This window comes from Dermacentor silvarum, chromosome 5 (assembly GCF_013339745.2).
Source record: "Dermacentor silvarum isolate Dsil-2018 chromosome 5, BIME_Dsil_1.4, whole genome shotgun sequence".
NCBI lineage: Eukaryota > Metazoa > Arthropoda > Arachnida > Ixodida > Ixodidae > Dermacentor > Dermacentor silvarum.
The window spans coordinates 173,005,604-173,077,692 of NC_051158.1; positions in this window are offsets into that span (position 1 = coordinate 173,005,604).

Here is a 72,089-nt window from a genome sequence, read left to right on the forward strand (position 1 = left end):
TCTTGGGCACGTAATTGCGTAGTGCGATGTGTTTTAGGCATAAGTAACTCGGCAATAGAGCAGCAGCAGCCACCATGAGGAAAATCCCGGAGGGATGGCAAAGAGAAAGCGTGAGTTGCCATGGCACTTGCTAGGTAAACAGTGATTACTTGCAATTCGACAGACTATTTTCAATGCAACGTGAACTGTTATTATGGCAGAATAATGCACGTGTAGCTCCAAGAAATACTGACAGTGAACAGTGACAATTCAGACACGATATCTTTAGGTATAGAAAAAAAACAAACGGAAGACTACACCTTAAACCGATTTAGATCCTTAATGGTCCGTAAGGGTGCCAACCAGCCTATAACTCCCACTCTTACACCCGTAAAGGGTGTAAAGGTGTGACATAGACATAAAGCACCCTTAAGGTTGCAAATCGGTTTACAGTGTACAAGCAAGTACTGTTGCCTACCACAAGATCAGATGTCGAAAGCAAGCACGGGCTGTGCGACCGATGGCGAACATATGTGGACAGGATTGCTGGTGCGTGCTTATCAATCCTATAGATGAGCGAACAAGGCTGCAGTTTGAAGCAAAATCTATACGAAGCTGTTGGCATCATGCGACACCGTTGCTTTTGATGTCTGCTGAAAAGAAGAATAAATAGGCTAGAAATCTGGGGTTCGATCTAATGATGGCTCAGAAGCCGAAACATTCGTGCGCCCTCACATGATTGGTCATAATCGCGCTCTTGATGACGAAAGCCTTGACCAATCACACGAAGGCAAGCGAACGGTTCGATTTCTGCACTGTTACAACATTGCACACCCTGCAAAGGCTGAAATAATACACCGCCATCAGCGCGTTCCTCCTATATGGCAGTTAGGTTACCATAAGTTAGATTATGTTAGCGGCAATGGCAGCGACTACATCTCAGTGCACCATCATGCGCCTTGGCTGTATTGTACCATGCGCCTTGTGTTGCAGTTAGGTGAAATAAGTGTAGGTTATTTTAGCGGTTATTATCACAAGTGTGGGTTCATTGCATCATGCACATTGTTACTCAATTATATGGACACTCTAGGCGCATTTCTGCCGCCGGCGTCGCCGTGAGGGTCCGTATAAAGTCCACGGGCAATAAAATCGTCACCGCGCGCCGTATGCTCTATATGCGAGTGAAAGCGTGCAAGTGAGCCGGCGATCGCGGCACCATCTTGCGCACGCAAGGGCTGGAAGCGGGAAGGAAGTGCGCCGTCTTCCAGTCGCACGCAGCGCGCCGGAAGGAGGGCAGAGAGTGGTGCCGCGACATCAAACCGGTTTTGCGCAAAAACCTGTTATCCGGTTATTCGATTCACCGGTTATTCGAATTTGAAAACCGCAAAACCGGAGTGATCGGTTATTCGGGTAATAGTATCCGAATATTCGGATAACCGGATATTTGTTCTTCTGTACTTGGGCCGAAATTACGTCTCTTTCTCTCTAGTATTCTTATATTTGTAGCTATTAAATGCGAAGCATTTTTTGGTAAACATTTGCAACTTTGAGAGTTATCTGTATAGCCGCCCACGTCTTTGTGCTCTCATGGTCGTTTCGTGAACTTTGTAGGTACCAAAATTGGCATACTATGACAAGAGTGTATGACGAACATAAATGATCGGTCATGACATGAATGCCATGACATGCGTGTCATGCAGGTCATATAACAGCCGCCCACGTGTTGGTGCTCTCATGGGTGAACAAAAAATACCCAAAGTGGCTACGGATCAAGAATTAATGATGGTAATGCGTGCAAGTACGGTTATGATGCAGCGATACTGATAGTAATATACAATAATCACTCACTAAATGACCTTGACTCGGCAAAAAATCCCAATGACTTAGGGAAAACATTAACATTTAAAAACTGCTGGAATGGGTTCGGATGTGGGCATTAAGTGAAGGAAAAACTAAACGATCATGGTAGAAGTCGTCATGACCATGACTCAGCAAAAATGACAATTACTCAGCGAAAAATGATTAACACTAAAGAACCTCTGACATGGATTCGGACACGGGTACTAAGTGAAGGAAACACTAAATGATGATGGTAGAAGTCATAGTCATTAGCATGACTCGACAAAAATGACAATGACTCAACAAAAAAAGATTAACACTCGAAAGTCACTGGAATGGGTTCGGGCACAAATGATAGGTCGAATGTCATGACATGCGTGCCATGTAGGACATGAAACAGCCGCCTATGTCTTGGTGCTTTGATAGTCGTTTCATTTTCTCACATTTTCAGTCGTTTCTCACATGGTCGTTTAACGGGAAAATTTATGCGAAGCAAGCTGACGATACGCCCGCCGTGCACATTCTGAATGAGCATGACATTGATAAGGTATTTTCGAGGCCGGCATCCGCAACCGCGCAGGCGCACGTGACGGCGTGAGCTGAGCCTTTCAGCATAATCTCGCAATGGATAACGGTTGCGTATACCTAAAGTTAGTGTCACCTTCCGCTATTAAATCCAGTTATTCGTCTTGCCAATCGGTTTTACATATTAACGCCCGCTCTGCAGTGAATAAAGAGGATGATATATCGCTTTATTTAGACCAATTCTCATTTAAATTGGATGTAATTATGTTATCTGAAACCTGGTATACAACTGGTAGCAGCAAGTTGGAGCTAGATGGATACGATAGTTTCTTTCTCAATAGGCCAGAAAAACGTGGAGGAGGTGTTGCGCTTTTTGTGACTAAACAGAAGAAATGTGTTTTGGTACATGAGTACTGCGTGTCAACAGAAGACTATGAATTTCTAACAATACTAAATAATAGTGAAGTATTTGCTGTCGTCTATCGCCCACCAGGTGGAAGCTGCAGGCGTTTCATTGAATTTTACGAATGTTTCTTGGATTTTATCTGCAAGAATAACTTTCACCTGACATGCGGTGGCGATTTTAATATCAATATTTTGGAAGACAGCAACGCCTCTAGGGAATTTGATACATTGTTGTCCTCGTCTGGTTTCAAAAATTTAATCACCACACCAACTCGCATTACATGTTCCACGTTGTCATGTTTCGACCTTCTGGTAACAAACGTCGAAACTAATATTTACACCGCTGGTACTACTGTTTCGGATCTGAGCGATCATTGTCCTGTTTATGCACTGTACAAATACGAAAAAGGCATTAGAAATGATGATATAGAAATTTTCACTGTTCAGTGTATTTCGGAGAGCGGGCTGGTAGCCTTTAAGAGTGAAATAATGGAGCAAGACTGGTCTTCTGTCTTAGAAAAAACAGACGTCGATGAGGCTTACAATGAATTTATTAAAACATTTTTAAAATTATATGAAAAGCATTTTCCTATGAAACAAATAAGACCGCCGAAAAAGGCAAGAAAGCCGTGGATAACGAAAGAACACTTGAAAATGATCAGACGTAAAAATTCCATGTATCATTCATTTTTAGAGTCACGTTCTACATTGCATTTAAAAGAATTTAAAATGTTTCGAAACCAATTAAATTCAGAACTTAGGCGTGCTAAACGGGCTTATTATGAGCAGCTTTTCTTAACTGCCACAAGGCAGCACCCTAATAAGACATGGAAAATTATCAATGACGTTCTTGGCCGTCGCACGAAAACAAGCGTTCCACCCAGTATACTTCATGACGGTACTGAATTGAGGGGTGAGGCCCTTGCCAATTACTTTAATCAACACTTCATTAACGCTGCCATTCCTTCTGCCCATTCACTCCTCGCAGCAACTTCTAGAACAAAAAATGCTAGTATTATAACCGATAGCATTTACTTTCAGCCTACCGACGAAAATGAAGTGTGTACCACATTTAAATCCTTAAATAACAGTAAGGCCTTAGACATCAATAACCTACAATTAGGTCCCATTAAGTATTGCATAACTTCCATTTCCCCTGTTCTTGCTCACATATTCAATCTAACGCTTCAATCAGGCGTCTTTGCCAAAGCAATGAAGTACGCTAAAGTTTCGGCAATTTTGAAAGGCGGTAGTCCTCATGATCCAAACAACTATAGGCCAATTTCGGTGTTGCCTGTATTTTCGAAGGGCCTCGAGAAAATCATTCACTCTCGTATGGTCAATTTCTTTGATAAATTTGGTGTTATAACTAATGCACAACATGGATTTAGGAAACACAGGTCAACAGAAACAGCCCTACTGTCAATAAAGGAAAACATAATAAAAAACATAGAAATGAATATCTATACGCTTGCTTTATTTATAGACTTTAGTAAGGCATTTGACTGCCTCAGCCATAGTATCTTATTAGAAAAACTAGAGCGTTACGGAATACGTGGAGTCTGTTTATCTCTATTTAAATCTTATCTAAGTGACCGATTCCAGGCTGTGTGCGCGAACGGTCACATGTCGTCTTTCCTAATGAACAGATTTGGCGTACCACAAGGAAGCGTACTAGGACCGCTTTTATTTAACGTCTACATCAATTACATTGTAAATATTTATACTAAAGCTCAATTCATTATATATGCTGATGACAGCACTGTCATGCTATCTGGAAATGACGTGCACAACTTAACAGTAGAATGTAATGCACTGCTAGAAAACCTATCTACCTGGTCTCAGTTAAACCAAATTAAAATTAATGCAACTAAAACTAAGATAATTATTTTTCGTTCCAAGAACAAATTACTGCAGTTAAACAATATTATCACTTTTGAAGGTCAAAAAATAGAAATAGTTGACAATCATAAAATTCTTGGCGTTTATTTCTCTTCAAACCTCTCTTGGGACATGCACGTCAATTATCTCTGTAAAAAGCTTTCTTCCGTGACAGGGGTTGTGTCACGATGCCGTAGTATACTTCCTATAAAAGCCAAAGTGCAGATTTACAATGCATTATTTAACTCACACTTATATTATTGCGCTTTAATATGGTGTACAACCACCAAAACTAACATAAATAAAGTTCTTTTGTTGGAGAAGAAGATAATTCGCTATGTTGGAAATATAGATTATTATTCAAGCACCAGAGAAGCGTTCCCTAAGTATAATGTTATTCGAATTGATAACCTATACACTTATCGTTTATTACATAGTGCACGATATTCATCAGAATTAGCTTGGAGCTACATAGAACAATTAGCCTCTTTAGAGCGACGCCCCATTAATGTGAACACAAGAAATCCTCAGATATGGTCCATTCCATACTTCAGAACACTCTATAAGCATCAGTCGTTAACACATAACCTGCCATTCATATTGAACAAGTACAAAAATATCGATAATTTCAGTAAGAAAGAACTCCGCTCTTACTTTGTACGCTTGTAATGTATCTGATGTAATTATTATTCTGCCTGTGTGTATGGTTCTGAGTATGTAATGTACAACTTGTTTCGTTTTTTTGTTGTTTTTTGTTTTTTAGCAAATGTTAACCTTGTGAATTCAGTCTCATGCTATGTTGTATAGCTGTTGTTTGATTGTTTTGTATAGCTTGTATTGCTAATGTAGTGTTGTTTTAAATGCATTTTCGTCCATGAGGAATTCCTGCGACAGTTGGAATTATGTGAATTATGTACATGTGCGCACACTGTTTGCTGTGATATTGCCTTGCTTGGTCTTTTGGGTCACGTCAAGCTACGTATGTAGCTTTTAACCCAAAATGACCGTCCAGAATGTAAACTGGAGAATAAATTGATTTGATTTGATTTGATTAATCTGGTAGGCACTGCTACGCTGCCACGTTGCTTTGCATAACACCGATTCCCCGCAGGGCCTGGGATCTGCCGGCTTTTTTTTTTTTGTAACTGCTCGTGCGAACCCAATATCTGCTCTGGTTAACCTCCTTACCTTTCCTTTCTTCATTTTATCTTTCGGAATTGCTACGCTCTGTAAAACTGCAAGATTTTTACACGTCACAAAAAATAAAAGTTGCCGGTTACAATTACAATTACTTCCTTCAAAAATGTAACTGTTTGCAGCTGCCAATTACACCCCGTCAATGTTTTTGACACGTTATTAAAAGATAGTATTTGATTTCCATGTTACGTTCGCCCCAATTTGTATTAACATTGCACGAATATAGTAAGTACACGAAGCTCACCTAGCTATTTCACTGCGTCCTCTGCGGCCCTGCACACCTTGTTATCGTCACTCTGCAAGTGCACTTGAACATTTCTGTCTGTCATTCTCACTCCACTTCTTTAAAGCATCAGCACTAATACTGAAAACTCTCTCCATGTGCACGCAAGAAGGAAGGGCGCTTTTTAACGTATACGTATTTCAGTAGCTCTGAAAAGACCTTTATGGGTAGCATTTCTAGATATTAAAGGAGCTTATGAAAACGTAGACAGGGAATTGTTGTGGGATATTCTTCAATACGAAGGCATAGATGACGATTTCGTGGAGCTGCTGAGGGAGATATATCGAGACAACCAAGTACAAGTGGCATGGGAAGGCCGAAAAGGAAATGAAATGGTGGGAATTCACCAAGGATTGAAGCAAGGATGCCCTCTGTCACCATTGTTGTTCACGCTTTACGTCAAGGGCATAGAAAGACGACTGGAAAACAGCGAATTAGGTTTTGATTTATCCTACATGCGTAATGGACAAATGGTGCAACAGAAGGTCCCTGGATTGATGTACGCAGACGACATTGTGCTACTAGCGGACAATAAAAAAGATTTACAGATACTTGCGAATATCTGTGGGAACGCAGCGACAAATCTAGGCCTTAAGTTTAGCACAGAGAAATCAGGGATTATGATCTTTAATGAACACACGAGTAACTTCGTGGTGTCAATTCAACAGCAAGTAATACCCATAGTGAAGCAATATAAGTACCTCGGCGTACACATAAACGAAGGAAAGAATTACTCAAGCAACCACTAAGATAATCTGAAAATAAAGGGGAAGCGGAATGCAGCATTAATGAAACACAGAGCACTGTGGGGCCACAATAAGTATGAGGTGGTGCGTGGAATCTGGAAAGGAGTAATGGTGCCAGCGCTAACATTCGCAAATGCCATTATATGCTTAAAATCGGATATATTGGCGGGTTTAGAAGTTAACCAAAGATCAGTAGGCCGGTTGGCTTTGGGAGCACACGGTAATACGACAAATGAGGCAGTGCATGGAGACATGGGTTGGGCCTCTTTTGAAGTCAGAGAAGCACAAAGCAAAATTAGTTTTGAAGAAAGGCTCAGGAACATGGATGAAAATAAATGGACGGCTAAAGTGCACAAGTATCTCTACATGAAAAGCGTGGACACAGAATGGAGGAAGAGGTCAAGGAAGTTGGCAACCAAGTACAGGATAATCGAAACTGTAAATAGACAACCAGGGGTCATCAGAAAGAAAGTGAGAGAAATAGAGACCGTGAATTGGATGCAAAGAATGGAAACGAAAAGGACAATGGAGATTTACAAGAATGAGAAGAAAGAAATTAGAAGGGAAAATCTGTACGATAACACAAAGGGCAGTGCCTTGCTATTTGAGGCTCGAGCCGGTTGCCTAAGGACGAAAACATATCGGAACAAATATTCGGAACTAGATGAGACATGTGTATGCTGCAGTAAAAATCCAGAGACCACTCAGCACATCCTAATGGAATGCGACGGGATCCACCCAGCGAGAACCGTAGGTAACGTGCAACTCCCAGAAGCGCTTGGGTTTAAAGTGGAAGGAAACATAAACAGATCAGCCGTAGAGATCAGCAAGAGACGATTAGAGTACTGGTGGAAAAAAAGCAAGGAAAAGATGGATACGACCTGATCTTTTAAAATCATAGGCAGCGGTACAAGCTAAATTTTTGAAAAAGGTATACAAAAATGCGAGATAAAGAACATGTGTAGTATACCTGATTAAATCAAGCAGGCTAGGTGACTATTTGTCGCCACCCCGTTTCAAAGGGGATGCCAATAAATCATCATCATCATCATCATCGAAACACCTTGGGCACGAGACGCTAGTTGCAGAACCGCGGGGCTTGTGTCTGCATCCTCTATGGAGCGCCGCTCTTTATAGTTTTTAGAACTTGGACTCCTTCGGAGTAGGTGCTCTCGGTAGAGCTAATGAAAAGGTGATGTAGTCACCTTTTACCTTTTAACGTCACTGATCAGAAGTATGCATGGTCCAAGTATAGTCATATTATACGAGCTGATTACTTTTAATTACGTGCATTACCGAACAGTGACCAAGGAGAAAGAATAACAGGAGGTGAAACTATGGGCCGGCACTAGCGCGAGCACTTGTCGTGATAATGTCACGCTGGGCGAGGAGGAGACGCGCAGCTTCAGACGTGCTAACGCGGGTGGCGAACGTTGGCGCCGCAAAGAAGTATAGACGTTTTCACGAGGGCTCTTCCGACGGTCTGGCGTGGAGAGTATGTGTCAGTGTTGCCTGTTCGGTCTGGACTGTGAGCTTGCCTTGCGCTTGCATTGCGGAGTGGTAGCTTTTCTTTGATGTTTCTGTTTATTTATTGTCACGAATGACTTACGCCCGTAAATAATGGCATATATACTCATCAATAGGCTACAGGCCAGCACTGTGCATTTTTTGGGTGCACAAACAACCAGCGGAAAATAACGATTTTTGGGACTAAGTGTGTCCACCACGCAGCACTCCGCGAGATGTTCACGCTTCGCCGGTTTCCTGTATCACCTGAGGACTTGGCATTTCAGTCTAATGTGAACCAATGCACACATCAGTAAAATAACGCATTTTGGTAAACTCCTTCCGGCACATTTCTCATATAGGTTGCGAGAATTGTAAGCTCTTCGATGCAATATTTTCTCGTATGTAGTGGCAGAGGCTACATTTGTTATTCTTTGAAACACTTCATTCCAGTGCCTAATACGAGGGTCACACCGCGCACTTTTGATCGTGATCGAGCCCGATATGGGTCGAATTTCTTGGTGCCGATTGGCTTCTTTGCTCAATCTGCGGAAGGGAGCCAATCGCGGTCAAACATTCCGACAGATCGGTCTCGATCGCTATCGAAAGTGGCCGGGTGCCACCGGTATGAGACAAATTGGAGCACTCTGCGAGAGAACTAGTCGGTAAATACACTTCGCAACAATCTGGAAAAATCGTGCCCTATGGAAGATGTATGCAGACCCTGTGTCCACCAAAACATTGTCTCTGCATGTGTTCACACGCACCCTGCGTGGCCTTGTCCATAAAGGTAATTAACTTCAACAGTGTGGTGCTGCATCGAGCTCACCCATCTTTGAGCGTTGTCTGTGTGCGTGGGCAGCAAGAGAATGCAAAAACGAACTTGTCAACCTCATCAACGCGGCCTAGCGCCAGTGCTAGAGTTCGGGAACCGTAATGCGCTAACTGTGCGTGGCGTAGAAACGCGCTAAATGAGCCCGCGCAAGTAAGAACGTAGAAAACGGTATTCGAATGGGTACGCGGATAATAGCATTATGCTTGCAAGAATAAGAGTAACGAATAAAAAATTATTCGCACAGTCGGTCAAGTGAAATACTTACGCGCGTGCAGTGACCGCTTCGCTGACCACTAAGCGCTTTTCACTCACGGTCAGTAGTGGTTTACCGTCAGATGCATATGCATTTATTCGACAATTATTAAGACTCGACATTACTTTATTATGAACATAGCACAGTGAGACGGTGTAAGGGAAACTAGAGAAAGAGCAGAGATGGGCATAAAGCTGAAATATTATAGGCTTATTTGGCTTCAGAGAGCGCACACGAACAATTCTTGCCGTACGCGATATATTCAATACAAACTTCGAGCACGATCTACATTAAGGTTCACCGTGAGCGAAGCTTGTTCCAAATTCAGACATTCGAAAGAAAAGCCATTCCAGGTAAACAAACGTAAAAAATAGGTAAACAAATATATCTTTACAACAAGTCCCGTTATAATCCCTATTGGGATTGACAGTATGTATAAATAAATAAATACCAAATATTAAAAAGAAAAATCTAGCCCCTGGGCTGAATCAGTTAGGCTGGTATCTGTGATCACTGTCGCGCGTCGGTTCACTGCAGGTACCGCGCTGCTCGATCGCCACGCTTATGCTTTGACATTTGGTTATAAGCACCCTGCACCGCACCAGATCCAATAAATTTTGCATGATTGAGCTGTTCCGTTGCGTCGGTGGCGAATGGAGTAACCACCGCATATCTACCAACCACTGACACGCGTCGTCGGGCCGCCGGCGCCTGGTTCTAAGCATTGTCCGACAGCTACGTACGCGCCTCCTTTCGCTAAACGAGGCAACATTCAACCGCGAAACGTAATGGTAATCAGATTCAATCGACGACTACAGTCAGATGTGCCCAGCAATAACAATGAAATATACCGCCGATTAGCACGCCAGGCCTCGACGAAGCAGACGCCGCCGCTACCGACGACGAAACACCACATCCACTGGCTGGGCTTGCTGTTGCCATAGTACACTACACTGAGCGCTCACGCGAGCACGTGAAACATGTAACAAGTCAAGCAGCCCAAGACAAGCGAAGCGGAAGAAAACAATCGAAATAATGCGCTGCGAAGATCACACAACCGAAGTGCGGCCGGCCTGCTCTCGCAAGGCTCACAGTCCAAAATGGCGGCATAACATGTTCTGACGCTAGACGTCACCCGTGTCCGCAATGGCGCTGCTCAAAACGTCGGTTTGTGAAAAGGTCTATAGTTGGGTACAACTTTAGAAGGCAGCGGAATTTGCCCCCTCAAAGGCGGATGCATACGAGCCTCCACCAATGGGCGCGCACTAAAGACTTGCGGCATGAGCCGGACGGCCGTTGTCCCCGCCGACGGAGAACATGGCAGCCCGCGCTTCAAGCCGGGGCGAGTTGCGTCATCGGGATTACTTTTTTAGTAGCGGAGGAAATCGGCTGCTGCGCTTCGGTCATCTGTGCGGGGCCTCTCCTGTCTTCTTAAGTTGTATCCGACTATACTTCCGTCGAGGTCGGAGCGGAGCGAGTGGAGCCGTGATCATGGACGGAAATAAAAAGCCCTTTTGGACGGCGTCCGGCGTCGTCTGCTACTGGCCGCTTGCGCTGGGTTGTCGGATGCCACAAAAAGTTTTGCGCCAGCGCGGTTTGCACTCAAGGAATAGAAGACCTGTAGACCGTTTCGGTATAAATATATATTTTTTTCAAGATTTCAATTCGGGATCACATGCTTTTTATGCGGCAATAAGAGCAAGAAACTAGCGCACTTGAAAGATCAGACGATCTGTGATCGTAGCCAGGTTCGTATCGAAAGAGCAGATGATCTGCAACCCTAACCATGCACCTATAAAAAACTGCACTTGGTGCTTTTCAAGTTTTCTGGCGTAACGAAAAACGAGAATTTGTTCTACTTTATTGTCATGCGCCATAAAATGAGCCGATCAGAGTATGCGATTCATTACTATTGTGCGGGGAAACAAAATTTCGTTACATTTCTGCGGCACGTTTGGGGAGACGTGGACAGACGGAACAGGGGAGTAGAGCAGAGTCTGCCGATCGCTTTGCGCATGCTGCAGAATAGTTGTGCAGTTCCTCCACTGGTCCTCTACGATGCAAGTCTAATAAATGTTTTTTCCTCCTCCTCGCTGTGGATGCGTTCACTGATTATCGAAAATGGGGCGCCGATGCTTCGTCCCAAACTAACAGTGGTATTGCGCGGAAAATGCACGGGCACATTTTTGAGCCGTCTGATAAACATCATATTACAAAAGATGAATGAATGATCTACGCATGTGGCATCGGGATACATGCAATAGAACTGGAAATTTGGATAAGCTATTACCGTCACCGGCTATCCGTCTCGAAAACTGGATAGCCGGTTTTCGAGACGGATTCACTTCCCTCCGGTTAAACCGGATAGCCGGTTTGACGGATATTTGCAAGCAGGGAGCGTTCTAAGCCGCGCCCGGACTGCTGAAGCCATCTGCGGCGGAGTACTTCCTCCCCGAGTTTTCGCGGCGTTGCTGCTGCCGCGCTTACAGCGTTTTGACAGCGAGTGAGATGCGTTCATGTTTGCTTGCGAGAGCGTGACACCATGCTTGTTAATTTAGTTAGTATGCCTATGTTTACAACTTTGTACGGCCAATAAAACTACTACCCTTACTTCGTATAGCTGCCAACTAATTTGCCATAGCAATCGATGCTTCGCCTTTTAAAATGTGGATTAATATTGAAAATGTTCACTCTCCTGTTGTCGCCCCATTTCACCCGTGGCGTAAGCCTCGTAAAACACACTCAGCAACGCTCCAGATAGGTGTTACTATAAGGGTGGCACATTTTTGCGAGTATGTACCACATCCTTAGTGAAACCTACATTGAACGCTGTGGACATCACGCTGTGGACGAACAGAGGTTCACTAGGGGATAAGGAATATACGCTCCAAAGCGCAGTATTAGTGGTGGAGAAATTTTCCAGATGGAGCGGCCTGAAGGGCGCGCCCGAAAAATCTGAGGTCATCCGGATACACGCGAAAGGCTACAAATCCAGGGGATCGATTAACATCGTAGTTGAGGGCCAATCAGTCCGAGAGGTACCCACGATGCGAGTCCTGGGTTTGTGGCTGCAGTGCGACGGGAGAGCAGTACAGACACTCAAAACCCTCAAATCCACAACCCACAACATAGCTCAAATGATACGTCGCGTGACTTATCGAAAAGTGGGAATGCGAGAAGACGATACCCTAAGGCTCGTACAGGCCTTAGTTGTTAGTCGAATCACGTATGGCTTACCGTACCAAATCCTGAACAGGGAGGAGGAAAGGCAGGCCAACACAATAATCCGAACCGCTTTCAACGCTGCTCTGGGCCTGCGTAAATGTACTTCCACGGAGCGCATGTTAGCTTTGGGAGTGCACAATACTTTCGACGAACTAAGGCAGGCCACTCTGATTCGACAGAGGGAACGCCTCGGCCTCACAAAAAAACTGGTAGGGCAATATTGGCTAGACTCAATATCCCAGCATACCGCATTTATCTCACCGAACAGGAAGTACCTCTCCTCCTTCGGTGAGATCCTAAATTACAGCAGCCCCAATTCCCAAGAACATGTATCCCGAGTACAACAAAGAAAGGCGCGAAGCACGCGCACAACACATTCAATCAACGTACTCTAATAACCATAGGTACGACACGTACTACACGGACGCAGCTGTGTATGCAGAGGCGACCGGGCAACGCTACCAAAGGAGGTACGCCCTGGCAGTGGTGAACGTGATCTGCCAGCAGCAAATAACCGCATCGGCCACGGCGGGATCCCCCACCTCGGCCGAAATATTAACAGTGGCGATCGCACTCGCTCACGCCGAGCGTTCGCAAAGGGACTCGGTCGTTGTGACTCCCAGGAGACATGTCGCATGTTTCATAAGGGGCACGTGACTGAGGCTAGCCTCGCGGTAATCCCCAAATCCTTCAATCACCGTCATCGCCTACTCTGGTGCCCGGGCCACGCGGGGGAACGAAAAGGCTAACTCGAGGGTTTACTAACCGAGCGACGGCGTCCTCTTCTAACCCCAACCACTCGCACTATCTCTCACAAAATTCCACCAATTTAAATGCCAAAGACATCCTTGCTCATCAGCGCGGAGTCCGCAGAAAATACCCGCCGCCTCAACCACAACTTAGCGGGGAAGAGGCCACAGATTGGCGTAAAATACAGACCGGGGTATTCTCCCATTTAAAATTGCTAAATGCCATGTATCCCACTCGTTATAGGGCCAACTGTCCTTGGTGCAGTGGCATACCTACCCTAATACATATAACCTGGGAGTGCGCTAAGCACCCTCATAGGCCAAATGCCAGTAACACAATGGAGCAGTGGGAGGCACAGCTCGCCCGCTCCGACCTGGCAAGACAAAAGTCCTTAATTAGCCAGGTCAGGCAGGCGGCAGAGGCCAGTGGGGCTCTGGACTGAGAGGCTCCGACCACCCCTCCTTAAAATCTTTTCTATTCCAATAAAGTTTCTATTACTATTATATTGAACGCGATATCTAATGACGTACGTATACTATAATAGCACAGCCAAGATGTTCCAAAGAACAAATTGCCGACGCTCAAGGATGTACAATCCACAGATCTCGGGAAACGGAAACCGCTTACACGAAATTACCTGTTGAACGAAACAACTTTCTCTATATTGGTTGGTTCCGTGTGAATAATTAAAAAAATAAAAAGGAACTCGCCGTTGGGAACCAAAACCTACGCTCTACGGTATGTTTTTCTTTTCGAGAAAAATTCAAAATTTGACTTTTAATCTGCCCCACCTATCTAAGCGGAAAGCAATATCGTTAAAAGCCATCGCAAAGACTCAAGCACGCAAAAATTTGACAGATATTTAATGAATGTAGCATGTGCAACTCGGACAGCTTGGCGACACCGCCACTCACCGCATGGACAAAATAAGAACAACTGAAATTTTGGACACTTGACAGCGCGTCGTTCGATACTTTGGACTCAACTAGGACAACCACCTGCTAATTCAGCCACTGATTCGAGCATCAAGAGCCATGTCCTTCCTTGCTTTGATACGTAGCCGGTTCCTCCTCGAAATCCAAGCTAGCGAAGCCTAGCCATTCCAGAAGTCGCCTACCGCGCTCAAGCCACGCGACAAACTACCTGTTACATTCATTTCGTTGTTCTTAATATGTACAACAGTGTTAAGAGGTTGTATGACATACAGTGCTGTACCTCTGCACATCCTTCTCAGTAAACAGAACTCGTGGTAATCGTAACATATTTCTCGGTCCCTTGAAGTTCAGTTTAACAAAATCCTGCTTACATAAGTTCTATTTAGTAAGTACAAAGTTCTTTTTTAAGTGTGTTCCACTTACTTGGTCAAACTTATGTGAACGTAGGATAACGGGTTGTGTCATTTCTTATTGTATATCGAATGACTGACCTTTCGGCCGACAGAATAGGAATGGCGATAGTGCAACGCGCGTCTGGCAAAGCTACAATTTTCTCTCACCGTTCTCCTTTAGATATCTAAAAACAAGTTTCTCGGCCTTTCCCCTACCAGGAACAGGGGGGCACGCGAAGCTCGTCGTACCCTCAAAATTGGGTGTCGCGTTCCCTGGCCTCGGGGTTCGCTGCCCTTGGCTGACGCTGGCCTTCGGCAAGACGGGCTTTTAACGTGGAATCCGCTGCCTGCCGCTGTAAACGAGTCTGGGCTGCCTTGAACGCAGGATCCGCACGGCGAGCTCAAGCTTGCCCCGGCAACGTTGACGGCGTTTCTCGTCGAAAGCGGCCTGTTCCGCCGCTGACCGAACAATGCGCGACCTTCCCATCCGTTTGCCGAGCGTGCACTGAAAAAGAGACCCGACGCAAAGCGCGAAAGGCCCTTTCCTTCCCTTGCCTATGGTGACTACCTTGCCCTTCCCCGGGCGCGCGACCGCCCCTGACTGGGTGCTCCAGTCACGTGTTACGGGCGCGCGCCTCAGGCGTTTCATCAGGGGTCTATTCTTAGCCTTTCCCGCTGTTTTCGTTCACTTGCGCGAGACTTGCGCTAGACGGAATTTTTGCGGTCACACCTTCAACGGCACCGACACTTGAGGCAATACAAGCTTCGCTTGAAAAGTCGCAACTTTCACTCTAATTGCTATAGCAAATTAGTAGACAGCTATACGAAGTAAGGATAGTAGTTTTATCGGCCGTATAGACTTATAAGCATAGACTTCCTAACCAAATTAACAAGAATGGTGTCATGCGCGCACAAGCAAACATGAGTACATCTCACTCGACCGTGGAAGCTCGCTGTCAAAACACTGGAGTGAGGAAGCGTGGCTGCAGCGGCAAGCGAATTGACCTTCGTGCTCCCTCTCGTCTCAACGTGATGTAATCGGCAAAATTACAGCGGAATCTGTCCTCGTCGCAGATCCCTTTTAAGATAAAAACCGCGCGGCCGCTGCGTCCTCCCCTTCACTTTCCTCCCCCCGGTGTCTTACGCGCGATGGAAGACGGCGCGCCTCTTTTCTCCCTTGCGTCCCAGATTGAGCCGCATCGTCGGCTCAACCTCGCACGCTTTCACTCGCACATAGAGCATACGGCGCGCGGTGATGATGTTATCGCCCTTAAACTTTATACGGAACGTCACGGCGAAGCCGGCGGCGACGGTATAAATGCGCCTGGAGTGTTCATATAATTGCTATCGCGATAAAAAAAAACGTTTCATCCGCCATTACTCAATCCTCCCATGTTTTACGTACTTGTCGCGTCGATGTCCACTCACGAACTCAGCAGCTAGCGCCACCAAGCAGGAGTTTCTACGGGCCGTGTCACGCACGGTGAACCACTCTCTTGGGACTCGGCTGTCGAAGTAGCCACTCAGGTAGATGCCGAGTAGGACGAACGTCTCCGCCACTCCCGCAGACAAAGCTCGAACGAAGGCGTCACTGTCCGCGCTTTCCTCAAAATCGATGTGCACCGTGTGGATGTTGCGGCTCGACTTGAGCACATTCGCCAGACTCTGGATCGCGTGTTCCGTAATATACCTGGGCTTTAACGCCAGCGTTGTCAAACTCGTATTCGCGGCGAGGGACTCGATGACGTCGCTCCACAAACCCGCTGCGTTGTCGGCGCCGCTTTCGAGGGAGAAGCAGGCGAGACAGAGTCTCTTCAGAGTGCGGTTCGTTCGCACGTAGGACGAGATTGCCGCGGACGTGGTTTCATTGAGAAGATCGGCGGATATTCGGAACTGCGCGCAGGTCACGTGACTGAGCGACGGCAGCTGCCGCAGAATCGCAGAGAACACGTCCTGAGTATTGTGGAACAACCAGGCGTGGCACTGAGACGGTTCATTCCACACCGTGTCGGAATTGCTCAGCGGGTTTAGGCGTTTGAAGCAAACCAAGCGTCCCACTCCCGGTGTTTCTTCGAGGACTCCGTATACCGTAGGCATGGAATGGTAGCCGTCTTGAGTGATTTCGATCGTGATTTTTCTCGTGACCCTTCTGGTCGGTAGCATACCGAAAAACCGCTTCCAGAGCCGTTGATTCCAGGCGCTCAGGGGAAGCGTGAATTCCTCCAGCGTTTCGTTATCGGTGAGCGCCGGCAGCCAGCTGTCAAAGAAGTCTTCCCGCCTAGCTTCGGAATCCGCTCTCATTTCTGACATGTTGAAGCAGCGTAGGACTCCATTTTCGGTGAGAATCCTGGTCACGACGGTCGCGCTGTCCTCGTCGACCACAATACGTTGCAGAGCGACATGCGTTAGCGTCCTGTTTTCCCGCAGACAGTCGAGAAGCCACTTGAATACGTCTTTACGCATTTCGATCAGATCCGAGACGCTTAACGCTGTTAACGAGCCAGTGTTGACCAGGTGCCTATGAAACTTGTGGCGGTGGTTGATCCAAGCTGAGGTCAGGTCGGAGCCGCGCATCGACAGCTTCTTCAGCGCCTTGTTCGTCACCAGCACCTCCAATAACGCCCCGGCCTCGTGGTTCCGCAGGGGTAGCTTAGGGATCTTGATCGAGGTTAGCGAGGAGGACGTCGTGTTCCTCAGCAGGATCGTCAGTGCGGAGAGAATTTGCGACGGCCAGTCGGGAAAGAGGCGGCACTCGAGCTCTTCGATGTTTTCGAGGCAGGAGGCGATGGCGCGAGGCTCCTGGTGATCGCTCCAATAAGTCCACAGGCCGAGCTTCAGGGCCTTGATGGACGGGTTATCTCGAAGTGCCGCGAAGACGAGCATGTAGTGCGCGCCGAGATTGCGCAGGTTGACGTCGACGCTGACGACGCAGCGGTGATTCTTGAGCAGCCAGTAGACGACCGTGGCGCACCGGTGTAGTTTTCGGTCTTCGGCGGCGGATGGGTAAGCCTGTTCGAGGGTCGCCAGAGAGAGCAACCCAACTCGGCTTGGCTCCTTGCGCAGTTCCAAGTACGCGTCCGAGAGAACGTCGTTCCAGGCGGACAGTTGGCAGACGATGCGACACGTCCGGTGCTCGCCCGCCGTACAGGGCGACCTGTAGTCGATGGTTGAGCCAGTGATGACGCCCCTCGCTCCTTCGAGGTCGGCCAGGCGAACGCCGCGCAAGTTGGGCCCTGCCCTGCTTGGTCGCAGTGCCTTTCTTGCCCCTCCATCGGTGTCCACCATCTTAACTACGTTGAGAAAAAGCGCCGAGCTTCGTCAATTTAGTGACAGCAAAATAAGCAAGTGGGTAGCATTTGTTATAGATGGTGGAAGTGATGTGGCCCGACATGTACTCATGGATGGCTAGCAGCAAAGCGTCGTTAATTGTTCGATCATAACTGGTTCTTCCTGGAGAGCGTCGCGTAAACATCACGTGACTGCAGTCACCCCACTGTGTAGTTTTGTTGATATCAGGGCCCAAAGGAAAAGACAAAGAGTGGAATTTATTGAAGGAAGGCACTGAGCTCAGCCTGGTACAGAGCGTTCCAGCCTGCTACCAGTATGCATGCTTGTATCCATGCCAGTCGAATGCTTAATCGATGGTAATCTGCACTTTTATACAACTCCCTTTCCTACTTTTGTGGAGCTGTTCTTATTGCAACGCCACCGGTAGTAAGCCAAGTTCACGCTAACGGGCTATATTGGTTGTAACATCCTTTACAGGCTCTGCTATTCTGGGAATGTCAAACCATTATTCTTCATGTTGCATTAAGAACGTAAGAGCGATACAGTGACTCTTACCTGCCTCAATACGAAAAAGGGTGTCGGTGATTTCAGATGCTTTCAAAGGCAGACCACACAGCTGCTAGGAAATATTCTTCTTCCTCGTCTTATTTTTCTTGGGGAGCCCTCTTGCTGAGTCGAGCAGGGTTCTGCCCTGTGATGAACTTTCACACTTGTGATTCAGAAAAGCGAGGAAAAAGAAGTGTTACATTTATATTGAGAGGAGCCTCCTCAAATCGCCAAACTTATTTACATGACACATTAGAGGCGGCGGCAGATTGGTCGGCCAGATGGGCGAACCTTGTTGCTCGTTTGGCCGACGACAAAGACGAAGTGAGCGATATTTGGTTCTAGGCATCATCATCATCATCATTGCTTCTATTTCTGTTGTGCCGGCGGTTTTCCGAGCAACAAATGCAATGTTTGGTTTTCGTAATCACGGACTGAATTTACGGAGTACTGTTCTCGTCGCTTCGCGCTGACATAATTCATGAAACCGGTGTTACTATCACAATTTCATTCCGGGGCGCTTCCCTTTGGGTTGGTAATTTACAGCGAATCGTGTCTGTATATGGAAAAAACTGTCACAGTGTTTGTCAAGGCTTTTACATTCTGTGCAGTTTTGGGCGAGAATGTGGCGGCCGCATTCTGAAGCAACAAATGCGCAACAAATGAAGCAACAAATTCGGCAGCCGCATTTTAGATGATGGTGAAAACGCTCGAGGCCCGTTTACTTAGATTTAGGTGCACGTTAAAGACCCCAGGTGGTTGAAATCTTCGGTATACATTTCCGCCGCTTCCCTTCAGGTGCCGGTTAGGCCGCGCTCGCGCAGGATCTTAGGCTACGTTCACACTTGGTCTCGAAGCTGTCGGAAGCGGCAAAATCTTGCAAAAATCCGCCCGCCTAGGCGGAAAAACAGGCAGAAACACAGGCTGCGAGCCAAATCGGTCTCGGGCCGATTTTTTCGCCATAGCGAAGCGAAACGCGGCGGAAAGTCGTTCTGCTTCACTGGAAGCTACACTAGCATGCAAACAACCGGTCGTAAAATTGAACATGGCACCAAAAGTGTAGGTTGTAATGCTGATTGACGCGATCAAGAACCAGCCCTTGCTCCACGACAAGAGCGGCACTAAAACGTACTGTCAGCAATACTCGCGATAGTATTCAACATCGCGCGACCGGAGGTGCGGCAATGAAGCCTTGGCGTGACCCAACTTCTCGCGCTTTTGCAAAGCCAGGCGAACCCACCACCGCCGTTTCCGATGTGTCCGAGACTTCCGTTTATTCATTGTCCATTTCTAGAAAACAAGTAGGTAGAAGTATAAAGGTCATCTCTTCGTCCACTTCCACGGAAGGTAATAGTTAGGCAGATTCGTCGTTGGCGCTCCATAATTCTCCTCGCTCGTGTACGGTATGTTGCAGAAGTCGCGGGGTGCTTTTCTCGTCGCGACGATAGATTGGGAGCGTAGGTCTCACGTAGGACGCGCAGGCTTTGGCGAGCCCCAACACAAGGGCCAGCCCGGGTTTTAGCTGTGGTGTTCCCGTTGCCCCTTTGGTGTCCTGGAGGCGCCGACAATACGAAATGATGAAATGTTGTTACAACTTGTATATAAAAGCTATTAAAGAAATATTATCACGCCTAGGCACCAATCTGTGACTCAGCGCTACCGCGCCCGTGTGAGGAGAATTACGGAACGCCAACGAGGAATTTACCGAAGGTCGCAGATGACACGCGAAGTTGCGTAAAATGATCACTTTTGTTGACGGTACGTCGGGTCAAAGAATGAACATACCGCTCGAAATAATGCGATAATGAGCGCCACCACGCCGACAAACGTACGCAGACGAGATGGATCTGGACGAAAACGGCAGCGGTGGCCGCGGCGGTAGCAAAACAAATGTGAACAACTTGGACAGGCGCGGAAAAAATTTTCCGGCCGCTTTGGCCTTTCCGCCCGCTTGCCGCTTCCCAAGTGTGAACGTAGGCTTAGTCTGCGCGAGAAACGTCTCTTGTTTGCGATTGCGCCCCTACGGAAGGCTGGTAATTACTGCTGTGTTGTTGAATCCTAAACCAGCAATTACGGAAGGCTGGTAGTTGCTGTTTTGTTGTGGAATCCCAAACCTGCAATGTGCACACGAAGGGGTTGATGACAGCAGTGAAATTCCACCGACTCGCAACAGAATGCACGAAACAGACAGCCGACAAGCATGAATTACTGCTATGTGCAGTACAGCGTAAGTAAACTCTTGTTGCAGGCGCTGACAGTTCTCGTCGGAGTTCACGCGTCCTGAGAAATCGATTATGTGCACTATGCACTGAACAAGACCGGAATTCATTCCTGCATCACTAGCACACCAATCAGTCGAGATTCTGTGAGGTACAAGGCCACTTCCTGTTTGCACCGGCGTAAGTGAAGCAGAAATGAGTTGCACGCACTACTTAAAATGCGTACACATGTCATATCTATGCTGTGCGGTGAAATATTCTGTACAATTCTGAATCTGTTGACGTAAAGGCAAATGACGGCTGCACGCTCGCACACAGCGGAAGACACAGCGGCCCATGCACTTGCCGCAGGAAATGCAACCCTCTCGTATGAGGGAGCAGGGCGACGAAAGCTTCGAAAAAAAAAATGCCTTACGCGTTTTTGCGCGTATTTAAGTTTTCTAGCGCAAAGACGCAGCGAACAAGCTATTGCTATGGGAGTAGGTATAGCCCGATGAGGACGACGCCATCTACGCTTAACGGAAATTAATAATTAATGATGTCTTCTCCGATCGCACGGGTCGTTTCAATGAAGGGCTTTCGAAGACTGGTCCATTCATTGGCGCGATGAGAGGCCATTGCTCCAAACGCCCACTGTACCTGTCGTACATACTGTATTTACTGAGCTTACTTTACTTTTATTGCGATAGCAATTATATGGACACTTAAACTGGATTTCTGCCGTCGGCGTCGGCGTCGCCGTCGCCGTGAGGTTCCGTATAGATAACATCATCGCCGCGCGCCGTATGCCCGAGCGGTAGCGTGCGGGGGACGCGCGCTATCACGGAGAGCGAACGCACGGCGGAAAGCAAACGCGACCGTCGCGCGTGGGGGTATGGGAGGGAGGGAGGGAGGCGGGGCGACGCTGCGCTCCGGCACCAAAGGCCTATCTTGCAACCGGGCGCAAGGGGAACTTCCCACTCAATCTCCCACGCGCAAGCAAGGAAACGGGACGGCAGCGCTGGAGGGAGCGGGGGGCGCACTTCTACTCTGCCAACAACCGCGCTTGTCGCTCGCCGGCCGCACTGTCTCTCATCTCCACACGGCTCTGACCTTTTCTATGCGCTGTGCATTCGCCGCTCAGTTTCCGTTGAAGCGATAGACCGCACGTACCTTGGCCCGCTGCGACGTATATGCGCTTGCTGCCAGCGTTTTGACAGTCGTTGTCTGCGGTCATTCAGTGTGATCTATTTATGTTTGCTTGTGCGCGCTCACACCACGCTTGTTCATTCAGTTAGTAATAGTCGGGCCACATTTTCCAACGCACGCTACACATGCAATGCTGCCCGGATCGGCAGTGCAGCGCTACATGTGTGTCCCTTCGCACGCGCTGCCTGCGGGAAGCGCTTCTCAACAACACCACCGTTTCACACGCGCCTTCTCGTGGTCATCGAGTCTCTCTTCACGTCGGTCTACTTACGCCGCAGCACACCTGCTTACTTAATCAGCTCATGTTTACTACAATTCATATTGCTACCAAAGCCGCTCACCTTACTTCGTATGACATTGCTGTGCTGCTGTCGCAATCATTGCTTCGCCCTTAGGGCGAAACTGTGACTTTTTTACTTAATTTCTTCAGAAGCACACGCACACGCGAGGGGGGGGGGGGGGCGGTCCCATGTCTTTGATATACATGTATAGAGTCTGCTTAAACTACCGATATTTACTATCGATCACGTCACGTAGAGGAAAGCAGAAGCTTGCCCCCCCCCCCCCCCCCTCGGTTGGGCCGGTGAAAACCCCGGAAAAAAATTTCTGGCTACGCCCCTGATTCACAGTTTCCACGACTTATGTATTGCTGCTTCAATAAACAATAAAATTTAGATAGCACACAAAACGAATTCAAGAACAACAACAGCAATAATAGTAATTGTAACGCTCATGAAAGAGAAGGAAGAAGCGCAGATGGGAAATTTTTAAATTTTATACGAATAAATTCCTTTCGTCATTCAAAAAATTTAAAAAGAGATCCTTATTAGACTCCGATAATTGTTTTCCTTCAATCACCCGATTCTTGGCCAATCCCCCATAGTGGGTACGAGCCACTTTTGAAGGCAAGCAAGCAAGCAAGCAAGCAAGCAAGAACAAGAGAAGAGGCTACCTTGGAAGAGATAGAAGAGGCGGCCAGGTTAATTATGTTTGATTAAACGGAATGTTACATTTTGGCGCAGTCGCAGCTTTGAACTATGTGGGTGTCATTCACCATCGCCCGACATGAAGATGGTCGTCTACTGGTGAAGAACTACCAGGAAGACGGAGACAATGCCGTCGAGTTACCTGAAAAGGTCAGCACACTGGACTTCTAGCCTTCTTAGCCGATAGAGCCAATTATTCGCTTGAGAATCTCGAATCTATTGGCTCAGTAAGAGTGCACATGCGTGTTACTGACTTCCAACGCTGGATTGACAGTTCGAGTAGACCAACCGTAGTTAAAAGCCAAACTCTGGTTATTCTGGGCATGACAAAGAATTATCAGCGTCTAATCACGATGAGACAACCTGCCATGTTGGATGAACTCCTACAGCTACTGAAAGACGTTCCCGAAGACATTTTGATAACTATAGTGTCCAAGAGAGCAACATCAGTAGCCGAAGCTCTACAATCGGATCCCCGGAAGACCAGACGTACTATGGCCAAAGCACTATAGTGAATTATGCTGAAATTGACTCAGCCAAAGAGAGGACTCCATACCCGAAACAAGTAAAAGAACTGGTAAGCCCGGATTTTTGCTTCTCTTTGGAGACGCCGAAAGGAAGCGTCTACTTGGCGAAGTCCGCGGCAGGCCTACTGTACGCACAGAGGAGCGTCAATGGAAACATGATTGAAGTATTAATTGACACTGGAGCATCAGTTAGCATAGTTAATTCGCTACTGATTCCGCAAGATCAAATATTCAATGGAAAGGTTGTCAAAGTACACAGTTACGATGGAAGTTCTCGAGTGCTAGACAAGTGGGCACGCGTGTGTGGGGAGTTTAAAACAAGCAAAACAACTGTATAGAAGCACTGCTTGTTCATGACGCCGCATTTAATTTTATACTGGCACGCCCTGACATGAAGAAATTAAAGATAAACATCTCATGGCACGATGAAGTCGTTGTTGACATTCCGGTTGAGACATCCCAGTTGAATGTGTGTGCAGACTCTGAAACACGTCTCAAATTGGTCAGAGAGAGTTCGGATGTACCGACACAGTTCCCGGAGCTGATATGCATCGGAGTTCATCCCCCTGCAGCAAAAGTAAGTGAAGTTTCATTCAAGCTCAGCGACACGACCCCTGTTAAAATAAAGCCCTATGGGATGTCATAAGAAAAAAAAGAATTGGCGAAAAGAAGAGTTACAAGGTTTGCTAGATGCTGAAATTATTCGACCATCAACATCTACCTTTGTATCTCCGATTACAATTGTGCCCAAAGATGATGGCACTTTCAGGGTGTGCACTGATTACAGACTTGTAAATCGTCAGACTGATTTATTCCCATACCCGATCCCAAGTATCGACGATATTATTGACGAGACAGGCGGATGTACATGGTTTTCCCGCATCGACCTTTGCAAAAGATATTGGCAGATTCCGCTGCAAGAAGACTACACACCATTCACGGCATTTTTTACTCCTTTGAATATTTTTGAATACAACCGACTGCCTTTCGGTTGGAAAAATTCTGGTGCATGGTTTCAGAAGATGATGAATAGCGTGCTCAGCCAATTTACCGGAATCTTCTGCAACGCGTATGTGGATGACATCATCATTTATTCGAAGACTCGTGACGACCACTGCTCGCATCTATCCCGGGTACTAGAAGCACTTAGAAAAGCTGGGCTAAAGATTAATTTGAAGAAGGGCGAATTCTTTAAGAACACCGCTGTCTTCCTAGGGAGAATATTTGACGGACAAACAAAAAGCAGGAAAGAAGAGTCCGTCAAGCGCATCTCCCATCTCCCAGCTGACAAAAGCGTACGATTTGCATTCTCTTGTAGTGTTCCTGGGTCTCGCTGGATATTTTAGGGCTTTTATAAAAGACTACGCCCTAAGGATCAAATGCCTAACGTTGCTGACACAAAAAGATACTCCATTTGTGTGGACTAATGAATGCGAAGAGAAGTATAAGCAACTTGTAAAAATTATATCTGACCCCGTGTTGACAATACCGGATTTCTCGAAGCCGTTCGAGCTAAACACCGACGCTTCCCATTATGGTACTGGCGCTGTACTATACCAGCGGGACGAGAGTGAGCATCCGAAAAGACAGCTCAAAGTGATCGGCTATTATTCATACACATTCACCAAGGCAGAAGTTAACTACCCAACGACGGAAAAAGAAGCATTGGCAGTCGTAATGGCTTTTCGTTATTTCAGGACGTACCTGGAAGGCAAACACTTCAGCCTATTCACCGACAACAAAGCACGGACATATATTCTTAATCTCTCGCAACCTAAAGGAAGATTGGCCAGGTGGGCGAGCGGAACACAACAGTTTACCTTCGGTGTCGCTCACAGGCCAGGAGAAAAATTACCAGATGCAGACGCCTTGTCAAGACTGCTAATTAGGAACCAAGATGACGACAAGTATGTCACCCTTATGTTGTGGGACGGCACGGAAGAGATGACTCTCAAAAATGGTAGGCTACACGTGCCTGCAACGAGTGTAGGAAAGATTTTAAGCCCGTATCATGATTCTCCGGAATCCGGTGGCCGTGACGGTTTTTCATTTCATTTCATTTCATTTTATTACCTTAAAGACCCCATTGAAGGGGTATTACATAGGATTTTTGGAGGACCTACTGGAAGATTAAACAAAGATTTTACTGTAAGACGATGAAACAAGATATTTCGGAATATGTGAAGACGTGCCATCAATGCCAGCTCTGCAAAGCAAAGTTCAGGCCCCGTGGAAGCGCAATTATCCAAAAACACTCGGAAAGGCCATTCGATACTATACACCTTGACTTCGCGGAGCTCAGAAAAAAGGGGGAGGGAGTACGAACTACGCAAGCTTTTCTACTGGACATTGATGAGTGCACACGCATGGTGGCACGCAAGCCCGGAAAAGAAGATTCCAACAGCGTTATGTCGCTTCTTAACCGAGACATGTCCAAACACGCCAAAGTAATCATCACTGACAATGGTCCAGCTTTTAGAAGTGATCGCTCGAAACGTTGGGCTGACGAGAGGAACATAGAGTTTCGGTCTGTTGCACCATACCATCCAGAGGCAAATAGACTCGCCGAGAGAGCGATACGAGATGTCAAACAGTTCATCGCGCTCTACCCGAGATTTCCAGGCGGTTGAAAATGTGCCCTTGAAGCTGCTGTGAACCACCACAATCACTCACACACGCCTGGCTTGGGGTGGACACCGTACTTCCCGTACCATGGGAAATCATAATGGCTTCCCGCAGACCACCTGTTTGGAATCACGAATCTTTTGGTGCTTCAAGAACGAAAGAAGTTTGAAGATCAAGGTGCTCTATATACAAGACCGCCACGAAAATAAACTACGATCGCCGACATTCAGTCCAATTTCCGGACATACAAGTGGGAGATTACGTGCTTGTCCGGAGGGGTCTGCAAGGATCAAAGGCTCCTTTTTCAGGACCCTACAAGGTTGTGAAGACCGCCCATCAGCAAGGCATTTTAAAGACTCTGTGCTACAGTGGGCCACAAGGTGTTATTGAAACATCATCTGTGAACAACGTGGTACCATATCAACCCAGGAGGGTTGAAGACAGAGGGGAGGCCCGTGCAACGCTCGTGAAAGAGAAGGAAGAAGCATAGATGGGAGAACAAGAGAAGTGAAGAGGTAGAAGAGGCGTCCAGATTAATTATGTTTGATTAAACGGAATGTTACAACAACAACAACAACAATAATAATAATAATAATAATAATAATAATAATAATAATAATAATAATAATAATAATAATAATAATAATAATAATAATAATAATAATAATAATCAGTCAATTTATTTATCGTGCCCAGGAACAACAATGAGGTCATTCCTGGGCATGTATGCACATGACAATACATGGTCATGTGACCATGAATGCATGCTGGCGCACGCATACATAAAAAACATAAAAAACGGCATAAAGGAATAAAGAATTCCGAATAACGGTAAGAACGTCATTCATAAATATTCAAAAAAGGTAGGGTCCTAATACTGACCCTTGAGGGACGCCGCTAGTTGCCATGTAAAAAGAAGACATTTGGTCATTGACGTTAAAAAAAAGTTGTCGCAGTTTCACCTGAAAGGCGAAGCATCAATTGCGATAGCAAACTTGTAGAGAGCTATACGGAGTAATGATATTAGTTTTATCAGCTGTATAAACTTGGACATGCAGCAGCATCGGCAACACGCAGAACTGCTGTCGACGCCATCGGCGTTTTGCCCGCGTTCGCTCAAAATGCGTGCGGCGTTGGTGACTGTTGCCGGAGCCTCTGATATAAATAGGCACTTGGTGCCGCAGCTAAACGTCGCCTCCCTTCCCTCCCCCTCCCCCACGGCCTCTCGCGCGTCGGAAGAAGGCGCGTTTGCTCTACATATATGGTGATTGTAAAGGAGAAAAGAGACGCCTACTTCTGCAGCCCTTAAGCACGGCGCAGAACGCGCGTTTGTTCTCCGCCGTGCGTTCACTCCCCATGAAAGACGCGCCCCTCGCGCCCTTTCACTCGCACATACAGCGTTCGGCGCGCGGCGACGATTTCATCTCCAAATGACGTCATACGAAACCTCACGGCGACGGCGACGGCGACGGCAGAAATCTGCTTTTGAGTGTCCATATAATTGCTATCGCAATAATAACATGTTCTATCAAGAAGATAACTGTGCAAGAGATTTACAACTGTCGAGTCAACTCGCAAAGTGCGTAAGCTTGATCAGAAGCTGTGAGTGGCTGACCGCATCAAAAGCTTTGCCGAGGTCACAATAAATGGTGTCAACTTGCCCCCTTTGAAGTACCGGCGCGGATATCTGTGACATGAATCTTGCGAGATTTATGATAGTGGAGCAGCCGGTGAGAAATCCATGCTGATTCGGAATGAGTTGTTTCTTCACAGTAAACGACAATTATGTTGTGAAGAGCAAGCTCAAAAATCTTAAACGTGGCACAGAGAAGGGAAATCGGGCGATAATTCGAGACATCGGTTTTACAGCCAGACTTTAATACAGGAAAAGCAGGAGCATTTTCCACATGTGAGGGAAAGTGGAAGTATTGAGAGAATTATAAAATATTGCCGCGCCTGTACTCCGATGAAGAAGAGGACAATGCGAGTATGCATGAGCGTTTTTATCACGGCGCAGTGAAGACGAAGTTGTGGTAGCGCGCAAGACAAGGTATGAGCACCGTTAATGATAGAACATATACATGTATACCTAAATATATTCGGAGGTCCTGCGTGATTGGGGATGATTTTCTCCGCCACATCGCACACCGGTTGCCGTCGCCGGATGTTCTGTGACACGGGGTCCTTAACGCTGTTGCGTTAAAAAAAGTGGTCGCAGTTTCACCTGAAAGGCGAAGCATCAATTGCGATAGCAAACTTGTAGAGAGCTATACGGAGTAATGATATTAGCTTTATCAGCTGTATAAACTTGGACATGCAGCAGCATCGGCAACACGCAGAACTGTTGTCGACGCCATCGGCGTTTTGCCCGCGTTCGCTCAAAATGCGTGCGGCGTTGGTGACTGTTGCCGGAGCCTGTGATATTGTCACGTAGTAGTGACGAAGAAGCAAACAGACGTAAAACTGGGAATGACGAAACTGATTCTTTATTGGGCGAACCTGTGCCCACAAAAGCAAGTTACACTTGAAGCACAACGATAGCGGCGAACACAGTCGGCGATCGTCGAAATCTGATCAGCGGCGAAAAGCGTCGGCTTTTATATCTGAGTCATCGAAGGTTCCAGATTAATCCCTGATGCCCGCGTGTCTTCCAGAAAGTTCTAGACAATTCGCGTCGCTCATACAATCAGATTACATGGGCGTCGGTGACCACAGACGACGGATAGAAGCATTGATAACGTCCGAGAAGCTTCCAATGCAGGCGCGTCCTGCGCCGAGCGATAACGTTTAACATTTGTCAGCCAATGTTGAAAGCGGCCACCGGTGAAAGATAAACATGTGTACGTGTCAATACCCTCCCCTTAAAAAGCATCGTCCCGATGCTACAAACAAACACGAAAGCGAAAACAAAACCATGCGTAATAAACAAAATAACAAAAAACAATAACAAAATAACAAAGTACCTAAGTATGTCAGCGGGCGTAGAAAGGCTTAAGACGCACCACGTGGATGACTTCAGGTCGTGCCCGGCGCTGCTGTGATTGCGAAATGCCGTCTGGCACGACCTCATAGTCCAGTGCGCCAATACGTCGGGTGATCTTATATGGTCCGAAATAGCGACGTAACAGCTTCTCGCTAAGTCCTCGTCGGCGTATCGGAGTCCAGACCCAAACATGGTCACCGGGCTGGTACTCGACGTAGCGTCGTCGAAGGTTGTAGTGTCGGCTGTCGGTCCTCTGCTGGTTCTTGATGCGCAGTCGGGCGAGCTGTCGACCTTCTTCGGCACGCTGCAAATAGGTGGCAACGTCGAGATTTTCTTCGTCGGTGACGTCCGGTAGCATGGCGTCAAGCGTCGTTGCCGGGTTCCTTCCGTAGACCAGGTTGAACGGCGCCATGTGCGTCGTTTCTTGCACGGCCGTGTTGTATGCGAAGGTCACGTACGGAAGGATGGCATCCCACGTCTTGTGTTCGACGTCGACGTACATTGCCAGCATGTCGGCGATGGTCTTATTTAGGCGCTCGGTGAGGCCATTCGTCTGCGGGTGGTAGGCGGTGGTCCGGCGATGGCTTGTGTGGCTGTATCGCAGGATGGCTTGAGTTAGTTCTGCCGTAAAGGCAGTACCTCTGTCGGTGATAAGGACTTCTGGGGCACCGTGACGCAGGAGGATGTTCTCAACGAAGAATCGGGCTACCTCGGCAGCACTGCCTTTGGGCAAGGCTTTTGTTTCGGCGTAGCGGGTGAGGTAGTCCGTAGCTACGACGATCCATTTATTCCCGGACGTCGACGTCGGAAAAGGCCCCAGTAAGTCCATCCCAATCTGCTGGAACGGTCGGCGAGGTGGCTCGATCGGTTGTAGAAGTCCGGCTGGCCTTGTCGGCGGTGTTTTGCGTCGCTGACAGTCTCGGCATGTCCTTACGTAATGGGCGACGTCGGCAGAGAGGCGAGGCCAGTAGTATTTTTCTTGTATCCTCGCGAGCGTGCGGGAAAAACCGAGGTGTCCAGCCGTTGGGTCGTCATGGAGAGCTTGCAGAACCTCTGGACGCAATGCTGAGGGTACCACGAGGAGGTAGTTGGCTCGGAGAGGCGAGAAGTTCTTCTTTAGGAGAATGTCGTTTTGCAAGAAAAACGACGCCAATCCTCGCCTGAACACCTTCGGCACAGTGACGGTCTTGCCTTCCAGGTAATCTACAAGGTTCCTTAGTTCCGGGTCGGCTCGCTGTTGTTCGGCGAATTCGTCGGCACTGATGGGTCCCAAGAAAGTGTCGTCATCCTGGTCATCCTGTGGCGGCGGTTCGACGGGGGCGCGAGACAAGCAGTCGGCGTCAGAGTGCTTTCGCCCGGACTTGTAAACGACGGTGATGTCGAATGCTTGAAGTCTCAGACTCCATCGTGCGAGGCGACCTGAAGGATCCTTCAAGTTAGCTAGCCAACACAAGGCGTGGTGGTCGCTCACAACTTTGAAGGGCCTGCCATAGAGGTAGGGGCGAAACTTTGATGTAGCCCAGATGATGGCGAGGCACTCCTTTTCTGTTGTGGAATAATTTGATTCCGCCTTCGATAGCGACCGGCTAGCGTAACTTACAACCCTTTCTATTCCGTCAGTCCTCTGCACAAGCACGGCGCCGAGTCCTACGCTGCTTGCGTCGGTGTGGACTTCGGTATCGGCGTTTTCGTCGAAATGCGCAAGGATGGGCGGCGATTGTAGGCGTCGCTTCAGTTCTTCAAATGCTTCGATTTGCGGCGTCTCCCACTTGAACTCGACGTCGGCCTTCGTGAGGTACGTCAGTGGCTCGGCGATCCGTGAAAAATCCTTGACGAAGCGCCTGTAATAGGCGCACAGGCCAAGAAATCTACGCACTGCCTTCTTGTCGGCGGGCGGAGGAAAGTCAGTGATGGCCGCCGTTTTCTGTGGGTCAGGGCACACTCCAGACTTGCTGATGACATGGCCCAAAAACAAGAGCTCCTCGTATGCGAAGCGGCACTTTTCTGGCTTCAACGTGAGTCCGGAGGTCTTGATAGCTTGAAGAACTGTTTCAAGGCGCCGCAGGTGTTCTTCGAAGCTTGAGGCAAACACAACGACGTCGTCCAAATACACGAGGCAAGTCTGCCACTTCAAGCCTGCCAGTACTGTATCCATGACGCGTTGGAAAGTCGCAGGTGCCGAGCAAAGACCAAACGGCATGACCTTGAACTCGAACAGTCCGTCTGGTGTTATAAAGGCAGTCTTCTCCCGGTCCCTCTCGTCGACTTCGATTTGCCAGTAGCCGGTTTTGAGGTCCATCGACGAAAAATACTTTGCGTTGTAGAGTCGATCCAAGGCGTCGTCAATCCGTGGGAGGGGGTATACGTCCTTCTTCGTGATCTTGTTGAGGCGACGATAATCGACGCAGAAACGTAGGGTTCCATCCTTCTTCTTCACTAACACCACGGGGGACGCCCACGGACTCTTGGACGGCTGGATGATGTCGTCGCGTAGCATTTCGTCGACTTGTTGCCTTATGGCCTCGCGTTCGCGCGCCGAAACTCGGTACGGGCTCTGACGGAGTGGGCGGACATTTTCGTCGGTTATGATGCGGTGCTTGGCGACAGGGGTTTGTCGAACTTTTGACGACGACGAGAAGCAGTCCTTGTATTGCAGGAGCAGAGCTTTTAGTTGTTCTTTCCTATGCCTGGGAAGGTTCTGATTGACGTCGAAAGTTGGTTCAGGTACTATAGTCGTCGTTGCAGGTGCACTGGAATCCGTGAAGGCGAAAGCACTGCTGGCTTGTACTATTTCGTCGATGTAGGCGACCGTGGTGCCTTTGTTAATGTGCTTGTATTCGGGGCTGAAGTTCGTGAGCATCACCCTTGCTTTCCCTGCACGTAGCTCAGCTATGCCTCTAGCGACGCAAATTTCACGGTCGAGCAGTAAGTGATGATCGCCCTCGATGACGCCCTCCATGTCTGCAGGCACTTCGGTACCGACGGAAATCATTACGCTGGAGCGAGGCGGAACGGTGACTTGTTCTTCTAGCACATTCAAGGCATGGTAACTGATGTCTGTATCCGGTGGTATCGCGTTGTGCGTTGAAAGCGTTACCGACTTGGACCTTAAGTCGATGACTGCACCGTGTTGGTTTAGAAAGTCCATGCCTAGGATGACATCCCTGGAGCAGTGCTGCAGGATTACGAAGCTCGCCGGGTAAGTGCGGTTGTTCACAGTGACTCGTGCTGTGCAGATTCCAGCCGGCGTTATTAGGTGGCCTCCCGCTGTACGGATATCGGGTCCTTGCCAGGCAGTCTTCACCTTCTTCAACTTGGCGGCGAACGGGCCACTGAAGACAGAATAGTCGGCTCCAGTGTCGACGAGAGCAGTGACGTGATGACCATCGATTAGCACGTCTAAGTCGGTAGACCGTCGTCTGGCGTTGCGGTTAAGTCGTGGCGTCGGATCACGGCTGCGTCGGCTTGCTCCGCTGCTGCTACGTCGCGTCGGTAGGTCTTCTTTCGGCGGCGAAGTGTTGTCGTTAGGGCTCTTGCCAGGCGGTGTGCTGATACCTCGTCGTGGTGATTCGCGAATCTTCTTCGTCGGCGGCGGAGGATCTTCGGTATTGCGTCGTACAGCAACCGCACCTCCATCGGTTGCTGCCTTTAGTTTCCCGGGTAAGGACTGGGAGATCGGCCCCGAGTGGGACCGGTGTACTGACGGCGATGGGGCGAGATGTAGTGGCCTGGTGACGGCGAGCGTGAGGGTCGTCGTGGTTGCCACTGAGCTCCGGCGAGGTAGTCGGCGATGTCACGTGGTCGCTCGCCAAGCTGTGGAAGTGGCGCGTTGACGGCGAACCCTCGTAGGCCCATCTCGCGGTATGGGCATCGGCGGTAGACATGGCCGGCTTCCCCGCAGTGATAGCAGAGTGGGCGGTGGTCGGGGGCGCGCCAAATGTCCGTTTTCCTCGGGTAGCTGCGCTGGGCGACGGGCGGGCGTGCTGGCTGCGGCGGCGGCGCTGGGCGACGGAATTGCGGCGTTACGGGGCCCTGGCGCGAGCGCGGAGGGGGGCCTTGACGACGGGCGACGGCGGCGTATGTCATCGCTTCCGGCTGGGGTTGCGGCGATTCGGGAAGTCCTAGCGATTGCTGGATTTCCTCCCGCACGATATCGGCGATGGAAGCAACTTGAGGCTGCGACGACGGTAGCAACTTCCGCAGCTCTTCGCGTACTATCGCCCTGATGGTGTCTCGTAGGTCGTCGGAAAGTCCTTGGACTTCGGCGTAGTGTGGCGTCGAACGGCGATTGTATTGCCGGTTGCGCATGTCCAGTGCTTTCTCGATCGTCGTAGCCTCCGAGAGAAAGTCTTGGACTGTTGTTGGTGGATTCCGTACCAGTCCGGCGAATAGCTCCTGCTTAACTCCCCGCATGAGCAAGCGAACTTTCTTGTCTTCGGGCATAGCTGGATCGGCGTGCCGGAACAATCGAGTCATTTCTTCAGTGTACATACCGATGCCCTCATTCGGGAGCTGTACACGGTTTTCCAGCAAGGCTGCAGCTCTTTCTTTACGGACGACGCTCGTGAAGGTGTCCAGGAAGGCGGCTCGGAAGAGGTCCCAGGTTGTTAGTGAACGTTCCCTATTCTCGAACCAGGTTCTGGCGCCATCTTCAAGAGAGAAGTAAACATGGCGCAGCTTTTCGTCGCAGTCCCACTTGTTGAACGTAGCGACCCGGTCGTATGCCTCCAGCCAGCTTTCGGCGTCTTCACATGGCGAACCGCGGAAAGTCGGCGGCTCCCTGGATTGTTGCATCACGACCGCAGATGTTGGCACAGGGGCTGTCATGGTAGCTGCTGCCGAGGTCATGACTTTTGTCCTCTTGGTCTTCTCAGGTAGGGGTTCGTACTCCGGTGGCAGGTTTAGTAGCCTGCGACTAGCTCGCTGGTCGGGGTAGGCGTCGACGTCTTCTAGACGGTGTGGGCTTGGATCACGGCTGGACGGGGGGGTCCGGTACAAGGACATAAAAGCACCTCCACCAGATGTCACGTAGTAGTGACGAAGAAGCAAACAAACGTAAAACTGGGAATGACGAAACTGATTCTTTATTGGGCGAACCTGTGCCCACAAAAGCAAGTTACACTTGAAGCACAACGATAGCGGCGAACACAGTCGGCGATCGTCGAAATCTGATCAGCGGCGAAACGCGTCGGCTTTTATATCTGAGTCATCGAAGGTTCCAGATTAATCCCTGATGCCCGCGTGTCTTCCAGAAAGTTCTAGACAATTCGCGTCGCTCATACAATCAGATTACATGGGCGTCGGTGACCACAGACGACGGATAGAAGCATTGATAACGTCCGAGAAGCTTCCAATGCAGGCGCGTCCTGCGCCGAGCGATAAAGTTTAACATTTGTCAGCCAATGTTGAAAGCGGCCACCGGTGAAAGATAAACATGTGTACGTGTCAATATAAATAGGCACTTGGTGCCGCAGCTAAACGTCGCCTCCCTTCCCTCCCCCTCCCCCACGGCTTCTCGCGCGTCGGAAGAAGGTGCGTTTGCTCTACATATATGGTGATTGTAAAGGAGAAAAGAGACGCCTACTTCTGCAGCCCTTAAGCGAGCACGGCGCGGAACGCGCGTTTGTTCTCCGCCGTGCGTTCACTCCCCGTGAAATACGCGCCCCTCGCGCCCTTTCACTCGCACATACAGCGTTCGGCGCGCGGCGACGATTTCTTCTCCAAATGACGTCATACGGAACCTCACGGCGACGGCTACGGCGACGGCGACGCCGACGGCAGAAATCTGCTTTTGAGTGTCCATATAATTGCTATCGCAATAAAAGGCGCCCTACTGCTGTTCCTCGTGATCAGTGCTGTGCGAACTCTGTTTTAAATTGCGAAGCATTTCTTGGCGAACATTTTCTACTTTGACAGTATCCGTCCGTCCGTCCGTCCGTCCGTCCGTCCGTCCGTCTATCTATCTATCTATCTATCTATCTATCTATCTATCTATCTATCTATCTATCTATCTATCTATCTATCTATCTATCTATCTATCTATCTATCTATCTATCTATCTATCTATCTATCTATCTATCTATCTATCCATATATCTATCTATCTATCTATCTATCTATCTACCCTCCTACGTCTTTGTGCTCGCATGGTCGTTTCGTTAACTTGGTATGTACCAAAATTGTCATACTATGATTTATGACCTGCCACTTGTGTCATGCAGGTCATGACAATGACCCAGCGAAAAAGATTAACACTCAAAAATCACTGAAAAGGGTTCGGACGTGGGTACTAAGTGAACGAAACACTAAACGATGCTCGTAGAAGTCATACTCATGAGCATGATTTAGTAAAAATGACAATGACTCAGCGAAAAAAAGATTAACACTTAAAAACACTGGAATGGGTTCGGACGTGGGCACTAAGGGAAGTAAAGACTAAAGGATGATGGTAGAAGTCATAGTCATGACCACGACTCAGCAATAATTTCAATGACTCAGCGAAAAAAGATTAACACTCAAAAGTCACTGAAATGGGTTATCACGTGGGCACTACGTGAAGAAACACTAAAGGATGATGGCAGAAATCATAGTCATGACAATGACAAAGCAAAAATGAGAATGACTCAGCAAAAAGTTGAATGCTCAAAAACCATTGGAATTGGTTCGGACGTGGGTACTAAGTGAAGGAAACACTAAAGGATTGTGGTAGAAGTTATAGTCATGACCATGACAGCAAAAATGAGAATGACTCAGCAAAAAAAATTAAAACTCAAAAACCATCGGAACGGGTTCGGATGCGGTACTAAGTGAAGGAATACACTAAAGGTTGAGGGTCGAATTCATATTCATGAGCATGACTATGGCTATCGCCTTAAGGTCTCCTATAGGTGTAGTTGAAGGGATTGCCGAGGACTCATGACATGAACGTCATGACATGCGTGTCATGTAGGTCATGAAAGAGCCGCCTACGTCTTGGTGCTCTCGTGGTCGTTTTGTTAACTTGGTAGGCTCCCCGCACACTGCTTCGTATAACATCGATTCCCATACGGCATGGGATCTGCCGGCTTTTTGACGTTGCGACACTGGTGGAGGTGCTGGAAACTTGAACCTCACGCGGGCAACCCCTATCAGTCCCCGTACACCCAGTCCGAAAGCTCCACCTTTCTTAAGGACTTCAGTCCACTGATTCAGTCGGCGCCTGCTCGGCCTGAGCCCGGAATTCCCTCCCGTTGCGACTCCCACCAGCATGGCTGTTCCTACACCATCGGCCACTCTCCCTTCTTCTCAGACGGCGACGAGAATTTCCCAGGTGACTCTTGAACAGCCTCGCGTTCCCGCAATCTTCCATGGCGATGCTTTTGAAGATGTCGAGGACTGGCTCGATCAGTACGAGTGCGTCGCTATGGTCAATCACTGGACCGAACAGCAGAAACTCGCCCATGCTTGTTTCGGGCTCGAAAACAGCGCTCGCACATGGTACGAGAACAGAGAAGCGAGCTTCCACGCGTGGGCGGCGTCAGCTCCTCGATACATTCGCAAGCTCGGACCGGCGGGATTACGCGCAACAACTTATTGAGGCTCGCGTACAGAAACCGAACGAATCCGTCTCCATGTAGGCGGAGGATATGACCCGCCTGTTTCGCCGAGCTGACCTCAATATGATCGAGTCAAAGAAAGTGCGGGGAATGAAGGAACCGCTGTTTGCAGGCATTGTACAAAACCCGCCCAAAACGGTCGACGACTTCATAAGCGACCGTCATCAAGCGCGCACTTCAGTAATGTTGCCGCCACTTTGACAGCCTGCCCAACAACACACTAATAAGCGCCGCAGCTCAGAATGTTGGCCAGACTTCTTTACGGGAAATAATTAGAGTCATTCTGCGTGAAGAGCTGCGAGCCCTCGGCGTTCCTCCTAAGGAGTCTCCAGTCGTTTCTGTTGCCGAAGTCGTGCGCCAAGAGTTGCGGTAAGCCTTCTCATCATGAGCTCCATGTCCAGAGGCACGTTCATTGAGCTATGCCAACGTGGTCCGACGTCCTCCCTCTTCACCGGAGGTCCCGCCATTTCAGCCACGGACCGTTCCCGTGCCGTGGTGGCAACGGGAGTCTGTGAGACGACCTGCTGTTCGTCGTACCGACTTGTGGCGCACAGCCGACCGTTGACCACTATGTTTCCACTGCGGCATGCGGCAAGAGCTGGCCGACCGCATTCGGAAAATGAAGATGCCGTGGACCGGGCTACACATAAGACGTGCCGGTGGCCAGCTAATGACACCAACGGGAACATGCACCGCTCGAATCCACATCGCTGATTTCAGCTTCGTTGCCACTTTCGTCATTCTCCCCGACTGCAGCAAAGACCTGATCTTGGGGATAAATTTTCTTTGAGATCACGGCGCCGTCATAAACATTCCGGAACGTATGGTGACGTTTTCTGCAAGCCCCTATGTCGACACCATTTATGACGGGCAACATGAGCGTCTGCGAATCGCCGACGATGTTACCATTCACCCGCGCTCCTGCGACCTTGTATCTGTTTTATGCCAGAAGCCCTACCATGGGCATGTGATCGCGGAACAAATCGTTGCACTGTTGCTCACGCAAGGCGTTTCGATTGCTGGAGGCGTACTCGACATGACTCATGGGCATGCGGAATTCCTTTTCACGAACTTCAGCAACGAACGCCGTCACATCCAGAAGGACACCGCAATTGTGTGCGGCGACGACATCACCCAAGTAAAAGATTGTTTGGCTGCACAACGTCAAGAAACGACCGTTCCGCTCTCTAAACATTTGTTTGTCGACGTCAGCACCACCCTGTCGCCTTCCGAGAGACAGCGCCTCTTGGAGCTGATGCACCAGTTCGAATATTGTTTCTCGACTGCGGCAAAGGTCAAACGAACACCACTGACCAAGCACCGTATAATCACGGATGATACCACGAGGCCAATTCGACAAAACTCCTACCGTGTAGCCCCAAAGGAACGTGGAGAGATTCAAAAGCAAGTGGCGAAGATGCGCGAGGATGACGTGATACAGCCTTCGAACAGTCCCTGGGCGTCACCCGTGGTCTTGGTCAAAAAGAAAGACGGCAGCTTGCGCTTCCTGCATCGATTACCGCAAATCAAACCAAGTCACGAAAAAAGACGTCTATCCGCGGCCACGCATAGACGATTCGCTGGACAGGCTGCGGCATGCACGTTATTTTTCATCAATGGACCTACGAAGCGCGTATTGGCAGATAGAGGTCGATGAGAGAGATCGTAAGAAAACGGCCTTCGTGACCCCCGACGGTCTTTACAAAATTAAGATACTTTCGGTCTGTGCTCAGCGCCAACCACTTTTCAGCATTTAATGGACACCGTGCTATCAGGCCTGAAGTGGCAAACTTGCTTGGTCTATTTAGACGACATCATAGTGTTCTCAGCTACATTCGAGGAGCACCTAAGCAGGTTACTCACTGTTCTCCGAGTCATACGCTCGGCTGGCCTGACGTTAAAACCCGAGAAATGTCATTTTGGTTTTAGTGAACTGTGCTTCCTCGGCCACGTCGTCAGTTACGAAGGTGTACGATCTGACCCAGACAAAATAGACGCTGTGGCAAAGTTCCCCACACCGCCAGACAAGATGGCAGTGAGGCACTTCTTGGGGCTGTGCGCCTATTACCGACGGTTTATTGCGTACTTCTCACGTATTGCTGTCCCGTTAAGACGCCTTACACGAGACGACGTGTTTGTCGTCTTAACGCCTTACACATTAACGCCGACGATTAACGTCTTAACGCCGACCAGCTTTCCGAAGCCTACCCATGTATGTATGTATGTATGTATGTATGTATGTATGTATGTATGTATGTATGTATGTATGTATGTATGTATGTATGTATGTATGTATGTATGTATGTATGTATGTATGTATGTATGTATGTATGTATGTATGTATGTATGTACCTTTTGCTCACAATTTTATGTTTCTCGATTTATGGCGAACGTAATTATATCGACACGGCAAATTATCGCTGTTGTCGCCGTGATGTGCCATGTTAAATCCAAAAGCAATATAAATGAGTGACCCATACACTGTGGTTGCGGGAAAAAGCACGTAATGTAACGAAAAACATGGCGGCTTGATGGGCATTATCTTCCCACGCGTGCACATGCTCGATACGCTCTAATAACAGTGAAATTGCAGAAGTAGCTATCTCTCAGGCCTTAATTTCCCCCAAATGTAGATACGTCATCAGCGACTCGCAGTCAGCCATCAGAAACTATGCGCGAGGAAGGATATTGCCCGAGGCGGCTAACATACTCCACGGGAAAGCACAGTTCATATCATCAGAGGAATTCGAAGACAGATACATCATTTGGTTCCCAGCCCACACCTCCTGTGAGTCCCTCGCTCCCAACCTCAACGAGGAAGCCCACCGCGTCGCGCGAGGTCTCATTTACCGCGCTCGCGAAGAAGCTTCCCCCGAAGGAACGGGAGGGGAGACCTGGAAGGAGGACAGAATGTTCAGATTCTGCGACATCGCCCGCTTCGACCAAACGTCGAGGTGCATATTCCCACCTCCTAGATCCAAATTAGACAGATTTGAGGCGGTTGACTGGAGGCGACTTCAAACTAGAACCTTCCCCAACCCGGTGCACCTAAAGCCCCTTGATGTTAGAAAGTAGCGACACGCTTTGATCTACGCCGGCGCGGTCATCCTCCTCTTTTAGGGGCGAAGCTCCTTAAAGCGGCACCCGTTCGTCCCTCGTCGTAGTAGTAGTGTGTAACCAGTCTGAGAAAAATGAGAAAAAAAAATTCCGAAGTTTTGTCCGTAGCGCGGAATCGAACCAGGGACCCCTCGCTTCCGAGCGCGCGGCGTTAGCCCACTACGCCACGAAGCACACATAGACACAAGCACCACGATGGCAATAAATACCCAACATTAACGAAAGGCCGCGTTTCTAGCGCGTTTCTAACGCGTTTGTGCTAGCGCGTTACGGCCCGTGTAAGAAGCTGGTGTAAGACGCTGTGGCCTCTCCGCCTTACCTTCAACGCGTTTCGAACGCGCTGCCCAAGGCGGTGGCAAGTCAAGTTCAAGTCGAGGAGCGTTTATGAATACGGGGGGTATACTCTCTCAGCAGTCATGTGATGGCGTCGGCAAACGCGGTGCACGTTCCGGCATGTGTAAATGGCTGCGTAAGACGCTGTGGCCGCTCCCCCTTACTAGAGAGTACTGCACGTCTCTAACGCGTTTGTGCTAGCGTCCCCTTAAGCGGGAGATCCGATGATTCCCTCCGGAGCTTCGCCCACTCATCATCATTCACCCCGTGGTTATGCTGTGATTTTAACACGAAAGTGTTTTATGCCGGGGTCCACCAAGACTTCACTGACGTATTTCCGTCACGGAAATACGTCAGTGAAGTCACGGAAATACGCCAGTGAAATACGCTGACGTATTTCCGTCACGGAAATACGTCAGCTTACAATGTACACGAACATAATACAAAGAAAGAAACCAGAAGAAAAAGTTCCACAAACATGCAAAATTTGGAAATCGAACCCACGACCTCTCGGTCCGCGACGATAGATCGCCGAGCGTTTAACCCATTGCGCCACAAACGCATTTGCAGAGAGCTACACAGACGCGCCTTATATATCTAACACTCCTCCGTGTACCCGCGCTCTTGCTCGGGGCGGTGCCGCCGCCTACGAGCAGAAAAGAGAAGTACTGCATTATGACACTAACGCGCACCGACAGTGAACGCTTCGGTGGTCTCAGCACTACGACGCCTCGATGCCAGTATTCGAAGGGACGCTGGCATCAAGAAGCACTACCAACGCCACCTAGGTGGCGTTCACCGTACTCAGCACAGCGGAGCGTGGCCTCCGCAATTAGCTCTGAAAATGTTTCTGAAGTTGATCGCGGAGGCTGCAATTACGACGCGCTGTACGCGCTGATTTGACTCGGTGACGATTCAGTTACGTGCTTTGTCTTGCGCGTTGTATTAGTGTATCAGTTACGTGCTTCGTCTTTCGCGTTGTGCTAGCGTGTGCAGCGTAGTGCAGCTTCCATATGCACGACGGTTGCTCATGGTCATCGACGTTGGTAGTCGTGATGGAGGAGACGTGCCACCAGGCGTCAGCCTGGGTGCATCAACGCCTAAGGGCACTTTAGCCACAAAACACCAATAGACATTATATATCAATGTGCAATAAACATTACACTACTTCTGTGAAGACACGTTTCACTTTCGTGTTCTATACCGATTCCTATATAAGAGGGATCAACCACATTTTTTTTCTCCCCCTCTTTCGCGGAGGCAGCGCATCCGCCACGCTGAATGGCTACGGCGCTCGAGACTACCCCGTCAGGTGACCCTGACGTCACGAAAACGGCGCGAAACTTGCTTTCGCGCGCCTTTAGTTTCTCCCGCTCGCCATGAGCAGTCCAAGTGGTGGTCGCCCTGCCGCTGGGAACGTGTGTTTCCCAAGTTTTTCCATCCTTTCGTAGGAATCTGAGATTCGTTCTCCGCGAAAATGCCTTGCTGCTGCGCGTTTCAATGCAGCAGCAGGCCAGAGAAAGGGCAAGCCTTATTTTATATCCCCCGAGGTGAACGGAATGTCGTGCGTCGGAAGCAGTGGCTCCATAACATCGGAAGAAGGGATTTCGCCCCTTCTAAGCACGCCGTTCTTTGCGAGGTGAATGTTGCAGCTTTCCTCATATGTGTGGATGAAGTTGCGTGGAGATTTTAATGCTCTTCGCATAGCCGGACTCTTCGTTCAGTTTAATACAGAGCACCGATAACTGTGCATCTAGTTTTTTTTAAAGTGAGTCGGCTGAAATTTTCGTTGACTCTTCGAGCCGTGACAAAGCTTTTTGTGTTTTCGCGCGTGCGTTAGTTTTCAAATGTATGTAATTTGTGAGTTAATGCCTGTAACTCATATTTTGTAGTTGTGTGCGTGTGTGTGTGCGTGCTTGTGTTCGTGTATGTGTGTGCATGTATGTGTGTGCGCGCGTGTGTGTGTGCGTGTGATCCTTGCGCCCAGTGGCGCACCGACAGGGGGGGGGGGATTCGGGGGTTGTAACCCCCCCCCCTGAGGCCGACTTAACCCCCCCCTTTGTTTAACCCCTTTTCTTTCCTTACGCATTTGAGTGCTGCAACTAAGATGTAAGATGCGCAATCGTCTGCACACTCGCAAAAAGCGCATTTTTTTACAATTTCCCGTGAAGCAATCGAAATTAGTGCTGTTTAGATGGCATTGGCAAACTGTCCCCCCCCCCCCTGGCAGAGGTCCTGGGTGCGCTACTGCTTGCGCCTGATACTTGTGAAGCCAAGGAACTATTTTACTCTTATTGCGTGCTTATTGTATCTTTGCAAAGTTTCAATACTGCGAGCATTTTTTTTCTTTATGTACTTTATGTTGCGAAGGCATGAACCGCAATATATAGGTAGATAAGTGGCATTATGTATTATTAGCGCATGCTTATAAAGTACAAGCCACGCGCTTCTGACAATCTCCCTCAATTCTGATAAACTTGACATCTTGAAGTCTGTAAGTTAATTATCAAGTGCCAGTCTTAGCAGTTTCCATGTAAGCAATCAGCTTTTTTTTTTTTTTTTTGAGAGAGAGACTTAGGTTACTCCCAGAGGTGATGGAATGTAATCTCTCGTCGTTTCACAGTGACGGAATACAGGCGCGTGTGTAAAGTTCTATGTTGGCTGTTTCGGAAACACAGCACGTATTTCGCACAGTGGCATTGGTACAAAGGCTTTTGGCCCACTCATTTTGGCGAATTCACTTCAAGTAAACTATCACATTTCTTCTTGGTTACCTTCTCTGAGCCTTTTAAGAGCGAAGATAGTGAACCAAATTCTCGTTTATACTCTACGCTGCTTATATTGCATGCACCCAATACACCTCCGCGTTACGGACAACCCAAGTGGCGACGTAGAGGTAAACAGCTCAGCCACTGCTTGGTACTCATTTTTTCGGAGCGCTTCCGCTTGTATTTATCGAAGCGTCCTAAAAAAATGGCACGACGTTCTCTCTGAAACGTACTTTCGTCAGGACAGTTTCACAAGGGATAAATTCCCATACAACGCTTCAAAGGGCCGAATAAACAAGCGCGCGCATTGATTCTAATGCGGCTGCAGCGAGCCACTGGAGGGTTCAGCGCCGCGCCGGCCCGGTGAGGGGAGAAATCCGAGGAGAATTGAGGAGGAAAGCGCGCGCGTGGGGGAGAGTGTCGCTACTTTCTAACATCAAGGGGCTTTAGGTGCACCTACATCGCATCTACCCCGAACTATACCCAGATGACCTGTACAAACTATGTAGGACAGAACACGCCACCCTAGAACACATTCTATGGGATTGCGCACATGTTCAGGATGAATATGCAGTCTCCCCAGAACAGCTTGGGGCGCGGTGGAAAGCCGCGCTGATCAGCTCAGATCTGCAAGATCAACTATGGGCCATCCAGCGAGCTCGAGAGGCGGCCGGGAGACAGGGTCTCTCTACCGCCCCTGGCGCGGCCTAGGCCCATGCCTCAATCCGCTGGTCTAAATAAAGTTGTTTCACTCACGCACTCAATATTCGGGTTAGTTGTAGGTCACGTAATCAAACGCGAATGGGAAGGGGAGCACGCGTCTTCTCCTCTAGCCCTGCCGTAGCTGTGAATGACTGTGCGCGGCTGACGCCTATGGGGCCCGCGTGACATGTCTAATTGTTGGTAATCATTGGTGGGGTGCAATGATAAAGGGCGACCAGGGACGGCTGCTAACTTCATGCGCGCTGTCTTCCTTGCCGGGCTGTTTTTCTGCGCCCCTAGTGTTGCAGAGTTAAGAGACAGAGGTCATTGCAGATCACTGACAGAGGCCGTCTGTACGGACATAAAAATAGACAGATAATGATGAATATAATTTTCGGAGTTTCGGTAAATCGCGCGGCTGTACGAACCGTTCGCCTCCACTGCGGGCGTTCTTCATAACGCTTGCGTTGTGAAAGCGAGTGCTTGAGGTCATCCAGTGAGCTATTTACAGGTTTACATGGTCCGTGCATGCTTGCTATTTTAATTTTAGGTCAATGTTTACGACAATTTATATGGTCACTATTATAACTAACGTATTTACTCGTGTAACGGCCGCACTTTTCTGTTGCGATTTTGACGGGCCTTTCCCGGGACCGGGGCCATTCGACCTCAATTTTCCAGCTACGTAGTTGGAAAAATCCACCGTAAACTCCGCGATCGCCTCCTCTCGACATCAAGTAGAGACACGCGAAAGTACGCTGCGCGCGACAAATCGCTGTTGAGCCCGATCAGAATCGGCGCACGGAACGCGATCGCTTCTCGGTTGGTTGTCTTTTTTTTAATACTGGCTGTCAAGTTGGGGGTGCGGCCCTTACACGAGTGCAATCCTTACACGGATTTACATGGTAAGAATGTTCCTTCGTGTAATTGTCTTCTACTCCGCTATCACTAATACTGCTTCACCTTCCCGGCCAAACTGCACTTTTTCTTTAGTACTTTGAGTCCGAGTATAAGCGCTGCTGCGCATATACTCGGACTTCTAGACTTCTGTTTATTCTGATTTCGAGCGAATCCGGCTTGGCATCGTTTCGGCTACTCAGTGAATTCTATATACAAGGTGTTTCAACGAACACTTTCAATATTTTTGTAAAGGTTTCCTGCGGCAGATAGCACAATTCTAGTTCATGTGCTCGGCTACTCGAAGAGGCGGACGTTACTTGCACAAGAAATTGAAATGCATAATCGAGTAATTAACAAAATTAACCAATTAAGTCTTTAGCTAATTACCTTATGGCCCATGTTGCAATTTACAAATTCTATCCGTGGAGCTCGGATCCATTTGTAACTAATTCTCAGGCTGACACCAGTGTCGATATATAAATTCTTTAACTTTGCGAAGAAATGCATTGGAGGGGCAGTCATTTTCTTAACAAAACGTCGTTTTATGCATCGAAGCACAAGAATATGAATACATATATAAATTACGGGGTTTTACGTGCCAGAAGCACGGTCTGATTATGAGGCACGCAGTAGTGAAGGACTCTGAATAATTTAAACCACCTGGGGTTCTTTAACGTGCACCTAAATCTAAGTATACGGGTGTTCTGCCATTTCGCCCCCATCGAAATGCAGCCGCCGTGGCCGTGATTTGATCCTGAGACCTCATGCTTAGCTTGTTTGATAAACTTTTTAGAGCGCAAACAAGAGACAAGGCACAAAAGGGAGGTGAAACACAGGACAGGCGCTACTTTCAACTGTTTATTCCACAACGTCGCCATGAAATATATATGAAAAAGGCACATAAGCAGAAACGTACATGAAAATGAAAAAAAAAACACCATAAGGAAAAAAACACATGATAAAGACAATGTATAAGAAATGGTATCTAAACTCTTTTGCGTAGAGACTTAAAGAAGGTTCACTGATGCAACCTACTCCCGCTTTTTTATGTTATAAGCTTCCAGTAAAAAAAAGAAGAGGCGGGGGGGAAAGAGGGGGGAAGGTTGCATCAGTGAACCTTCTTTAAGCCTCTACGCAAAAGAGTTTAGATACCTCGACGCGCATGTAAATTAGTCAGCCATTTCTTATACATTGTCTTTATCATGTGTTTTTTTTTTTCCTTGTGGTGTCTTTTTTTCACTTTTATGTACGTTTCTGCGCATGTGCCTTTTTCATATATTGCACCTGAGGAACTCCATTTCTTGTCATGGCTGAAAGAACTTTTTGACGCGACCGAGCGCTTTTCGCACGGGGGGCAATTGACACAATGATGTGGGGCTCACGCACAGCGGGACGGCGCGCGCAAAGGTCGGCGCCATGAAAGACGACGAAGCGCGTAGGCTGCACGTTCTTCTTCTGGCCCGCCATTAAAGAGAAGCGTCTATTTTTTCAAGACTCCGTCTTCGATCTACGTTACAATATATTTCATGACGACGTTGTGGAATAAACAGTTGAAAGTATCGCCTGTCCTGTGTTTCACCTCCCTTTTGTGCCTTAATTGTCTCTTGTTTGCGCTGTAAAAAGTTTATCAAGTATGCACCAACTAGGCCCACAGAAAGTTCTTCTCATGCTTAGCAGTCCAACACCATAGCCACTAAGCAACCACGGCCGTTTAGCTCAAAGGTAACTGGAACGCCAATGCATGCCTCCGCAATGTTCGGGAATTATTATCTCGAAACTGGTGCCATCCTGAGAATTAGTTCCTAGTGCATCTGCTTGCGAACTCTACGGCTAGAATTTGTAAATTGCAAAATAAGGTAATTAGCTAAAAACGTTATCGGTTAATTTAATTAGTCGATTATGCATTTCAATATTTTGTGCGAGTAATATCCGTCTCTTCGAGTAGACGAGCACATGAACTAGAATTGTGCTATCTGCCACACGTAACCTTTAAAAACTTTTTGAAAGTGTTTGCTGAAACACCCGTATTTATGGCCTCTGTATGCAAGAGGCGATGTTTCGATCCCTAATGCGTAAATGTTGTAAATAATTATAAGAGTTTTTTTTTCTTTTTTTTTGTCGCCAGTCGTTAGCATTTCCTACTGTAAAGAGAATAAATATTGAGACACATATCACTCACGCGCTTTTCACACGCGGTTGATAGAAGACTCTGCCGAAGAGGTCACTGAAGTCTGCAGGTTTATTGAATGTCAAAAAAGCACGCAAAGTAATTTGAAGTGAGGTGAACATACATCAAATATTCATTCTCTAGGCATAGGCATTTAGTTGGCTACCTCCTTCTCTTGAAAAAATATAATAAACTTTGGCCTGTGTATATATTTCAATATATTGGGTTTCTGCATGGTGTTCTCAGCAGCAATTAAAAAAAAATGTTGATGTGAGGAAACACGGATGAGGTAGCCGCCGCTGGCGCTTCTAATGCGCTTGTCCTCCTATTGTCAGGATTTGCCTAAATAAAGCGAAAGTAGAAATTAAAAGCCATGAACGTCCACGCCAACAATGATGCTGTAAGCTTTTAGCCACAACAAAAGTGAAAAGGTAGAGGCAACGCAAGAGAATCCTCAAATTATAAGGCGTAACAGAACTCTGGTAATGACATTTTAGGGGCGGGGAGACTACGGAGGAGGATCGAGACCCAGAGCCCCCCCCCCCCCCCCCCCCCCCCCCCCCCCCGGAGTCAGCGCCTATGGTGTTCACAGTCGAAATTGAAAAAAAAAAAAAAGTTGAAGTGAGAAAGAACGCGGATGAGGTTGCCGCCGCTGGTGCTTCTAACGCGTTTGTCCTCCTATGGTCAGGATTGCAGAATTAAAGCGAAAGTATGAATGAAAAGCCCTACACGTATGCGCCAACACTGACGCAGTAAGCTTGCAGCCACAATAAAATTTTAAGCGAAAGTGTTGAGGCAACCCTAAAGAAACCGCAAATGATGTGGGTAACAGAACTCTGGTAAGGACACTTTGGCGAGAAAAGGGAGGGGGGGGGGGCAGGTTTCGGCATCGCCCCCCCCCCCCCTCCGGAAATCTCCGCAGGGGGCTCGGGCCTCCGGAGCCTCAAATCGCCCCTTCCGGTCTTCAAATCAGGTAACAAACAATCGCCCCTCAATTACCGCCCCATCTCTTTAACAAGTGTGTCATGTACAATCATGGAACATGTCATCTATTCTCACATAATGAATTTTCTTGACTCTACTAATTTCTTTCATCCTTCTCAACACAGATTCCGTAAGAACTTATCCTGTGAAACACAATTAGCTATTTTCGTCCATGACTTGCATGTAAACCTTGATTCTAACCTCCAAACTGCCGCAGTCTTTCTGGATTTCGCGAAAGCCTTCGACAAGGTGCCTCACAAGCGGTTGATACTAAAACTTTCCTTGTTAAATTTACATCCTGACAAATTGCAGTGGGTAAAGGAATTTCTGGCCAACCGTACACGATTTGTTTGCGTTAATAATCAAACCTCTAGTTCTCTTCCGGTAACATCAGGCGTACCGCAAGGGTCAGTACTTGGTCCCCTCCTATTTCTAATATATATTAACGACCTACCAACGCATGTCTCTTGTAACGTCCGTATCTTTGCCGATGACTGTGTTATCTATCGCACAGTTAATAACCCCTCTGATGAAATAGCTCTCCAAAGTGACCTAAACTGCGTCCAGAACTGGTGTAACCGATGGCTCATGAAACTAAACCCCGATAAATGCAAACTCGTGTCGTTCAACCGAAAACGTAATCCTCTCCTGTTCCCTTATACTATCTTGCATGTCACCATAGAATTAACACAGTCTATAAGTACGGACAGGCCGCCAATGGAAACTGAACCTGTCAACGCTCAACACGCGCACCCTATCGAGTGAGGCTAGCTTAGCAGGACTATTTAAAGAATTGTCAGGCATTGCCTGGGATATTATTGACCTTAGTGAGGTTAGAAGAACTGGTGAGGCTTACACAGTGCTGACTAACGGCCACGTCCTCTGCTACAGAGGTCTTCCAGATAAGAGAGAATCCGGGATAGGATTTCTAGTCCATAACAACATAGCGGGCAACATTGATGAATTCTACAGCATTAATGATAGGGTAGCAGTCGTCGTAATAAAGCTGAATAGGAGGTACAAAATGAAGGTAGTACAAGGCTACGCCCCAACCTCTAGTCACGATGATGAATAAATAGAACAGTTTTATGAAGATGTTGAATTAGCAATGAGAAAGGTGCAAACTCAGTATACTGTAGTCATGGGCGACTTCAATGCAAAAGTGGGGGAAAAGCAGGTTGGCGAGCAAGCAATTGGCAACTACGGCATCGATTCTAGGAATGCAAGAGGAGAGATGTTAGTAGAATTCGCGGAAAGGAATAGGCTCCGAATAATGAATACCTTCTCCAGGAAGCGCAACAACAGGAAGTGTACCTTCAAAAGCCCTAATAGAGAAACAAGGAATGAAATAGATTTCATACTCTCTGCCGATCCAAGCATAGTGCAGGATGTAGAAGTGTTAGGTAAGGTAAAGTGCAGTGACCATAGGTTAGTCAGGTCCAGGATTTCTCTCAATTTGAAGAGAGAAAGAGTAAAATTAGTCAAGAGGAAACAGGCCAACCTAGAGGCAATAAGGGTAAAAGCAGACCAATTCAGGCTGGTGCTCGCAAACAAATATGCAGCTTTAGAACAGGAAGATAAAGACAACATAGAGGTAATGAATGAAACCGTAACTAGGTTGATCTCAGAAGCAGCAATTGAAGTGGGAGGCAAGGCACCAAGGCAACCAGTAGGTAAGCTCTCCCAAGAAACAAAGGACCTAATAAAGAAACGACAAAACATGAAAATGTCCAACTTCAGAGATCAGATAGAATTCGCTGAACTGTCAAAACTGATCAACAAGAAGAAAGTAAGAGTTATTCGAAATTATAACGTGGGGAAGATTGAGGAAGCCGTAAAATATGGACGCAGCATAAAATCAGTAAGAAGAAAGCTTGGCATAGGACAAGGCAAGATGTATGCACTGAAAGATAAGCATGGTAATATCATCAGCAATTTCGATGACATAGTAAAAGCAGCGGAAGAATTCTATACTGACCTGTACAGTACCCAAAACAGCCAAACTACTTGCATTCGAAATAGTGATGAACCGGATACAGAGGCTCCTTCTATAACTAGCGATGAAGTTAGAAGGGCCGTGAAAGACATGTCCAGGGGAAAAGCTGCTGGAGAAGGTGGAATAACAGTCGATTTAATCAAGGATGGAGGAAATATCATAATTGAAAAGCTTGCGACCCTTTATACGCAATGCCTCACAACTTCAAGTGTACCAGAGAGCTGGAAGAACGCCAACATTATACTAATCCATAAGAAGGGAGACGTTAAAGAATTGAAGAATTATAGACCCATTAGCTTGCTTTTTTCTGTATAAAATATTCACCAAGATAATTTCTAATAGAATCAGGGCAACACTTGACTTCAGCCAACCAAGAGAACAGGCTGGCTTCAGGAAGGGATATTCTACGATGGATCATATCCATGTCATCAATCAGGTAATCGAGAAATCTGCAGAATACAATCAACCTCTCTATATGGCTTTCATAGATTATGAAAAGGCATTTGATTCACTAGAGATACCAGCAGTCATAGAGGCATTGCATAATCAAGGAGTACAAGAGGCATACGTGAATATCTTAGCAAACATCTACAAGGATTCCACAGCTACCTTGGTTCTCCACAAGAAAAGTAGACAGTTACCTATCAAGAAAGGGGTCAGGCAAGGAGACACAATCTCTCCAATGCTATTCACTGCATGCCTAGAAGAAGTATTCAAGCTCTTAGACTGGGAAAGCTTAGGAGTGAGGATCAAGGGTGAATATCTCAGCAACCTCCGATTTGCTGATGACATTGTCCTATTCAGCCACAATGGAAACGAATTACAGCAAATTATTGAGGACCTTAATCGAGAAAGTGTAAGAGTGGGGTTGAAGATTAATATGCAGAAGACAAAGATAATGTTCAATAGTCTGGCAAGCGAACAATTCAGGATCGCCAGTCAGCCTCTAGAGTCTGTAAAGGAGTACGTTTATCTGGGTCAATTACTCACAGGGGACCCTGATGACGAGAAAGAAATTTACAGAAGAATAAAATTGGGTTGGAGTGCATACGGCAGGCATTGCCAAATCCTATCTGGGAGCTTACCACTGTCGTTGAAAAGAAAAGTGTACAATCATTGCATTCTACCGGTGCTAACATATGGGGCAGAAACTTGGAGGTTAACAAAGAAGCTCGAAATCAAGTCAAGGACCGCACACAGAGCGATGGAACGAAAAATCTTAGGACTAACGTTAAGAGACAGGAATAGAGCGGTGTGGATCGGAGAACAAACGGGGATAGCCGATATTCTAGTTGACATTAAGCGGAAGAAATGAAGCTGGGCAGGCCATGTAATGCGTAGGATGGATAACAGGTGGACCACTAGGGTTAAAGAATGGATACCAAGAGAAGGGAAGCGCAGTCGAGGTCGGCAGAAAACCAGATGGGATGATGAAGTTAGGAAATTTGCAGGCGCAAATTGGAATACGCTAGCGCAAGACAGGAGTAATTGGAGATCGCAGGGAGAGGCCTTCGTCCTGCAGTGGACATAAAATAGGCTGATGATGGTGATGATGATGATAAGTACCTCGGCGTAACGTTATCTAATGATCTAACCTGGAACGCACATGTCACTAAAATCGTATCATCTGCTAACAAAAGCCCTGGGTTCTTAAAACGTCATCTACGTCACGCGCCACCAGACCTAAAACTGCTTGCCTACAAGTCACTCGTACGCTCTAAGCTGGAATTTGCATCTGCCATCTGGAGCCCTAACCAAAAATGTCTAATAAAGTGCGTAGAATCAGTACAAAACCATGCCACAAGATTCATTCATTCATGCTATTCATACAACACCAGTATATCATCGTTAAAAGCAGAGTCCGGCATATCAACCCTGGCTTGTCGGCGTCGTATCGCTGGTTTGTACTTACTTCATAAGTTTTTTTACAGCTCACTTAACCATCCACCCTACGTCAGCCCTCCGGCACGCATCTCACTTCGCATTGGTCATCCCCTCCAAGTCACCCGGCCACGTACGCACACTGCCACTTTTGCCTCATCATTCTTCCCACGCTCAGCCTCGGACTGGAACGGCCTTCCACACGACATCGCCGCAATCACCTGCCCATCCACATTTTTGACATGTATAACTTCCATATTAGAGCAAACATGTACTTAAACATCCTTTCCTTGTGTATTTATTTACTTTATACTTGTTGCCCACCCCTTATGTAATATCCCCAACCCTGGGGGCCTTTAAGGTAATAAAGTGAAGTGAACGGATTACCTGACGCGCTAAGCGGACACAAAAGCTAAGCAGCCTGGCACAGCAGCCCAAGCAGCTCATTTTAGGGGCGAAGCACCTTAGGGCCGAGCCTTGTCCCTCCCTCGTCGCCCGTCGTCCGTAGCTCTGGTTTGCATGGAGTCCGCTAGGGGCGCTGCGGTGCACAAGGGCACAATGACAACGTAGACAGGGAATTGTTGTGGGATATTCTTCAATACGAAGGCATAGATGGCGATTTCGTGGAGCTGCTGAGGGAGATATATCGAGACAACCAAGTACAAGTGGCATGGGAAGGCCGAAAAGGAAATGAAATGGTGGGAATTCACCAAGTATTGAAGCAAGGATGCCCTCTGTCACCATTGTTGTTCACGCTTTACGTCGAGGGCATAGAAAGACGACTGAAAAACAGTGAATTAGGTTTTGATTTATCCTACATGCGTAATGGACAAATGGTGCAACAGAAGGTCCCTGGACTGATGTACGCAGACGACGTTGTGCTACTAGCGGACAATAAAAAAGATTTACAGATACTTGCGAATATCTGTGGGAACGCAGCGACAAATCTAGGCCTTAAGTTTAGCACAGAGAAATCAGGGATTATGATCTTTAATGAACACACCAGTAACTTCGTGGTGTCAATTCAACAGCAAGTAATACCCATAGTGAAGCAATATAAGTACCTCGGCGTACACATAAACGAAGGAAAGAATTACTCAAGCAACCACCAAGATAATCTTAAAATAAAGGGGAAGCGGAATTCAGCAATAATGAAACACAGAGCACTGTGGGGCCACAATAAGTATGAGGTGGTGCGTGGAATCTGGAAAGGAGTAATGGTGCCAGCGCTAACATTCGCAAATGCCATTATATGCTTAAAATCGGATATATTGGCGGGTTTGGAAGTTAATCAAAGATCAGTAGGCCCGTTGGCTTTGGGAGCACACGGTAATACGACAAATGAGGCAGTGCATGGTGACATGGGTTGGACCTCTTTTGAAGTCAGAGAAGCACAAAGCAAAATTAGTTTTGAAGAAAGGCTCAGGAGCATGGATGAAAATAAATGGGCGGTTAAAGTGCACAAGTATCTCTACATGAAAAGCGTGGACACAGAATGGAGGAAGAGGTCAAGGAAGTTGGCAACCAAGTACAGGATAATCGAAACTGTAAATAGACAACCAGGGGTCATCAGAAAGAAAGTGAGAGAAATAGAGACCGTGAATTGGATGCAAAGAATGGAAACGAAAAGGACAATGGAGATTTACAAGAATGAGTAGAAAGAAATTAGAAGGGAAAATCTGTACGATAACACACAGGGAAGTGCCTTGCTATTTGAGGCTCGAGCCGGTTGCCTAAGGACGAAAACATATCGGAACAAATATTAGGAACTAGATGAGACATGTGTATGCTGCAGTAAAGATCCAGAGACCACTCAGCACATGCTAATGGAATGCGACGGGATCCACCTAGCGAGAACCGTAGGTAACGTGCAACTCCCAGAAGCGCTTGGGTTTAAAGTGGAAGGAAACATAAACAGATCAGCCGTAGAGATCAGCAAGAGACGATTAGAGTACTGGTGGAGAAAAAGCAGGGAAAAGATGGATGCGACCTGATCTCTTAAAATCATAGGCAGCGGTACAAGGTAAATTTTTGAAAAAGAAAAATAATGAGAGGTATACAAAAATGCGAGATAAAGAACATGTATAGTATACCTGATTAAATCAAGCAGGCTAGGTGACTATTTGTCGCCGCCCTGTTTCAAAGGGGATGCCAATAAATCATCATCATCATCAGTGTTCGTTCCCGACGCACGACGCGCTCTCTTTCTCTCTCGTCCGTAGCTCTGGTTTGCATGGAGTCCGCTAGGGGCGCTGCGGTGCACAAGGGCGTTCGTTCCCGACGTGCGTAGAGTGACCTAGAATATGGGAGAGTGTCCAAAGCGCCGGCTCCGGCGAGGGCCTTTTTCTGTGAACTGCCGCGCCGCGCCGCTGCTGCTCCGGACCCGTGGGCTCTTCGCGCTCGCGATGCGCGCGAGAAGAGAGGGTCGTCTGCTACACGCTGTAGTTTTTTGCGTTCATTTTCCACGCAAAGCACTTAAACTCTATTTAACTTCAACAGTGTGGTGCTGCATGGAGCTTACCCATTTTTGAGCGTTTCTTCGTGCTTGGCCAGCAATATAGTGCAAAAACTAACGTATCAAACTCATCAGCGCGGCCTAGCTCCGGTGCTAGAGTTCGGGAACGGTATTACGGTAAATGTGCGTGCTTAGAAACGCGCTAAATGAGCCCACGCAAGGAAAGAACGTAAAAAAAGAAACGTTATTCGCATGGGTACGCGGGCAATAGCACCATGCTGGCAAGAATAAGAGTAACGAAAAAAGTAAATTACTCGCGCAGTCAAATTAAATACTTACGTGCGTGCAGTTAACGCTTCGCTCACCATTACGCGCTTTTCGCTCACGGTCAATAGTGGTTTACAGCTATATGCATATGTATTTATTCGAATATTTTTTAGCCACGACAATATTTTATTATGAACAGAGCAGAGTGAAAAGGTGTAAGTGAAGCAAGAGAAAGAGCAAAGACAGCCCTAACGCCTCAATATTGTTGGCTTATTTCGCTTCAGAGATTGCGTACACGAACAATTCTTGCTGTACGCCATCTCTTCAATACAAACTTCGCGCATGATGTACCTTAAGGTTCACTGTGAGCGAAGCTTTTTTTCAAATTCAGACATTCGAAATAAAAGCCATTCGATCCAGCCAATAGCTAAACAAATATATTTTTTATAAATTGAAATGAATAGATAGCTACTACTGGCCTAGCCATTTACTAGTTTGTTATGTAAAAGTTATTACTGCAATAGCCTTGTTTTAATAACCCGTGAATCCTCTCTGAAATTACCAACATGTAACTTCTCATTATATCATAGTTATTGCGTAACATGTGATTTTTTACGTAAACTAACAAGCATTCATGGCGCGTGACGATGTTTGTACTTGCATTATATTCAGTGAAAAATCGTCTGGAAAATTACTGTCTTTGATGCGCTATAAATATCGTTATTGATTCTACATATCCGTAAAATAGTTACCGTCAATAACTGTTAACAGCAAAAAATGAAAAGTTTATGTTCTGGTGATTTGTTGCCTCTTTCATTACGTAACTACAAGTGCGTAGTTATTAATCAGTAAGTATATTTGCTGTTTACGAACCAGCGAGCATACGCACTAAATATTCCTAAAGTTACTTTCATGTTAAAATTCACTTAGTGTTTGCGCTCTTGCAACACAAGAAGGCGAAAGACGAGTTGCACATTCGTAATCCACCATGTTCGTTTTCTGACGTTTGCTCGTAATTATGAAATGAAGCATACGTATACAATGTTGCACAGTTAGCGTTCCATTTATTTTGGTTTGTCTTGTTTTTTGCCGCGTAGATTTCTCGCGTACCCTTTACCTATACACGCCGTGCTATATAGCTCAGTGGCTTTGGTAGGTTGCACTGCTAAGCTCGAGGACGCGGGTTCGATTCCCGGCCACGGCGGCTTACATTTCGATGGAGGCGAAATGCATAAAACACCCGTGTATGCATAGATTTAGGTGAACGTTAAAGAACCCAAGGTGGTCGAAATTAACGGAGCCCTCCACTGCGGTGTCTCTCATAGCCATATTGTGATTTTTTGGTGTAAAACCCGAGAGATTATCATTATTATTATCATTACGCCGTAACTTTTACCTGTGCTCTCAGTTCTTCATGATATAAGGGTAAGTTCGACACGTTGAGATCGAGATTGGCATTCAACACGTTTTTATCGTCACACCCACAGCATCACAAGGATTTCTTGCCGTCGTCATATGACCACACGTCATATTGCTATCGTTAATCGTGGCGTGAGTGCAAGTATGTCAAGTCACTAATGCCATGATCCATCACACACATTTGTGCCTTTCCACACTATACTTTGGTATATATACCAAGTGAACGAGCCGCGAGAGTTACGCGGTTTGTATTTGTTTTTGGTACCTCGGCATCGGCCAACAGACACATTCCGCTTCCCAAGAGCCCAGTTAAGGATTTCGCTTTAGTAAGGAAACAACAGAGCGCGGGATGCCGTCTTGTAAAGCAAATCAAATGCATGAATTAAAAGAAAGGAAACGATAGGTTGTAAAAAGCGTTAGCATAAGCTAGCCATATGTGCTACGTTCTCTTGGTTATTATCCTGGTCTTCAGCTTATTTTCCTCTGCGGCACGTTCACGTTGCTCATTCCACGCATAACTAAATGAAGTAAGCGCGCGGAATGCGTTACTCAAACAGCCGCGTATGCGCGGGCCAAGCGAGCTAGAAGGAAATAGACAAAATACCCGTATTCACAGCCGCCAAACGTGTTCTCTGTGCGGTGAGTCACTGCGCTATTACCTTGCGGTGCCGTGGTACATAATATATCCCAAATTATCGCAATGTTGGCTAATAGCAACCAAAATATCAGGCTCGTAGCAGACGCCCGCCGCCTTTGCGCGGCTTCCGCAGCGGAGAAAGCCCACGGGCCCGGTACAGCAGCGCCGCGGCGCGGGAGTTCACACAAAAAGGTCCTCGCTCCTCCCATGTATTCGCGCGGCGCTTTGGACACTCTCCCATATTCTAGGTCACTCTAACGTGCGCTCTCTTTCTCTCTCGTCCGTAGCTCTGGTTTGCATGGAGTCCGCTAGGGGCGCTGCGGTGCACAAGGGCGGTCATTGCCGAGGCGCGCTCTCTTTCTCTTTTCAGCCATGGATGATAACGGTCGCTTCTGATAACGGCGCGCCCACTATGGATGAAAAGGTGAGAGTGGCGGCTCAACTGCAAGCGGAGTCGAGGGCTCGCCAAGCTGCTGCATCACGGCGACGCAGACAACAAGCGGACCCGGAGTCTAGGGTAGAGATGGGTCGCTCAGGAGCGAGCCGGATCTTGTGATAGGCTCTTTTTAAAGAGCGAGTGAGCCATGTTTCAGTAAAAAGTTGTCGCAGTTTCACCTGAAAGGCGAAGCATCAATTGCGATAGCAAATTTGTAGAGAGCTATACGGAGTAATGATAGTAGCTTTATCAGCTGTATAAACTTGGACGTGCAGCAGCACCGGCAACACGCTGAACTGTTGTCGACGCCGTCAGCGTTTTGCTCGAGTTCGCACAAAATGTGTGCGGCGTTGGTGACTGTTGCCGGAGCCTCTGATATAAATAGGCACTTGGTGCCGCAGCTAAACGTCCCCTCCCTTCCCTCCCCCTCCCCCCCACCCACTGCCTTTCGTGCGTCAGAAGAAGGCGCGTTTGCTCTACATATATGGTGATTGTAAAGGAGGAAAGAGACGCCTACTTCTGCAGCCATTAAGGGAGCACGGCACAGAACGCGCGTTTGTTCTCCGCCGTGCGTTCACTCCCGGTAAGTGGTTCTTGAGGGAAAGGGAAAGGTTGGCGCTATCTTCTGCAGCCCTTGAGGGAGCACGGCTCAGCGCCAACGGGGAGGGGTAAGTGGGAGCGAAATCCCCGTGAAAGCGCGCGTCCCTCGCCCCCTTTCACTCGCACATACAGCGTTCGGCGGCGCGCGGCGACGATTTCATCTCCATTGACGTCATACGGAACCCCACGGCGACGGCGACGGCAGAAATCTGCTTTGGAGTGTCCATATAATTGCTATCGCAATAAAATGAGCGGCGGTTCTTTTGGAGAAAGGGAGTTGATTCTCTCGCGTTCAGAGAGCCGTGCCGATGCGTTCCGTCAGAGCCGAGTCTTCTGCTGGGTTAAGGCCTGTACACGTTCGAGCCGCACATCGCCGCAAGCCGCGCCGCCCTCGCGCGGTCCGCTTAAAATGGCTGCTCTGACGTCACGAGAGGCGGTCGTGAACTTTTTCCAGTATGCAGCATGTATGCGGCGACCGCACAAACATGGCGCTGGTTCGAAGCGAAGCGAAGCGCGAGGCCTAGGCGCCTAGGCTGCTGTGGCAGTTTGTTTTTTTGTCGTTTTTGTGTTTTTGTGGGATCATTGCAAGCGTTATCGAGCACTCGCGGAGATAATCGTCGAACGCAGCAATCCGATGTACCCTGCCTGACCTCTTCAGCGCGTGCGATCGTCAACGGCAACAGATGGAAATGTGTTGTGTTTACGCGAGCGTCGGAAGCAATGAAACCGGCGATTTCGTGTGTGTTGGGCCGTATTTCGCTTGTGCAGTACCAGCAGTACAAAAGCTAAGGCCATCACATACACGCGCATTCTAAGCATGACACATGCATTCAGTACGCGCCAGAACGAAAATAGTGCGGTCGCCCATCTCAGCGTATCGTGTACCTAGGTGTTGTGTGTGCGCGCTTCATCGCGGCGAAGCTCATACGTGTATGTGCATTGTGCAGTGCTGGTTTGTGTTTAAGAAATGACCATATGACCTGTAGCGATTAGCTTTATTGTCGCGTCATCGCAGCCATTCGTAATGTGCTGTTTGTGCCTTGCTTCATGTGAGCTGTTTTGGGGGCTGCGATGCGCCTTGGTGACCGCGAACACGTACAGAGCGTTTGAGTGCTGGGGTTCTTACTGTACGAGGTGAAGGGTACTGTTATGTATACGTGCAATGTGTCGCAGTGGTGCTAGGCGTATAAGTATTCGTTTAATGCGATATGCATATGCTCTGAAGTGAACCGTGCATACAGAACGGTTTGTACAGAACATTAGACCCAAAATTCAAGGATGCAAAAACCAAAATTCAAGGAGGTGGAAACAAACCGTACTTGTACACATACATTGAAAAATAATGAAACCTCCTTCTCCTTGGCCGAACTTTCTTGTAGCTAAGCAGCTGCTGAGTTGGACACACACTACAAGCTCTTTAGGGTGCTTTTTATGCATGTGCTCTGAAGTAAACAGTGCAGAAGCACTGCTGGTCGATTGTGCTCTTTGCATCTCAGTATGGGTTTTGTATCAAACCAGCTTTCCTTGCTTTGTACACGTGTTGTTTGTTTCCAGTGTTGTCACTGCACATTTTACTCCTTACGAAGAGGGGAGGCTAGGGAACAGCTTAAAACTTATATCACTGCTCCACGTATTGCAATTATTAATTTTGTGCTAGGTGTCATGTGCTGTAATGTAAACAATGCAAATGTGCCGCATGCTATTTTTTTGCGGATGTGACGACACTGCAACGCACCTTCTCTGCCACTGCCCAACCTTTCATGCTGAACAATGTGCTTTGCCAGTTATACTCCATCTCAGTAGTTCCTTGCAGCACTGGGGCAGCGGCAGGGCTTCTTAGCCAATAGGAAGGCTGAATTCCCCTCAAGATGTGTTGATCCATGCTGCGTCAGCTGCTCAGCGTCTGCTTGCCATCCTTTCGATACATCAGCCACTGTTGGAGCAGTGACGCAACAAATGTTCCTACGTTGTAACTAAAGGCTGCGTTTCCATGAATGCTACTGTTGAGCTTCGCTTCATCAACACGCTATCTGAGCAGTTCAATACAGCCTCCTGAGCCAGTTTTAGTAAAAGTGAACACCCTGATAAATGTTCACATGCACCACGCCATCTGCTCAGCGTGTATTTGACGTTTGCTCACCACTGTCATCACGTACCGTACTAGAGCAGAGTAGAAATTAATGATGCAGTGAACAATGACGCATTCGTAGCGTCCTGCATCGTCAATTCATCACCATTGCTACTGCTGTGGTGCCACCTGCTAAATAGAAACCGACCCACTTTTACTGCCTGTCTAGTCCTAGCAGTGTCAAAACAAACAGCTGATTTCAATAAGAACAACAAGAAATACCTAATGCTTTGTCCTCAGCATGAGATGAGACTACGCAGTGATGGATTTTACCATTTATTTATTGCTTTCAGGCCGTACAGCTAGTAAAAGGGCAAATTTAGATTGAAGCGGGTGGTCTGGGCTGCATGGGCGGTGCCATGTTGCTGCGTAATAACGGTTAGGGTGGCTACTGATGTTACCAGCGCTAACCGCCACAGTAATTCATCGTACAAGACGAGCATGCGAGAAGGGCCTAACATCTGTAAATCTTTTGTGAACGTCACCATGTAGCCTGCACCAAAGGAAAACAGAAAGCTAGGCAACATGAGAAACGTAAGGCGTGGAATTGACGAGGGAACAATGTTTAGCTTCATGCACCTTCGCAACGATCCATCTCCTTACATTAATTATCTGCCATCATGTCAACAAACTCATTGCAGTTCGACTTGTAAATGTAACATGGATGTATTATGCCGTTGTCATGATATAAATAAAAAAAATGAAAGGTGCATTAGGTGTTTTGCAAAAAAAAGAGAGGAGGTGAACCCTCATTTCTTATATGGGAGTAGGCAAGAGAGAAAGGTCCTTTGCGTTGCTGGTTGGGCAAAGAAAGAATGCCTCTGTGCACGAAGAGCAGGTCACGTTCTTGTACTACAGATTCTTTGCTTCTATTTCGGCTGCTACTATGCTGTTTTAGAGAATTCTTGTGGTAGAATACTCCTTGGAAGACACTTTACAACTTTTATAGCATAACTAAAATTTTCCACAGGGCCCTGGTGAATGGTCCTCTTAAATTTATGAGGGGCCCATCAAGGGGTTGTACTAATTAGATGAGTTCTTTCTATGTAAACCTCACATTGACAAGCTTTGCAAAAATCTCGGCAAGGCTTGTTATATTCTGCTCAAGAGCCGGAATTGTTTTGATACAGAAACCCTTCTAGAAAGTTATTTCAGCTTGTTCCACAGCCATCTGTGGTACTGTGTTACATCTCTGGGCCATTCATACATTGAGCCATTTATAAAACTTCAAGAGAGGGCTGTCCGCTTTATGATTTCCTCACATTACAATGCTAACACAACACCGCTCTTTCAACACGTACACATTTTACCGTTTACTTCATTACTAAATTTTTAAACTCTTGCAATGGTTCATAGTAGCATCGTTACTGACTACCCACTCTCTGCTACCAACTTTACCGAATCAGGACGCTGTACACGCAGTGCACTAAAACAAAATTTTCTGGTTCCAAAGGCTTGTAATGTGTGTGGTAAACAGAGAATTTGAAGTGTTGGAGTAGTCGAGAGGAACGTCCAGCCCACGTAAGTTAGAAATGCAGCTAATTTTCAGAGATAATTAAAACTGCATTTTCATGATCTTCTTTCGTATGTTTATTAATACATTCACCGCTTCCTTTTTCTTTTTTCTGGTGCATTTTCCTTTACTTGTAAATGTTCAATGATACCGTTTGCATTTTGAAGATTCTTTGTATTGTATTCTCTGCTTCTAATGTAAAGTGCATATTGTTGCTGAGTTTAAGTACACGTGTCTGTGCTAAATTAATTGCTTTGCATCCTCTACATTTTTTATGGATTGCAACTGGCCTCGAGCTAGGGATCCCAATGTATTTCTTCACATTATGTTTTACTCTGTACTGAACGCAAGAAATAAAGTTTAATTCAAGGAAACATTTTTCTCACTGGGCCCCCTAGCCTGGAGCTGCAGCCCCCTTAGCCCATAGGTTAATCTGGCCCCAGTAGCAACTAGTATCACGAATGCAAGTTTTGGCTTGCCATCCCTTTTATCAGGTTAACATTGATTTGCACAGCAGAAATCTTAACATTCATTGCATGCAGAAAACAGCCTTAGATCAAAGTACGCAAGTAACTTGTGTCCTCAAGAATCTAAACCTTGTTTGGGGTTTTCTGGAATGAAAGCAGTTTAGGTACCTTAGTCTGAAACTCTATTTTGCTTGACTGCAGCATTTATCATGGATGCGAAGTGGGTGTTGCGACAGAAAGCCAGTGTGCACATACAAGAAAAAGTACTGCAATGCCGCTCAAAAGTTTTCTAGGTGTATTGTGCAAAACCACAATTAATGTACGGGAATGACATGACAGTGGTCATAACTTAAAGCAACGGTTCATTACAGATGGGGTACGCATGTATGGTCACATAAACATGATGGTGCAAGCTTGACATATAAATCATAGTCCTTTTTAAGATACAAGTGGCATGGTGACATACTGGGAATCAATGCTTGTTATTTCTTTATTCCCAAAATTATCAGTTGTACAATACTTGTGCCCCGATACAATGACGTATCTCTGAATCACAGATGTCACATCCTATCTGCCCTGTGAAATACTTTGCCACATGAAATGAAAATCTCATTGACATAATCAGTTATAGATTTTGCATTAGTTTTATGCTGTTTCTTGCAGTCTTGTCTTTCATGGGTACTTGCATAATATGGAAAAGGGTACCTTGACATTCTAAATGTTATCTATATATGACCACACAACTATTATTTTTTCCTAATCAGAGGAGGCTCTCGTGTCATTATATTAATTGAACTTCTTTAACAATGAATACGCGACAGGTACTTGCATGTGAACAAGTGTATGTAGCCTCCCAAAGGCAAGCACGTTTACGAAAGTATCTTTTAGTCATATTGGCAAGAAAACTTTCCCATAGGCTTTTTTTCAAGCGAAAGGTGACCACACATTTCTTGATCTGGCAGACTGATCTTTTATGCTACAAGTCTGTGCTGTTTTCCTTGCAACGAGTAGTTTTACATATGTCTACAACACATAGGTTCTTCATCGGCTATTCTTTTTTTTTTCTACAACTTTGATGTTTTCTTGGGAACAATATATTGCACGTTTTTGAAAGCTAGCCATTCAGAGGCCATTCTTTCTTGAAAAGCTTCTTTGCAGCCAGGCTCTAAAGTTGTTGATAGACTGTTTATGTCGATTTTTTGCGTAACAATTAGTAGTCTTGCATTTAAAACTTATCCTTTGTGCCCAATATTTAGCTCTTTTTTGCACTAGTTAAGGTGTGGTACCTAATTTTTTTTGAAAATAAATATTGTTACTACAGGTACGTGTGTCGTCGTATGACTATTGAATATTTGATAAATAATATTTTATTCAATTCGTATTTGAAAACGTTTACATTCACCCACCTTTACTTCTTGTACAATGCACAAAGAGGCACGCAAGCCATAGTGGTGCTTAATGAAGTCTCTTTTTGCTGCATGTACGTAATAGTGGCAAAAAGCAGCTTCTCACAGGGAACTTGATTGTGTTGTCTTGTGTATTGTTCTTCTGCCATATGTATTCTGAATTGATAATTATATCACAGACAGATATATAACCTCTCAGTGGAACAGACATTTATTTGATACACATGAACTCGCACCCTGTTCAGCTGGCTTTCAGTTACGCTGATTGTGGCCAGCCTCTATAGAGTATGTCTGCAATGTGCCCACTGAACACACATTGGTCTAGAAGCCGTCTTCAAGACGTCTTGACAAGATAAGCAAGACGTCTTGAAAGCCATTTTAAACGTTTACAAGACGTCTTGAAGACGTTTTGGCAAGATATTAAATACTTCTTCAAGACATCTTACCAAGATTTTGTCGGACGTCTTAAAACGTCTTGTAGCCGTCTCTAAGACCGTCTAATGCACCGCCAAATTTGGGATATCAGACGTTTTACAAGACGTCTTGTAGACGTCTCTAAGACGGCTAGAAGACGTCTTGCAAGACATCTTGGGAACGTTTTGAAAACGGCTACAAAACGTTCTCCTGGACGTTTTGAGGCATGTCTTAAAAACTTTTTAAATGCTTTAAACATCTACTGGTCAACTAAGGCATGACATTTTCTAGTCGCTCGTATCTAGCTAAGCCCTAAACATTGTTTCACAGTATTTATAGTATTTACAAAAGATAGTGACAGTGGAAATATACTTAGATCTAAAGTGGAGAGGATGTGAAATCTGAACACGACGTAGGTTATTTCAACAGAGAATGTATTCCATAAAGTTACGAAATCTTCACTTTGAGGAAAAAAAAGTGAAGAAACAAATAAGCAATAAACATGGTACGAATATATACACTAAATAGAGTACAACGGACTTGACCTCTCTAAACTTTAGTTCAACACCTGATCTATCGTCAGCTAGGGGAGGGGAAGCACTAGCACAAATATGACATTTTAAATAGTCTCCAGAAGCTAAAATGAGGTCATATTGCAATCCAGATGGTCTGTCTCCTTCCGATGTCAACTATCCAACAAAATGTTGCCTACCTTCAGTGATCTGGCTAGAAACAGCATACACTGCCCATTACGTCCAGGAAGACCCAATATCATTTTACTTACCTTGCCAACACTGATCTAGATTTGCAGATGGAATAATATCAAAGCCTCCTGCAACACTAATACAGAATGTTTCCTTGCATGGATGTTTGGCACGCACAAGAATTTAGATACAGAAAACACCCTTCCATTATAGCATTAATTATAAAGGAATTGAGTGTCTCCCTCTTATCTGCCACATAGAGAAATCAATGAGGATGTTCGTATTCCTCGCAATATTGAAAAAAAGGTTGGCTTTACCGACAGCACCAATCCCTATGGCCCATTTCTTAAAACCCACCATAGCAACACTCAAATATTGGCAGAGCCACAAAAGCGATAAACACGTGTCAAAGCCACGTACGCTTAATATAAAGCATGATTGTTCACACAAATGAAGCGCTAAAGTGGTCAAAGGTTTCAAAGAATTTTTAATAAATCAGTAACACGCCACCACATAAGCAAAATGTTTCTAATGCACCTCCTAGAGTTTTGCGTTGTGGCTGGCTGTTATAACAAATTGGACACTTCACGATTCAGGGAACTGGCTTAGACATTTCCACAGGCTGATGCACCCACAGAAAATTCAGCGTGTTCCAATGATGCTCGACCTCAGATTACCTGCAATTAGAAGGTTAGACAAAAGATTAACAATTATGTTACAGTGAAACTTCGTTATAACGAAACGGGATATAACAAATTATTGTATACAACAAAATGAATGACATTCCCGCTGAAATCTCCGAGGATATCCATGTTTTTATAACCTCGTTTCAACGAAGTAAGCTTATCCTGCCAATAGATACACCAAACTTCAGTTTTCCCCGAAAAAAGAAATGTCCGACCCTTGCAGGCTCGCTTCTGCTTTCCGCAGGGTAGAGCACACATTCGTTGCCGGTGTTTAAAACGTTTATGTATTTGCGTTGAATCCACCCTCGAACACTGGTCCTTGTCACCACTACGCGTAGTTGCGCATAAGCAGACTCTAGATCGCCATTGCAATTCCTCTCACTGCGGCACCGCGCAGACTAGTTAGTGTAGCTATAGGCGTGGCCTCGGAGATTGCGCCGGTGCAATTTCAGAGGCCACGCCTCCCTGTGTGTACCACGTGCTGCTCGCACACGACGAACATTGTTGGTGTCGCAGCGTGCAACCTATTCAACCGCGTCGCCGTTTCGCCGGTTTCGCGATGCTAGAGACGACCCAACTAAAAGCGGTAACGAAAGATCATCACATTGAAACAGAAGGCAGCTATCGTAAAGGCAATCGTGACAGATGCTAAGTGGTGTGTTAAGGACGCCGAAGTTTCCTTTGCTGTTTTATTAGAAGTTCAGCGAGCACGTGGCCATGTAGTACTTCTGCTGGCCGAAAAGCCGTTTTCTTCTGTACAAGTTCAAACTTGTGCGCGACATTGCGCATATATTGCAGTGAACGGCAGTAATGAATATAGTGACGTAATTTTGGCTCCTCCTTCAACTTCGCTATAAAAATATTTTATTGCATATGACTGAAGACTTCCCACTCAGTTATACCGCAGCCTTGTTCGCAAACAGTAACTGTTAGAAATCCGACCTAGGTATCTTCCGTACGCAGATGCAATAATGCCATCGCTGCGATTCGGCCTTATCTGTAGCCTCGGTAGCAAGCCCCCGAGATATACCGTGAAATCCGGATTCTTGGCGATAACAACAGCCTTGTCCAAGAAGGCCAGTGCCAGGTTGGAGGCTGCCACGTCCTCCGCAACTACGTCGCAAGCGACATTTTTCGTTTTCAAATCATACACATGCTGCAAGCCCTTTTTTGTAATTGCATCTTTTGTTGATTTAAACGTAGTAGCAGTTTGCGCCGAAAAACAATTCTACACCGTGTCCACATGTACCAGTTCATGATGAAACGTGCAGGCAGGAACATATATGCGCCGCGCGTCACAGGTTTTCAGAACACGTGACAAGGCCTCCTTTTGGGGACATGTTGAATGGCAGCGTCGACTCAAGGACGCGCGGCCAAGCGAGGTCACTGGTCAACTTGAACGATGTTATACGCAACGAATGAAACACTTCCGGGGTAACCGCACTCAGAATGTTCGCGACGTAATTTGAGCCAGGCGCTTAGCCCGGATATTTTTTTTCGAGGGTGGGGGTGGGGGAGCTAATGCATCGCGATCGTCCTGACTGCGGTGCTTCGTTCTTTTAAGTTCCCAGGCGTCGGAGAAGCGTTGAGACGCGAATGCCCATAATAGCCGCACGTTCGAAGGGTACGCGCCTTTCTTAATAGGCGACGTGCCAGGCACAAAAGGGAGCAGGGCGCAGACCGTAAAAAAAAAAAAAAGCCATATTTGGAGAGGGGGGGGGGGCGGAAGCCCGGTCACCCACACCCACCTGATACGCCACTGCCCTGAGCGTCCTGATTTAGAGCAAATTTGCCGGGATCGCTGTAAAATTTTTGCTTTAATCCTGGCGACCAGATTTCTGACAACGACTTGCAGAGATTACGTCCGAGTGCGCATAACCGGAAATGTTCATTCGTTCGACGAAATATCGTTGAGGCCTGCCACATTGCCGGTCACACGCGCCCTCGAGCTCGCACGACCCTCGCCTATGTCCCTTGAGTGAGCAAGGCCATCGCAATTGTTCTGAAACCCTATGAAGTCAATGTCCCACGTTTAGGCCCACTATAGTTGCAGCATGAACAGGCAGATGTGAAGATTCAGAAGATATGTTCCAAGCATTGTATACAGAACAGCCTGCGCGAATCACGACTATCTTTACATCAGCGAAAGCAGTCATTCTGAAAGTGCTTGAAGCATGAAATCTATGTCAAAGATATCAATTAGAAATGAATCAGAAGTGAAGAAACAATGTCGTTTGAATTGCACTTGCGGAGCACGTGGCAGGCTGAATATGCCACCGACGAGTCAAGGCTTCTATCATTGCTAAGGAAAGTGGATTTGAAGGGAGTTTCTGGAATCCCTTGCTATCCAGACTACAAAAAAAAAAAAAAACTACAGAAAAACGCTGTATCGCAACGATGGCAATATCCCGCCTGCATACGCAGAATGTCGTCGTTTCGAGCAGTTCGTGTTGTGAACAAGGCTTCCGTGCGTCCAATTCTTATTACCACTTTTTGATCGGCGTCCTCTGTTTTTTTTTTTGTTTTTTTTTTCTTGTAACATGAACTCCAGAACCAAGAGAAAGCATTAGCCAGATGCAGCACTGAATTTGAATTTATTATCCTAGCTGTTGCGAAGTATGGAAGTCAATGTGAGCAGAAAAACTGAAGACGGCAAAATTCTACGTATTAATCATTCTTGTGGTTTAAATTAGGAAAGATAGATTTGTCAAGAACCAAGTGAAGCAGCATAAAAAAATTTCGGTCCAAACTATCAGTTAATGAGGACACAAAAATACATATGCCACACATACAGGTCACACTTAGAATTTATTTATTTAAAGGCGCAAACGATAGGACATTACATCCGTGTGTTATTCTGAAGGCCAACATCTTGTTCTGTCATTACTGAGGCCATAATGACGTATTCACCTTCTGTCATCCTCGCCTCAGTGGTAAGCTCAACCTACTCAGCGGTTGGTTCAGCTTACCGGTAACAGCATACTCAATTAAAATGACAATTACATGACAAGCGCCATGGGCTAGTCATATCACTACTTCAAACCATTACGTTATTAGGCGCCTGGAAGAGCATGTCAGGCGAATAGCCAGGCTAACATCTCCAGCATCTCAATAAAGAATAATTCTTTTTCTCTCTCTCTTTGTTACACAGCAAGCAGCTTAATAACGAAATGGTTTGAAGCATGTGATATGACATGGACCATTGCGCTTGCCCAAGTGCTATCTGCCACATGCAATGTTTTTTTTTTTTAATTTGGTTCAGTCTAAAAAAAAAAGCCTTGTAGAATGAGAACATACGGTATGTTGTCATTCTACATGGTTGACATTCTACAATTTTAAGAACATGTGGCAAACAGCACAATTGTGCTGTCCAAATTGTTCTAAATTACTCGATGAGGTGGCCTATTCTACGAAAAATCAAAACGTTTAATTGCACAATTTACAGTTACACTAATTAACTTTATTAATTACCTCACTGCACATATTTTAATTGTAGCTAGTGATTATGCCAGGCATATCGACTTGGAACAAATTCTGAGGATGGCAGCGGTTTCGAGATATGCGGTATCAAACTTGCAGTAAAAATGCAGTTTTTTACCTTAATTTTTGAGAAAACACTGTTTCATACATCGAAGCACACACTAACTGGAACGCCAATGCATTTAGGTGGACACATTCAAAATTATCATATTGAAACTAGCGTAGTCCTCAAATCTCGGTCTAAGTCGATATGCATTGCATACCCACTAGCTACAATTCGTCGATTAAAATATGTGCTGCAAAGTAGTTTGTTTATTAGCGCAATTAAGTAAATTATTCGGAAAGCATATTGGTTTCTCGTAACGTAATGGCCGCCTTATCGAGTAATTTTGATCAAGATTTATAATTGTGCTATCTGCCACAGGCAATTTTAAAAAAAATGGTACAGCTAAAAAAAAGACACCACGTATATGGACACATAATCCGCTCTGGAACAATAAGGCGGCCTGACTTGTAGACTATATTTCCGCATGTCTAGGGCACAAGAGGAATAAGAAATGACCTTTTCAGCGTTGCAAATAATTAGTCTTGCGATAACACAAGCTCATCGTTATGTGGATCACAGGAAACCACTCTCTCATGCATCGTTCTGTTTTCCAGCGCTTCAGCTTGCTGACAGAACGCTGCAAGTGTCTGATTTTGCTCAACGGTTGACGCTACGGGCGAGTAGGTACATATACCTCAATTTATTTAATTATCCAGTTACCTCACGGGTTCCCACTGGAACATTAAATGAACAAGCATTTACCATATGCCGTTCTAGTATTGCCGCTACCGTATCCACCAGCTACCGGTTGGTTTGCTTGCATTGCCTAAAAAGCACGCCACGCGTACAACTGGCGCAGCTTAGCGAGCATGCGCCAACCAGACTTGTGCCTGAGAACGTCGCGGCAACGGTATAAAGCGATATATAGCGCTATGCTAAACGTTCGTAACAACACTAAAATTTCAATTTCCCTTCCCTTCCAGAGAAGTGCGTTCAGCGATCCCATAAAGCTCTGATAAAATAACGGGTAAACAACAAACAAAGCAACAATTCACAACAGCGTGACCCGCCGCGGTGGCTTAGTCGGCTAAATGGTTTTGGCTCGTAAAACTCCCGAAAGAAGAACACAACAGCGTGGAAACGCGTAGATGGCCTGGCGATATTTCTTTAACCAGAGAAACAAACAAGGAAACAAGATATGGGGCATGCTGAAGGTGCGCAAATCCCGTCTGCGGCGGCCGCATTAGAATGGGGCGAAATGCAAAAATGTACGTGTGCTGTGCATTGGGTGCACGCTAGAGAGCCACAGGTGGTAAAAACTCATCCGAAGTCCCCTACTAAGGCGTGCTTCATAATCATATCAAGCTTCCGGCATGTAAAGCCCCAGATTTTCATGAATTTTAGTTACGAGTTCACCTAACGTTTCGTTTTCAGCCCGCGAGATTTAGCATATTCAGATTATGACTTGCGGTAGGAACGCCGATGCGAATTTAAGCCATGCACAATTTATGGGTTAAATTGATAGCGCGAAAGAAAATTATGCGCAAAGCGGCGTGTTCCCGAGTCTCCATCCATGAGCAGGCACCCACAAAGATCGCAATATTTTAGAAATGCCTACCAGCAATCAATTGATTCGAAGCGTGGGTGAGTGTAGCTCGACCAAATGCGCAGTACACAGTTACATCACCGTCACTAAACGCAAATGAAAAGAATAAAACAGGTGAGTCACACGCAACCAGTACAATGCGAGTTGAAACACAACACGTTGCAAATAAGCGCAGTAACACGCAACAGCAAGCGCGCGATTTTACGCGAGAACAATGGGGATCAAGATTCGAGGCAAAATATTTTTGAACGACGCTACCGCGTCAACCAGGAATTGAATAACAATAAACATGCCAAACAAATCATGTCGGCTACGCAAGTTTTCCTGATCGCGTTCGTGATCGCCAACAATATTAATGCGGGAATGGTGGGCCACTGGAAGAGCAAGCAGCGTAGTTCTGTATCGCCAAACGAGCGACACTAGTTGAAGCCCTAAAGTTTCGGCATGCGTACAGCAGCAGCTGTGATAAGCCTGTCAAGAGTAATTAACTCTCCTTAACGTTCAAAAATTATGGGGCTTATACGCGCCAAAACCACTATCTGCATTATGAGGCACGCCAAAGTGAGGGATTCCGGAATAATTTGGACCACCTGGGATTCCTTAGCGCGTACCTAAATCTAAGTACACGGGTGTTTTAGCATTTCACCCCCACAGGGTCACTAACTGTCCCGAACGCATTCCACGGACTATGGATGACTGCAATATAATTAGGAATTAAATTTGTCAGTGCAGCGCTACATCTCGCACGTTATAAGGATCATCGAGAAAAACACGAAAACGCGTCATAAAATAGTTATTCACAATGTGGAAAAAGCAAGCATTATTTTATCTGTGACAAACATGTATCAACGCTTAATTTAAGACGGCGGCAAGCTCACAGTATACTTTTCGAGCGCGTCGCGCAAACGTGACATGCCCATACAAAGGGCATTTGGGGGTAACAATTCTCAGAAATAAGGCACTTTCGTGCGGTACTCACTTTTTTTTTTTTCCGTATCGACGAGGCAGGATCCGCTTTCCGAGTCAAAGAAGCGACGCCGCGTACTCCGAGGGTCAGCAAGGGTCCTTGGTTAACGCATCGAAGACACAAAATGCCACACAAATGCGGCACGCTCGGCCAGTTTTCAAAGTCGAAAACAGGCGCGAACCGACTTGCCCGAACAACCGGCGCCGCTTCCCGCCGTGAAAAAATGTGAAACGGAAAAGATTGAAAGGACGGTCGCAAGAGAGAACGGCAAAAGGAGGTTGAGCTCACGCGACCAAACCAACGCCCTCGCTCACGGCTTTCGTCACGTGATAGTTGGAGGCGCCGAGAGAGAGTGGTTGTGAAGAGGAAGAGGCGCTATGCAGCCAGGGCCGCCGGGCATGGGGGAGGTAGAAAATTCCAATCTCTTCCTCCTTCCATGTCTGCCAGTCGCGGCGCCGTTAGCCTTTCGTTTGCACGGAGAAAGGAAACTCCGGAAACGCGCTCGAGCAGAGCGCTCGCACTGAAATGCGGAATGCTTGCAGCGTTAGCTCCGGATACTTAGGAATGGTGAAATCGACATTCTCGGCAATCGCTACACCGATTTCGATGACGTTTCTAGCATTTAAAATAAAATGTAAAATAATGTATGGGCTGGAAGCAGATGTTGATTTAATGTCGGCGCTGTCTTTCGAAAGAGTCTCGAAAATTGGAAAGCATCACGTTTACAACTCTGCGACATAGCAATACTAAACGATATCGCAATTTTGTAATGTGCACCTAATAACACGTCCAAAGCAGACAAAATAGATGCAGTATACGCGGCTCTGAAAGATACCGCTAATTATCGAATGTGCCTTTTTTTGCAATGTCCTTGTAAGCGTTGTGATAAGTACACGTGGACTGCAAACTTATTGCTAAAGCCAGCTTGCCCGCTTTAAGCGCTCCGATCTTGGTAGACGCTTGCATAATACCCCCGCCACGCATCGGCTGTATATGGCTGCACTGATCATGAGCTGCGGACCAACCGTGCTCGGGCCTGGTAACTGCAATATCGGTCTTGTTACATATTGTTACCAATTGGTTAACTTAGCGCTTCTATGTATGTGACAAATATTCCAAGTAAATATACAAAGTAGGGTCATTCAAAACATTTCAAAGAGGTCGCAAATAAACTTTGCAGTATTAAAATTCCAGGAACGCTTACTATAATATGTGGTGCACTTCTAAAATCGCCGTGCTGTGGTTGCAAATAATTGGGCAAAAGAAACACGTCTAGGTGAAATGCCATGCTATACTGCTCTCC